We start from the raw sequence: 51,122 nt of genomic DNA, 5'->3' as shown, positions 1-51,122 counted from the left end.
ATATTACATCACTCTAAATTGTTTTCGTTCTCATCAATATTACATCACTCTAAATCGTTTTCGTTCTCATCACTATCATTACTATCATCATCGTCGCTTCTCTCGAACTCGTCTTCACGTGCTTCATCTGTCGCATCTTCGGGAATATCTTCATATTGAAAGTTTTGCGGGTCGATCAAAAGGATTTCATCAGTTGGTTGTTCTGGTACCTCAACTTCATTGATAGCGTCTTCTTCTTGCAAGGTCGGTTCTTCTCCAGCGACAATGCGTCCACGAGGTGTAATTTTGATAGCAGCTAACCAGTTTATCCCGGAAGTTCGAAGCCAAGGATAAGGAAGGAAGCTTACTTGCTCGGCTTGTGAAGCTAAGATGAAAGGCTCAAATTTGTTGTATCTTCTCCCAAAATTGACATCCACAACACCAAATTGGTTATACCGAATTCCTCGGTTCACAACAGGATCGAACCATTCACATTTGAAGAGGACGCATTTTAGTTTCAATAACCCCAGAAATTCCACTTCCATAATCTCCTGCAAGATCCCGTAAAAGTCTGTTTCACCTTTCACACATATTCCGTAGTTACTCGTTGCCCGATGTCTCTCATACTCGTATGTGTGAAAGGTAAATCCTCGTGTGAAATACATAGGTGATGTGGTGACCTTTGCAACTGGACCTTGAACCAATTCGTGAAACCATGGGGGATAATAAGGATCGTCATAATCAACCTGCCAAAAGCAGTTATTCTTAATTAATATTGAAGTATCAAAACACTTATTTAATTAATCAATGTATGAGATATATTACGTACCTGTGATTTTAACCACTTGACAAAGTGCTTATCTTTACGTGTGTCCACATCAGTTGCAGATATTCCTGGTATTGCTTCTTCAACTTGAGATACAAACATGCTGCAAATTAAACAAATAATCAAGTCATACATAATTAACTGCAATTCATATAATTAACATTCACAAAAATATTTACCTTTCAAAGTAACGGGTCACTGCATCCTCGCAGTTGAGCAGAATATAAGTGTGGGCACTATGTTTATCCTCTTCACATGACCACCATACTTCTTTCGTTTTACCACCAAACCGTGCAATTTCGCAGAAAATGTCAGGAACACCATCAATTGGATATGATGTCGGTACTCCACCATCATCATATCTTCTAGGAACTCTTTTTTCTCGTACGAACAGTTGGAGCAAAGTAGTATGATGTGAAGTTAGATGTTTCGGCTGTCAAACTTCCCGCAACTATTGAACCTTCCACCTTTGCAAGATTTCTTGCTTTCCCCTTCAAATGTTTCATATGTCGCTCAAACGGATACATCCATCCGTTGTGAACAGGTCCACGAAGCAATGTTTCATACGGTAGGTGGACAACTAGATGCTCCATGACGTCAAACAAGGTTGTTTTGGCTTCTGATGACAACCATAAGATGGGAACATGAACGTTTCCATTGCTCTTGATATGTAACTCACTTCTTGAGCAAATATCAGGTAAGTCTATCCTTGACTTTTTGTTATCTTTTGTCTTCCCAGGGACGTTAAGTAATGTATTCATGATGTTCTCAAAAAATTTCTTCTCAATATGCATGACATCCAGATTGTGGCGTAAGAGAAGATCCTTCCAATAGGGTAGCTCCCAAAATATACTATTCGTATGCCAATTGTGAGACACACCATATCCATCAGGCATATTTCCAGGAACATGCCAATTTCCTCCAACTTTAACTGTTTCCTGAGCTCCGTAATAATCAATGTCTTCTTCGATCTGCTGGCCGGTGAGATATGGAGGAGGACCGTCTCTGACAATTTTTTTGTGCCGAAACAATGTCTTATTTCTTCTGTACGGATGGGCAAGTGGAAGAAAGCGACGATGACGGTCAAACCAACAACTCTTCCTACCATTCTTCAGTTGAAAAGCATCCGTCGATCCAAGACAATATGGACAAGATAATCTTCCATGTGTTGTCTAGCCAGACAACATCCCATAAGCAGGGAAATCACTTATCGTCCACAGCAGAACTGCTCGTATCGTAAAATTGTTTTTCAAGGAACAATCGTACGTCCTCACCCCTTCTGACCACAATTGCTTTAGCTCTTCTATCAACGGTTGAAGAAAAACATCAAGAGACCGTTTTGGATGCTTCGGCCCAGGGATTAATATGGTCAAAAATAGAAATTCTTGTTCCATGCACATATCCGGCGGTAAATTGTACGGCGTAAGAATGACTGGCCACAAAGAATATTGTCTACCAGACATTCCAAATGGACTAAATCCATCGGTGCATAACCCAAGATAGACATTCCGAATATTTGTAGCAAAATCTGCGTGTACCTTGTTGAAATGTTTCCACGCTCTTGCGTCTGATGGATGTGCAACCTCACCATCTCTCTGGACATGTTCCGCATGCCACCTCATCGATGCAGCAGTCCTCTCAGATTGATATAATCTTTTCAATCTGTCTGTAATTGGTAGGTACCACATCCTTTGGTACGGTACCCTATTCCTCCCACGGCCTTGCGGTTTGAATCGTGGTTTTTTGCAGAATCGACACTCTTCTAACTTGTCATCTTCTTTCCAGTAGATCATGCAGTTGTCGATGCAAACATCAATCATCTCCGAAGGCAACCCAAGACTATAAACCAATTTCTGAATCTCATAATAAGATTCAGCAGACACGTTGTCTTCTGGCAAATACTCTTTAAACAACTCCGCCCATGCATCCATGCAATTCTCAGGTAAATTATGATCCGTTTTAATATTCATCATCCTAGCTTCTAGAGACAATTTAGAGAGACCTTCTCTACAGCCAGTGTAGATTGGTTGATTTGCAGCATCTAGCATTTCATAAAACCTTTTTGCATCCAAATTAGGTTCTTCTACATTTCCAGTTCCATCAGCTATTGTTGTAGTTGTTTCTAAAAATGCATCACTAATCATATCTTGAACCCTATCATGATCTACCATCTGCTCATGATCTTGATGATAATTATATTCATTATGCAAATGATTCGGTTCTTCACTATGATGACCATCCTCAAAATTATTATTACTACTACTAGCTTCATTTCCCCCATAACCCTCTCCATGTTGATACCAAATGTAGTACTGTGGTGTAAATCCTCTGTTTACTAAATGCTTCCATACAGTTTCACTACGTGCAAATTTTGAATTCTTGCATTTCCGACAGGGGCAGAACATCTTACCGCTTTCCTGTGTGATCGGTGTACAGCCCGCCTGGTGCATGAATGTCTCTAGCCCGCTCAGAAATGCATTCGTCACCCTCCCGTCGAAATCTTTGTGCAAATACATCCAACTTCGTAACTCGTAAATACAATCGCCACCGGCCATTTTTTTCTTAGATTTTTTTTTGAAATCTTTTTTTTTCTGATTTTTTTCGGATTTTTTTCTCCCGTTTGTGTGTTGTGAGGAAGAGAGTTGTGGGAAATGACATATATATAGAGAAATTTTCGAGTTGGGTAGTTGAAATATAACATCGATTTTACAAGGAATATTTTACATGGTTTTAACATAATATTTACAACGACTTTACGACGAAATTAGGTAAGTTAAAGCACATTGAATACACGTTTTCACCTAAATATAACGGTAACATGTTTCGTTGTAATGTCGATGTATTGATTACGACGTATTTCTCATTCCACGTATATTTGTCGTAAACTTACATGGAGTTTACGACGAACACTATTCGTCGTAAATTTACATGGCGTTTACGACGAAAGTTGGATTCCTCGTAACTGCGTTGTAAACACCATGTAAATTTACGACGATATATTTTCGTCGTAAATGTTCGTTGTTATGGGCACGTTTTCTTGTAGTGTATATAAAATATATGAAGGGGTTTATTTATTGCGTAACTTTGGCTAATGTTGAAATGATGAATGATCCTTTCTATCTTACTGTAATTTGCTGTTGACTTACGTTAATAGTTTAGTAAACCAATATACTAAATGCTTGCATATGATCAATATTATCTTGGTGCATGGAGAATATTAGTAACGTCCAAGCTGTGTATCAGCACTTAAGCGTTTGTGAAGCATTTTCCTGTGCTTTGACGCTTAGAGGTGAGTAAAGCCACCCAAGCTCAGTGTTCAAGGTATGACGAAGTTTGTTAGATAATTTGTTTTTCTTTCTTTGTCGACAAGTGCTACAATATAAAATTAGAACGTGTAGGTCATATATGTTCTGTCCGGGTTCGTTTAGGCTACTCAATGAACGAATAAAATAAAGATTTTGCGTAAATTGCAAAAGGATATACCGTCGTTGGGTAGGTGAGGTGTTTTCTCATTTCAACACGTGAGCTTTGGTAAGTAAAGTAGGGTAAACATCCAGTGAAAAAAAAAGTAGGCTAAACATTTGATTGTAAATATTAGCTGGTTTATTTTGGTTATAGTATTTGGTTCGGTTAAGAAGAAGAAAAACGTAATCTATAAATATATATGTAAACGCAATCATTAGTCTAAAAACTACAACACTCAAAAGTTGTAACAACCAAAAATGGAAGATGCCATCATCGGCGTGGTGACTATCGCTGCAGTTCTCCTCTTCTTCCTCTTCCAAAGAACCAAAACCAAACGGTACAAGCTACCTCCGGGCCCAAAGGCACTTCCGGTAATCGGAAACCTCCACCAGCTTCAGAACCTTAACCCACAACAGTTCTTCTATGGATGGGCCAAAAAATACGGACCAATCTTTTCATACAAGATAGGAAGTAAAACAATGGTGGTGATATCTTCTGCTGAACTAACCAAAGAGCTTCTCAAGACGCAAGACGTCAACTTTTCGGACCGGCCTCTCCACCGTGGCCAGGAGTTCATGTCCTATGGCCGACGTGACATGGCATTTCATCATTACACACCGTATTACCGGGACATAAGGAAGATGGGGATGAACCACTTGTTCTCACCCACACGTGTGGCCACCTTTAAGCACGTGAGGGAGGAGGAGGCTAGGAGGATGATGGATAAGGTCGGTATGGCCGCTGATAACTCCAAAGCGGTCGATATAAGCGAGCTTATGTTGACATTCACCAACTCCGTTGTATGTAGACAAGCGTTCGGTAAGAAGTACAATGAAGATGGGGAAGAGATGAAAAGGTTCATCAAGATTCTTTATGGGAGTCAAAGCGTTTTCGGGAAGATTTTTTTCTCTGATTTTTTCCCTTTTACTGGCTACGTTCTTGACGATTTGACAAGGATCACCGCTTATATGAAAGAATGTTTCGAAAGACAAGACACTTACCTGCAAGAGATTGTCGATGAAACACTTGATCCCTATAGGGTCAAGCCTGAAACCGAGAGCATGATTGACCTCTTGATGGAGATCTACAGAGATCAACCTTTCGCCTCCAAGTTCACTCTAGAGAATGTCAAAGCCGTGGTCCTGGTACAAATTAAAAAAAAAAAAAACTCTTTTCATATAGGTTTCTTGCGTCACAAGCAATCATTTTCTTGTGTGTTTTTTTTTTTTTTTTTTGTTGCTATCTGTTTTGGCTTGTGGTTCAAAAGGATATTGTAGTTGCGGGAACGGACACGGCAGCTGCGGCGGTTGTGTGGGGAATGACTTATCTAATGAAGTACCCTCATGTGATGAAGAAAGCTCAAGCAGAAGTGAGAGAGTATATGAGAGAGAGGGGGTTAACGTTCGTCACTGAAGACGACGTCAAGAACCTTCCTTACTTCAGAGCCTTAGTTAAAGAGACGCTAAGGATCGAACCGGTGATTCCTCTCCTTGTCCCTCGCCGTTGCAGTCAAAACACCAAGATCGCTGGCTACGACATACCCGCGGGGACCACGGTAAACGTCAATGCATGGGCCGTGTCACGTGACGAGAAGGAGTGGGGACCAAACGCTGACGAGTTCAGGCCCGAGAGGTTTTTTGAGAAGGACGTTGACTTCAAAGGCACGGACTACGAGTTTATACCGTTCGGGTCGGGCCGGAGAATGTGCCCGGGAATGCGTCTTGGTTCAGCTATGCTTGAGGTTCCTTATGCGAATCTTCTCTATAAATTCGACTTCAAACTTCCTAATGGAATGAAACCAGATGAGATCAACATGGATGTCATGACTGGGCTCGCTATGCACAAGGCCGAGCATCTCATGCTTGTCCCCGAGAAAGTGAACGTGTGACAATTTGTAAGGTCAAATAAATCTGTCATCTTTTTTTTTTTCAAATAAAACTATCATCACTATGTTATATCTTTGTAAGGTCGAACATATCATCCGTATGCTACATATATCATCAATTTATTTGCTACTAAATATGAAGTTGTATCGCTGTTACAAAATAAACTGTAGAAGCCGGAAAACCGGATTGACATAAACGATAGAATAAAATCGTTGTTAAGGAAATAAACGAATGTAAAAGACGAATACAAGAACGATAAGAAATCGTATTCGCAAAGAGACATGGAGTCGAGATATGATCTCTTTCCTTAACTCAAAATATTCGCTCTGTTAGTGAGACGAGACTGTACGAATATAGAGTCCCAGAATACAACCATGGCAGACGAATCACGCCTCACTCGTGATCGCCCTATCGAACTATAAACTCTACGAAACACTCTCTAGACTTACGTTGAGGGATCTGGTGATTTTTTGTTGAGTAAAAACTTAAAGAAAAATGAAGGAGGACCCAAGACCCAAGAGCCGAGCCGAGCCGAGCCAGGCGGCGGCGGCGGCGGCGCGCGTGGGGAGCTCTCTCTTCCTCTGAGCTGTTTAACCTCTCATGTCATGAAGACATATATATACTCCTCAAAATCAACTCTCCCAACCAATGTGGGATGTTGTTAACTTCATTTCATTAAAGCCAACAAGGCTTTTTGTAAGAACCCATAGGCCCATTTCATTTTCACTTTTTGCCATATATTATTTGAGCCATTAGGCTTAATAATTAGGCCCAACAGGATTACATATCAAAGTTAATGCAAAGATTCCCGGATAACTTTTTCATTAACTTGTTGCTTAGCCTTTGGCAAGAGGTTATATGATATAGTTAACAGTGAGACTAAGCAAGCCTCTGTTATGTTAATCATAAACTCAATGATCAATTTTAACAATCCAATGAAAATGACAACTAAATCGAAGAATAACATTTCTCACATTGTAAAAAAAATCATAGATTGGAGTGTTATTCTCGGCAGATGATACGATGTTCTTTTCGAGCACCAATTCATCGACTAATGTTAACCTTTGAAGTAACAGCTTTTTCAAATTTATCGACTGATGTTTTACTAGCAGAGGTTAAAATTTCTTGAATACCATTTGCCACTTGGAGTGTTATGTCTTCACCAATAGCTTCAAGTCTTCTCTCTAAGTCTCTCTCAAGAGATTCTAGATCATCCTTCGTTGCTATCTCAGTTTGCAAGTTCATTACAGATTCCAACATTTTATTCTGAGATGTAATAGCTTCCAAAATCTCCTTCTGAGAATTAATAAGCTGTCACAGAAAACATTTCACATTACTCACTAATATTGTGTATGCAAAAAACTTATTATATATTAAATAACCACCTCTAACAGTCTAACCTGTCAAAATTGGAAGAACTGATTCACTGTGAGCTTGCTCCTTCTGCTCACTAGTACTCTGAGCTTCAGTTGATTTTGGAAGTTCAACTTCATCTTGAATTTGCTCTTTCTGCCCACTACTCTGAACTTGATCTCCATCTTGCTCCTGCTCAGTATTACTCTGAACTTCAGTTGGTTTTGGAAGTTCAACTTCATCTTGAATTGGAAGAAGTGATTCAGCTTGCTCCATGTGCTCATTACTTTGAACTTGATGTCCCGCTTGCTCCTTCTTCTCAAGCTTACTCTGAAATTGTGTGTATTTTTAGAAGTTCAATCGTTTATGCAATAAGTACAGTATCTTATATGTTTTTAGTACACTAACCTTGTCAACTGCTTCACAGACTTTGTCAACTTTGAGCTGCTGCTGCTTCTGGCTTTGAGCTTTAGGGAGTTTCTCTGATTTTCTTTGTGCAGCCCGCACCAATGAAAGTTGCTTGTAAGCTTTACTTCCATGTCTACCCTTTAAAAAGTAGTCATACGTGTTCTTGGTTGTTTTGAATGACTGGCCAAATTTCCTAGACAAAGTTTCATGCATCTCATCAAGTGAGTAACAGGCTTCAATGCATTCTGACATGCATCTTTTACGGGGCATGTTTTCAAGTAAAACAGTCTGAGTGAAGACTTGAACTTGGGAGGTTAGTGAAGCCTGAAACAAAGCACATTGTTGTAACAGTGTTCTGCCCAAACACACAAAAAAAAAGAGAAGAAGCAAAAACGTTTTTAAGACTAACCATTAATTTGTCAACTGCTTCACAGATTGGGTCAAATTTAATCTCTGATAAACCTTCGACTCCAGCGAGGAGCTCCTTGTTGTTTTTGATCAGAAGACTATTCCAGATTTTAGCATCTCCCAGTATTTTCACAGTTTCAGCGTCTATACCGTAGTCGATTACTTGTGGCACAAAGAATATCACGGACAAAGATTGAGGAAATTGAAGACCATAAAGTATAATAAATGTGCAATAGATAAATCTAGCAAACTAAAAAAAACAACATAATCGAGCAACAGAGCTCTAATAGCATGAAACTATGAAAGTCTTTAAATCAGCTCCTAGAGACAAAAGGAAAAAGCTGAAAGAAATTGAAGCTTACATGTTTTAATTGGTACGTAATCTTCCTTATAAACGACCGGCTGCTTATGCTTCTGCTTAGGCTTCTGCTTCGGACCCATGGCAGAGAAAGAGATTCTCTGGAAATCGAGTTCAAATGCGCGAGAGAGACTGAAATTTTAGGGTTTTTGGGGAATCAGAATTAATATAATAAGCCAAGAATTTTTTAATTAATATCATGGGCCAAAAAACTTATTTACGTTTAAGCCTGTAATATTTGATAAATTTCAACCGAGTAAAAGAAACACGAGGTAATTTTTGAAGATACATTCTCTGAGATATCTATTTTTTTAAGTTTTTATCATAAAAATAACTCTCAATGAACAACATAACTAAAATAAGTTTTATTAAAGAATAAAAATCATAGGAGTGGAGTTTTTGGAGATATGGTTTCAAATTTTTAAAATTAGAAAATAAATATTAAAATTTTCAAAATAAAAAAATGTTATTTTGGTCTTTTTTTTTCTTGAAAACTATTTTTTTGACAAAAACTTGAAAAAAAAACTATTTGAGAGAATTGTTCATTTTTGAACGTAATATGAATCATATGATATATGTCACCAGTATGTCAGATTGATCTCACCAGCCCACATTCGTATATCCACAACATGTCGCATGAATGCGATTTACGTATAAAATAAAAAGGAGTCGACCGTGACCGGTAACTTTGTGGCCATTCCATAATTTCTGTACCAAATAATTCAACAGAAACTATTTTATAAGTATTAAAAAGAACGGTCCAGTGGTCTTAAGAGAGCTTCAGTCCTAATACAGACTCGAGTTCGAATCCCGCTGGCCATTGGGGCAAAATTTAACATCTGGGCTTCTCCAATGTTCGGTGACCAGGACGTACTCCGACCGATAATGTAGACTGCTACGGACAGTCGCCCCTAGTCTAGGCAGCCATGATACACAGGATTATTAAAAAAAATAGATATATTGCACAAAAAAAGTGTTAAAAGGATATAGGCTCCGAATGGTAACAGTGGATTGAGCGGTGCGGAACAAGCGGTTTGACTGCGGTGCGGTTCGGACAGTTATAAAAACGTATAGATATATGATATATGTAGAGATTTTTGTTACTGTTAACTGCGGTGCGGTGCGGTGCGGTGCGGATGTTACTATTCGGAGCCATAGTTGTAGACAACACCCCTTTCTTGACTCTTATCGGCGTTTACCGTTTATACATCCATATATTTACTTTTGCCAAACCATTCATGTCATTATGATTCGTGCAAGTTTCTGCCTTCTGGCAATTCGAAATAGCATCATTTGCAGCATCATGCATGATGCATATACTCAAGTTTCATGATATTCCTAATAAAATTGGGTTTCTATTAATTTCAGAATCCATACTATTCATAATTAGGTGTTTCCGTACATATTATACATGTGGGTATACGTGTACACGCACGGACAATATTTTCCAACTTTTAAAACGAATCCCATCAGTTAATTTAACTATAACTTTGGACTAGTAACTGTATTCGAATTTGAATTTCTCTTTTCAGAATATTCTACAAAACATATTTAGGTCCTTATCCAAATGATGGTGTTAAGATTTGATTTATGGATGTACATAGTTGGATACATTTAATGTTTAAAATGTGATTTTTATATTATTATTGCTGTGGTGTGAAATTTTGTGTTATTCACTTAAATTATAATATCTATGCATACCAAAGAGAAGAAGATAACATATATTATAGTATTTGCTACATACTATAATATAACATACTTAGTAAATTTCACGCCACAGCAAAAATAATATAAAAGGTCACATTTTAATATACAACGTGCCAAAAACTTCGTCCATTTATAATCTTATATATTTTCGTCTTCGCATATGATAGATCATAAGATTTGGAGAAACATATAAAATTAACCTATGAAATTAAGGGGATCTATATCCTATAGTATGTATCCAAAGAACATATATAGGAAATATTTGAATACATCATAAGATTTGGGGAATATAAATTAATATAAAATAAAATCGTTCAATTTTAAACGTAAACGTCTCCGCTGTATTTATATAAACTTTTCGAAATCACGGTGTCGCTCGTGTTAAGATTTGGATTTCTGATCCAACTTTCAGAAAGTATATGTGAAAGATAATACTCAAACACAATAGTTCGTTTAGAACGCTCTTAAAATTAATGCCACACACACAAAATTGATGACACTAGATTTATTTGTTTTGTCGTTTAAGGGGATCCATCAACTACACATGGAAGAATAGAAAACACTGGTCACACACAAAAAAATAATATAAGACCACCCGCAACGCGGGCCGTTAAGTGAATCCTTAACATAAATCCTTAAGCTAAAGGTATTATAATAATATTAAAAAAAATCGGCAAGTTAAGAATGAGTTCTTAATTAAGGGAACTAATGACCAAATCCTTGATGTGCTGGCACTACAGGATTGGCTCGGGGAAAGGGTTGTGTTTCATAAGAGTGAAAAAAATCATTCACTTTCGCGAGCAACTGAAAAAAAAAACACGAGACGCAATAAGAAAGGAGATACAAGAGGCGATAAGAGAGCGTCTTTGTTGAAGGTAAATCCGAGCTCTTTGTTCAATTTCTTTCCTTCTGGAGTGGATGCATGTTTATTTCATCAGTTTTTTAGGGTTCGATTGTTGGGTTTAAATAGATTTAGGGTTTCTAATCGAATTGGAGATTTTATCGGATTAGGGTTTTCGTCTGGGTTAGCTATTTTCTTCTTCTCGATTCACTTGTTTGGTGTTTTCTTCGCGATTAAAGGTTCGGGATTGAGGTGATAATTGATTAAGGGTTTTCGTCTGGGTTTGATTATTTCTTCTTCCAAGTTTTTTGAATGAAATTCGTCTAGTTTGATTATAATAGGTTATCTGTTTTGAATGGTTACAATCCAGTAAATCTTAAAAAAAATTTCTTCTCGCAGGTTGTGAAATGGAGGAAGAACTGCGAGATATGAAGGCACGCAAAGCACACTACGACATGCTCCATTTCGTTGCAGATGCGCAACAAGGGATTCCCAAATTGTGCCCCTGTGGATCAATCACGAAGAAATCCGTAGATGAAGAGGATACATATGACTACCTCCCAGGGAAAAGATACTTCATCTGCAAAGACTTCGAGGTTTGAAGTGTTATGTGTCTTGCTGTTTGATCAATTGCTGTTTGAAATATTTTTTTTTGGATCCATTGCTGTTTGACAAAGTTTATTCTTCTTTGGCAGAATGACGGGATGCATTTTAGGCAGCCATGGGTTATGGGTGTGCAACAAGAGGTGGAGATGCTCAAAATAAAGGTTCACGAGCATGAGAAGCTTCTCAGAGAATGCGACGAACTAAAGGTGAGTTTCTATGTTAACAGAATCAAAACTTGATAGTTGTTTGTATGTCATTCTAACCTATTGTTTTGTTTTTCTGATGTCTGTTCAGGCCCAGGTGAGGATGTTGCTTAGGCGTGTGTCTGACCTTGAGAGAGTCCTCTGAGGTTAGTGTTTAAAGTTACATGTCTTCTTTAACTCTCTAGTTTAAAATTAGCAGTTAGAATTGAAACGGATAGGACTATCGGTAACTTTGTAGTTTGAAAACGGATTTGATTCCTATGCTTTGAAAACATTTACTCCGCAGTTTGTACTTTCCAACTTGGTAGTTATAAATGCACACTAAACCACCATTAAATTTACCGTAACTGCATCTTGCAAAGTAAAATTGCATTTAATTGTCTCTAGCTGTTCTGATTTGAAATTTTTCTACTAGGATTCAATGTTGTGATTTGATTGACAATATTTGGAAGAAGATGTTTAATTTTGTATGTTTACATTTAATCATTTAATAAATGATAATTTATTATTTAAATGTTTTACAAAATTATTAATTTATGATTTCTAAGATTCAATTCAAAAAAAAAAAAAAAAAATCTAAGAATTCCAAAGTGGATAACACCATTGGACTCACAATTATGATTAGAGTCCTTAACTATTCAAAAAAAAAAAAATTTAATTATTAAGGACTTCAATGGTGGGTAACACCATTGGAGTTGTTCTAAGCATGTTGAGTCCTATTCATCAGAGAATTTTTTTCAAAGGATGAACAATAACCTGTAATTAAGGAAACTTATTATAACAACGACCAGGAAGTTTTCCCATAAGTCATGCTTTCGTCCATACCTTCGGGTCTTTCAAGCAAGCTTCACACATGCCTTATCATATATTTGTATACGTTTTCATTTTGTGTACGTCTATTAACTAGTATATGCCTAGATTATATATTTTATATAGTCGACAATTACCTATCCTAAAAGTTTATTTTAATTTTTATTCAGAAAGATATGCACGTAGGGCCACTAGTGTTTCCCGTTGTTATTGGAAATTCCATGTGTTGAACTGTTTGTTTAAGTTTTTGAACCCGTAAGTCAAATTTATTTTGGTTTAACAGGGTTTTATTACTGTTATTAAGCTTGTCAAGAAAGAATTTGTCACAAATTTCGAGGCTCATGCATGCATGATTCTTAACTTTCGAGAAACATGAAATGTGGTTTTACCAGCTCAAGTTTGTGTTAAAACACATTTTTAATTTGACCACGTGTGATATTCAAATAGCAACATTTCTGTTCAGCGGGAGATTCATACGTATGTTCAGATGTTCTTTAATCTTAAGCACCTAACTTTGCTTCCCATACGTAAATGTGTGGGCCGCGAACCATGGTGAATGTACGGCATCGTTTTTCTTTTTGGAGCATTTTTAAAAGAAAATATAATTTAGTTATTTCCGTTTTGATTGATATACATGCATTAATAAACCGACTTACGTGGGTGATGGGATGAGCAAAATTAAAATATGCATTTTAGTAACCAATTACGGTCCAGCTTGACAAAAACAAACAAACAAAAAGTCTATTAAATGCCAAAATGCCAAAATTTCATTCTTTCAATAAGCAACGAGATCAATAAGATGTGGCAGTCACGTGAACGTTAGTTATCGCCATTTCAACTGAACCTTCACGAACATATAAAGTTCATTTGTTCTTTGCTAAAATTACGCAAATCTCTGTTGTGCACGAAATTACGACTATTTTTTAAAGACAACTCCTGTTCTTGTATCGTGTATCTCGCACATAAATTTGAATTATGGGGGGCATTATCGATAAAATATATAAAGAATATATTTTCATCATACACCACAAACAAATGTTCTGGAAATGTCACATTTTATCACAGATACAAAGCTGACCCTGAATTTTTGGAAACCACAAGCCAAAAAAAATGGTCAAAAGAAAAATTATGCACAAAGGTGGACTCGCCCTAACTCTTTTTATAATGATAATTAACCTTTGAACAACTAATTAAAGATACATACAATATGTTTTTTTTCTAAAAATTGGTCGATTAAATATTCATATGTAATCCTTATCATCATTTATTAGCCTTTTGTAGCTTACTTAAAAAATAACTTCCCACCAAATTGATCATTTTTTCACTTCATACGTTGATCAATTTTAAAAAAGAAATAATATATGCACGTCGGGCGTCCGATGACTTCAGACGCTTTTCTGTTTCCTTGATTTTATAGGTTAGAAATTTCCAAAATGCTCATATTTTTCACTCTACGCACAAAATAGTAAAGTCATAAAAAATTTATGATGGTTCTTTTATATGTATAGAGTAGTGAAATTTTATATATATTGTAGTTCCGCTTAAAATAAATTAATATTTTTCTTTTATCTCCCATTTTAAAGTTACTAAACGTATATAATTAAAAACTGAAATGCAATATGTGGAAATCCGGGCATTGATTCTTGATTAACATTGATGATACTCATGCGACTGGCTTATGATGAACCATACTAATACTCATTGTTACAAACTCACAGCAACATCATAAATCCATCACTCGCCTCAATAATTTTCTTTAGTGTATGTTCAATTTCACATTTTGACCCTTCACTTTTTTTTTGACCCTTCACTTTCTTGAATGAGAAATTATACAAGAAAGTGATTTGAGTGTGTTAAAAAAATGATTTGAGTCATTCTGACCAATTATCTGGCAGAGAGTATAATAAAATACTTCAAATTACCTTAAATCATTAGGCGTTGTTTCTTGCCGAATATATGATGAGCATGGTCTCGCTAAGAGACAACAAAATCTTTAAATAAATTAAAGAAGTTGTTTAGCAAAAATATTAAATAAATTAAACAAGAGAGAGTACAAATATAAAACACTCTAACGGAAGATAAATATATAAAATACAAAATATAGAATAGAGGCCTTAAGTAGTGTTTACGTGACAATCTCAATTTCACTCCATACCTCGAACTCATTCAAGCTTAGAAACCTAAATTTTACTGTTCCTTTTGATTTGCCTATAAATACACGTTGGTCCATACTTCTCTAATTTCAAATATACAAAGCAAAACACAGAGACAAGAATCATAAACAACAAACATTTTCAAAATAATCCCAAAAAGACGACACGCGTTCCTTTTCCAAAAATTCACTTCTCTACGTACCAACCACAATGGCTCATTGTTGCACAGTTCTTACCGGTTTACTAGTATGGTCTCTTTTGATGCTCTCATGGTGCGAAGCTTCAAGAAACAACATTAATAGATATGATCATTCTTATGGAACGTTCAAATCCAATAGCTTAATCAAGCGAAGAGACGATATCACTCGTCTGAAAAGTGTTGCAAGAGCCTCTTTGCGGCTTCCAACCACCGTTAGTGTTTCTGATTTTGGAGCTAAAGGAGATGGAAAAACCGACGACACGCAGGTATTATGCGCATACACACATATCTTATAAATATTTTGAGACGGTCACGTATATAAATTTACGTTATTTGTACTAATGATCCTTGCATGCATGCATATGATCAGGCGTTCGTGAATGCATGGAAGAAAGCTTGTTCTTCAAGTGGAGCTGTAAATCTCTTAGTTCCTGAAGGAAAAACTTATTTCCTTAAGTCTATTCGATTAAATGGCCCATGCACATCAATTCTTACCGTTCAGGTAAATTACAAAGTTTTTTTTTTGCTTAAATTTGGGTAAATTACAAAGTTGACTATTTGTTAATTATATACGTATACTACATGTGATCACGTATATGGTTTTGAATATATAAATGAGCGGTTGATGAATGGAACGACAGATTTTAGGAACGTTATCGGCATCTCAACAACGATCGGATTATAAAGATCTCAGCAAATGGATTACGTTTGACGGCGTTAACAGTCTAACGGTTGATGGCGGGGCCACCGGAACTGTCAACGGAAACGGCGAAACGTGGTGGGAAAACTCATGCAAACGGAACGAAGCTAAGGTGTGTGTCTGTACATGTTTCATTTACTTAATATATATCTACTATCTACATGTCATCTTGATATATTGACACTTTTTTATTGTTATTGTTTTGAAGAAATGCACAAAAGCCCCAACGGTACGTAGAAACATATTTGACATTTTCATGTAATACTGACGATGGCTGTGATCAGCGGCGGATCTACGTACAACAGCAAGGGGGCAGTTGCCACCACAATATTATAAAATTAAACTTAACTGCATAGAGATTGTCATAAATTATACAGCTTAGTTGGTTAAAGTCTTTCTTTTGCCACCACAAAACCTGGGTTCAAAGCTCCTTCTTCTTCTTTTTCCCTTATTATTTCTGATTTTCCTTTTATCTACATTTTACATTTATTATTTTCTTCAGATTATCAAGTAAAAAAAATCTATTTTTAATATGCCCCCACTAAAAATATTTTCTAGATCCGCCACTGGCTGTGATCATGATTGGACAAATGTTTTACATGAATCTATGGATTTTATATGCAGGCTCTTACTTTCTACAACTCAAAGAATTTGAGAGTGAATAATCTGAGGGTGAAAGATGCGCAACAGATTCAGATTTCGATTGAGAAATGTTCCAACGTTCAGGTCTCAAATGTTGAGGTCACTGCGCCTGCTGATAGTCCTAACACTGATGGTATCCACATCACTAACACTCAAAACATTCAAGTCTCCAAATCCATCATTGGAACAGGTTAGTAATATATCCATTTACATCATCGTTATTTAAAAGAGCTGCGTGCATATCCAGAAAACTAATATTTAAGGGTTTGTCGTTATAATTTGTAGAGATTGGTCTTAAAAGAGTTTTTTAATGGTTGCTTTTCTATGCAGGTGATGATTGTATATCTATTGAAAGTGGATCACAAAACGTTAAAATCAACGATTTAACTTGCGGCCCTGGTCACGGTATCAGGTATCAATGAATTGTTTTCAGTATATATACCTAAGAAATTCAACCGTAATCTCTTACATATAAATTTGAAATTTCCTTATAAAACATGAGCAGCATTGGGAGCTTAGGAGATGACAATTCAAAGGCATTTGTATCAGGCGTGACTGTGGATGGTGCTAAACTTTCCGGTACAGACAATGGAGTTAGGATCAAAACTTACCAGGTGAAAATCACAAACTAAACCTTCAATTTTAACTAGCCTATCAAGTTCATCCCAATTTAACTTTTAAACCCAATTCAATATAGGGAGGGTCTGGAACTGCTAGCAACATTATATTTCAGAACATTCAGATGGAAAATGTGAAGAATCCAATTATAATCGACCAAGATTATTGCGACAAGAGCAAATGCACTGAACAAGTTCGTTTGAATCTGATCAAATCTTCCATTACTAAGCGTCATGATAATAAAAACTTTTCTCTAATCATTTACTACATATTTTCAGAAATCAGCGGTCCAAATCAAGAACGTGGTCTACCGGAACATAAGCGGCACAAGCGCATCGGACATAGCAATAACTTTCAACTGCAGCAAGAACTATCCATGCCAAGGAATTGTACTCGACAAAGTGAACATTAAGGGAGGGAAAGCAAGTTGCAGCAATGCTAATGTGATGGATAAAGACGGTGTTTTGCCTCAGTGCAAATCCACCTGATTAACTAGACCTATCAAAAAACTCACATAGATTTATAAATACATATAGACCGATACAAAGTATACAAAATTATGATATACACTTGTGGATATATACATGGACAATGAATTTAAACATATTGTCTATATGTCAAAAATAGTTTATGAATATACATACAGACAACATGGTCAAGAGATTTATTGTTTTAATGTAATAAATATACTACTAAATTACTTGTCTAAAAATTTCATGAATAAAGGATTACGTTTTTAAGTGGTAACTAGATTTTGATCCGCGCTTCGAAAACACGGGTTTTTTAAAACTATAAACATAGTTTTATATGAATTAGTATTTCGGATTGTTGTACATTATTATGTTACGAAATCTTATTATATCGAAGCAGATAATCTTTAAAAAAATATAAATTAGGTTATTTGGTTTTTTGTATATACATTTTTATGTAACTCTTTCTAAGTCTGTGCATTTTATCTGATCCAAAACACGAACCGAGATCGACCCGAAAATATAGGTTTGGTTCGGGTCATGGGAAAGGTACCTATTGGTTATTTTAGAAGACCCGTAGGTTTTGATTTTGTTCCAATCAGACATGAAACTCGATCGGATACCCAAAGTACTCAGATTATTTTTGTATATTAGGTATGTTTGGGTATTTTATATATCTTTTGGTATTATGGATATTCTTTTAAGTTTCAGGTTTGGGTTTTCGGTTATAGTTTCAGGGTTTAGGTAGAATTTCAAAATTTTAAGAATATATTTAGGGTAATCAGATTAAATTTTAGGCATTTTTTAGTTTCTCAGATCAGATTTTGAGTAAAATCGGAAATTTTCGGGTATTTGAATATATTTCGGGTATTTACTGGTTTTCATGTATTTTTTGGGTTTCATATATTTGCAGGTTTACTGGTACTTCGGGTCCTAGACATCCAAACCTACCTTGATCCATTATATACTTGAAAATTATATGCATTTTACTACTATTTAAATTATGGATCCAAACCAACTCACACCCGAAAGAAACCGATCCAAAACCTAAACCAAAATTTTTTTTGACATCACCAAAAAAAAAATTCTTATATTTTAGATTCTCAATAAATATAATTTTGTTTTGTGTAGTTAATTATGCTATTACAAATTATGAGAAACATTATATAGACGATATTACAGCCGACAATTCTACCTGCCTTATATGGATTCGCGTATGACTGCATCACCCTGAGTAGCCCTATGAGATCCATTCCTAACGGTATTCCTTGCGCAATGTTGAAGATCTATTGCAAGCATTTTCTCTAATTTTCTGCATAATTCACCTTCTCCGGGAATTGAAACGGAGACATTTTCTTGTAAAAATTGCGTTGTCTGAAGTTCGAACCCCAGAGCTGGATGTAGAAGCCTTTAAACTTTGTTCACTCGGCCACGGTGCTTCCACTCAATAAATATAGCTTAGAACATATATAATATTTATGATTCTTAATATATGGTAGTAATGATAATAGCTCCTTATTAAATGGGAAGAAATGCTATAATAGCTATCGAGATTTATCACATTTACCGCACATGATATATATAGAAGTTAGATGAAAATATAGAAAGTATAAGTTACGATCTTTTACGAATCGGGATATGTTGTTACGCAAAAGGCTTAAAAATACCTACAACTTGGTCCACAGTCGTCCTTGGGGATTCCCCTAACAACAACTCTCGCCTATCTTTGCTCCAACAACTCATGGCGCTTTCCTTCAGCTCGCTCTGAAAACCAGGTTCAATTGCATGTTCACTTAACTACCATTGTTTTGACTGATGAGGAAGATTACTATGAATGGGAAATAGATGGTAAAGTGGAAAAGGCCTATTCTATAGGAACTGTCTACCACAACCTGCGTGAGCAAGGAGCCTGTGTTCCTTGGTTTCTGACAATATGGAACAAAGGTGGCATTCCAAGACATAGTTTTCTGGCATGGCTTTTTGTTTTAAACAGGTGCCCTACAAGGGATCGCATCAGGGGGTGGGGTCTTGTTACTTCTCCTCTTTGTTTGCTCTGTACTGTGGCTCCTGAAAGCAGAGACCACCTATACTTTGAATGTCCTTACGCTTGGGGAATTTGGAGCACTCTTGCGCCTCGATGTGGATTGCTACCGGCTAGAACTTGGTCCTCAGTCATGATCCAATTAGCCTCCCAAAATAGACGATCACCAAAAGGAATGCTTTCATTGTTATGATGGCAGGGTTGTCTCTACTGGACATGGACGGAACGGAATGCTAGACTGCATCGCAACACGTCCCGACCGTTCGATGTCATCACTCGCCTCCTGGATAGACAAATCAAGGATCGCATCCTCAGCTTCAGAACCTTTAACCCCACTGTTTCTTCCATCATGATGCAGCAATGACTTTCATATGACTACTACTCCTGCTCTAATTGTCCTACTGATCTCATTTTCTTGGCTATAAATTGCTTTAGGTTGGTTACCTAATGGTTATTGATATGAGTTTCTCTTTTGTAATGGGTTGAGTGACAAACTTAAGCCTGGAGCTTGTATTTTTTTCATTTCTTTTGCTTTTAATATGAAAATCAGTTCAAAAAAAAAGGCTTAAAAATATCTTCTAGGATATTAAAACACTAATTCTTAACTTGGATGTATACATATTCCACAAACATTAGAACTATGATAATATATATCAGTACATATATATAGTAAACCGGATTGTGTATTATCAACATATAATATGTTATTAATATGTTTATTCTAAATTAATAATATGGTTGGTTTAAACATATTGGTTCGTGAATGGGGATGTTCTTATATATGGCTTGAATCTCAATTTCAAAATTAAATTGGAAGTCGGTTCGATCCAAAACGGAATTGACGTTTTATCATATGTTACAACACATCACTTGTACAATTAGGAATTATATATTAAAATTTTATAAGTGCTACGAAAATGTCTTTTTATCATAGTATATTATCAATAATATAAACCTCGAACTATATGTAAATAGTGTTCAGGAAAGCTTTACATTCATTAAAGTATTTCATGGTGTTTTGATAATATACTTATGTAAGATATATGGTTTGACTAAACCACTAAATTTGGTATGTATCTAACGCTGGGAATTTGATTCTTCACCCGCGGGCCAGCCCCATTAGGCCCACTGCAGGGCGGGTGCGGGCCCAAACAAAATCTGATTTTATAAATGGTGGGTCACGTGGATCAGATAAAAAAATAGCGGGGCGGGTGCGGGTCATTATAATTTTGGAAACGGATTAGCGGACACCTGCTTATATTAAAAACATGTTGTTTTGTTAGTTTTGTTTTGTGTCGTTTTTGTGTTTTAGGTGGTTAGTGTGTGTCGTTTTATAGTTTTACGATGTAACTTTGTGTGATTTTTATTGGTTTGAGGGATAAAACAAATCCAAAAGCCCAAATCTATAGTTTTCTTTCTCTTTTCCGTAACCCTAAATCGAGTCTCTCGCTCTCTCTTGGCTCTCTGCAGAGCAAAATCGTCGACTGTCAAGTTTCTTACGAGTCTCATCTCTCTGTCTCTAGTTTCGATCTCTCCTCGACTCTCTATCTCTCTCATGGCTGAGTCTTGCTCGATAAACCAGGTATATTGGCTCTTACCTTAGTCTCTCTATTTCGATACTCTCTTTATCTCTCTAGTTTGGCTCTCTTGTTGTCTCTCTCTAGTTTGTCTCTCTCACGAATCTGTTTCTCTCCTTGTCTCTCTCACGACTCTCTGTCTATCTGAGTTTGTCTCTGATGGTGTTGAGTTCTCATCCTCTCCTCTTGTCTTTTTACATGTATTGTGACGGAAAAAGAACATGGGCTCTATGTAAATTCGAGTGTTGGTACGAGGGGGCAGTTTACCATATGAAATTTCAGAGGAGAGGATTCAAGTCAGGGGAAGAAAGAATTCTTCTATCGTAGAGGCTCTATGTAATTTGTTTTCAAGTTTGATTTTAGTTTGAACAAGAACTTATGGTTTGTTTGCCAGATCTTTAACTTATTGTTTGGTGTTTGTCGGGTTAAAACTTGATCGTGTGTTTGTCATTTTTCTAATTTGGTCACTAAATTTTTTTTTAAATTGATGCGGGTATCCGCTTGACCCGCTTGACTAATGCGGGGCGGGTGCGGGTTTCCCAAAAACTAATGGCGGGTCGGGAGGGTAATTTTTAAATTTGACAAAATGAATTAAACCTGTTGCGGGGCGGATCCGACCCGCTTCCGAAGACTATATGAATCTCACGTTACCTGAAAAATCTACTTATCAAAGTTTTTGGACCTATTTATTAGTTAATTATTTTTTGGTCTTACCTAATATTTCTCTTAGGAGGATCGACTCGCCTGCTCTCCAATTGATTTAGTTTCTAGTTGGGTAAAAGACAAAAAAAAAAGTAGATTTTTCAGGGCTCATTCTGTTTTAATAGCATAGATGTATCATGACGTGGTTACTATTGTAGATTTTTAATTAAATACATAAAAATGAAAAAGATGACATGGCTGGTCAGTGATGTTACTTGACCAATTGATTTAAGTTAATTGATACATGATGAACATCTAATGAAATAGAAGCGACTTTCATATCGTTTAGTTGTGTTCAAACTCATTGGGCCTGTAAGCCCATTAATTTTTATAATCGAAACGAAGTCTGTTACTTGGGTTACTAAACAAAGGCCTTTAGAAACCCTAACTCTTACCGTAGCACCTGAGCTATATATTACAACTCTCTAGGGTTTTCTCTAGCTCACGCTAACACACACACATCGCCGCAGAGCCATTTCCATTTTCTCGCAACTCTCTACATCGACAATGGCTGAACGGGGTGGAGAACGAGGCGCCGAGCGAGGAGGAGACCGCGGCGGTTTCGGACGGGGATTCGGAGGAGGCCGCGGCGACCGAGGCGGCCGCGGAGGTCCGAGAGGCCGAGGCGCCAGACGCGGAGGACGTCCCACAGAGGAGGAGAAGTGGACCCCAGTGACCAAGCTCGGCCGTCTCGTCCAAGCCGGAAAGATCCAGAAGCTCGAGCAGATCTACCTCCACTCCCTCCCCGTCAAGGAGTACCAGATCATCGACCTCCTCGTCGGTCCAACTTTAAAAGACGAGGTGATGAAGATCATGCCGGTTCAGAAACAGACCAGGGCCGGTCAGAGGACGAGGTTCAAGGCCTTTGTCGTTGTCGGAGACACGAACGGGCACGTGGGGTTGGGTGTGAAGTGCTCCAAGGAGGTGGCGACGGCGATCAGGGGTGGGATTATATTGGCGAAGCTGTCTGTGATTCCCGTGAGGAGAGGGTATTGGGGGAACAAGATTGGGAAGCCGCATACGGTTCCTTGTAAGGTTACTGGGAAGTGTGGTTCTGTTACGGTGAGGATGGTGCCTGCTCCGAGGGGGGCTGGGATTGTGGCGGCTAGGGTTCCTAAGAAGGTGCTTCAGTTCGCTGGGATTGATGATGTGTTTACTTCCTCGAGGGGGTCTACCAAAACTCTTGGAAACTTCGTAAAGGTTTGAATTTTATTCCTTTACTTGGTGTTTGGAGTTGTGTGTAGATTGAAAGTTGATTCCTTTTTGATCGTTGCGTGTGGAGTTGTTTTGGGTAATTTAGCTTGTTGTAGTTGATGTAAAGTAAGAATTGCTAAGCTTGATTAGTTTGAATAAGCTGTATGTGTTAAATGATGATTTGTTTGTGTTGTATTGAGCTGTCTGAATTTCATTATTTGTTTGTGTTATTGCTAAATTACAAGCTTAAATTTGATTCCTTTTGATTCTTTCGTGTGAGTTTTTTTGGGTAATTTGTTTGTGTTTATTGCTAAATCACAAGTTTCTATGATTAATCTTCATGATTTGGTTGTGTTTATTGCTAAATCACAAGTTTCTATGATTAATTTTAATGATTCGGTTGTGTTTATTGCTAAATTTGAGATTACATTATAATCTTAATTTGTACATATATTCATCATTTTTGTGTTTATTGATTTGTTTGTGTTTATTGGTGAATCACAAGTTTCTATGATCAATTATCATGATTTGGTTGTGATTATTGCTAAATTTGAGATTACATTATAATCTTAGTTTGTACATGTATACATCATTTCACTTGAATTTTCACAGACGAGCTGGTGATATGTTTTTTTTTTAGTATTTTCCATGTATTGCTTTGTAAGAACGTTTAAATGTTTGTTTTCTTGAATGTTGTTCTTTGTAAGAACAATTAAATGTTTGCTTTCTTGAATGTTTTTTTTTATTCATTGGTTAATCATGTGTAATTTGTATTTTTGTAGGCTACATTTGATTGCCTCCAGAAGACTTATGGATTCCTGACACCAGAGTTCTGGAAAGAGACGAGCTTTAAAAAGTCACCGTACCAGGAGTACACTGATCTGCTGGCCGAGAAGGGAACTGCAACCAAAGCCATCACCGAGGTTGAAGACCAAGCCGCCTCCTAAATAACAAACAAATAATGTCCCCCTTGTTTTGTTTTTGGATGATCCTTTCATGAGTTTTATTTTGTTCGAACCTTTAGTATATGTTGTTTGCTGGATTGCTGCTATCTTATGTTTTCATCATCTTTCCAAACAAAGTTATTTGGCTCTAGTTTTTTTTTATAATCGATTACTTGAATTTCTCTAATTTTCTGTCAACTTCGCTATGTAACACAGCATTGATGGTGTCTATGTTACAGATTCTAAGGTTGATTACATAGGTGATCCAAGATGATTAAAAAGGAATACATTGTTGGGAAACGAATACACTAATAATAAACTAATACTTTTAGAATAAGTATAATTAGGGGGATTAAATTATAAATTATAAATTAAAATTAAATGGATTGTTGAACTGTGAGAAGGTGAAAAGGTAGAGACTTTGAATAGAAGAGAATAAATCAAAAGTTGACGTATCTTCTCCGAAATTTCAGCTATTTCTAAATACGCGGATTTTTATTACTCTGTTCTCTCTCGCGGTCGCCTGATAAACCTTAGAATTGAGTTTTTTTTCTTTTTTGGTTCTTTTTTAGTTCTTGTCGGAATCGTGAGAAGCTCTGTCTCTTTGTCGGAATCAATGGGGACTCCTGAATTTCCAGATCTGGGGAAACACTGCTCCGTCGATATCTGCAAGCAAATCGATTTCTTGCCTTTCACCTGCGACCGTTGTCTCCAGGTTCCCTCTCTCTATCTCTGTTTTGAATCACATGCAACAAAAAGAATCGTCTTTGTTGTGAATAGTTGTGTTTTATGACTCTGACTGAATCGTATGTCTTCTATCCTTGTTCTTCTTTCGTTCGTGTTCGGGGAGAACAAAGAGAAAAGTCTCCGTCTTTCTCATAATACCCGCGACCAGTTTGATATAGGATCGAGTTTGATTTGGTCCGACATCTCAAGTTTATCACTTAAGTTCTTGTAATTACGAACCATCACGTGTCGACCAATCTGTCATTTTGAGCTTAATCATCGGCATTTCGAAATTCTTTGCACTTGATTTGCTAGAGTGCTTCTTTATTTGATGTCCCAACTCTGCTCGAAATTAATGTATTGAGTCTTGTCATCATGAATTTGCTAGAAAATTGCCACCAAAGATTTGATCTTTTTTTTTCTAGCTTGTGGCTCTCACTTTTGTTTTTCTCTGGTGGTTTACATTAATACATTTTTGAGTTTATGTCTTGCTCTCATGTTTTTGCTAGAAAATTGCCATTAAAGATTTTATCTTTTCTTTTGTTTATGGCTTGTGTGCTCGCTCTTGTTTTCTCTGGTGGTTTACATTAATATCTGCGTTTATGGCTTGTTCTCATGTTTTTGCTAGATAATTCCAACTAAAGATTTGATTTTTTTTTGTTTATGGCTTGTGACCTTGTGTGTTCGCTCTTTTTTACATTGATATTTTTTGTCAGGTCTTTTGTTTGGATCACCGGAGCTACATGAAACACACTTGCCCCAAAGGCGACAGAGAAGATGTCACAGTAATTATCTGCCCTCTCTGTACCAAAGGAGTACGGTTAAACCCAAACGAAGACCCAAACATCACATGGGAGAAACACGTCAACACAGACTGCGACCCATCAAACTACGAAAAAGCCACAAACAAGAAGAAATGCCCTGTTCCAAGATGCAAGGAGCAGCTAACATTCTCCAACACCATCAAGTGCCGAGATTGCAACGTCGACCACTGCTTGAAACACCGTTTCCGACCTGATCACACTTGTCCCGGACCTAGAAAACCCGAACCACCACGCTTCCTGGGTTTCATGAGTGGTGGGAGTAGTAGTAGTAGCAAGAAAGAAGCTAAAACAATAACAAGACCTAACAAACCTTCTTCTTCGAGATGGTCTAATCTTCTATCTTCAGCAGAAGCTGGGATCACCAAGCTTGGTAACGACATTAGCCATAAGCTTCAGTTTTCGAGCAGCAGCAGTAGTAGCAATGATGGTATGGTGGAGGTGTGTCCACAGTGTGGTGCGAAGTTCTCTTCGGTTGCCGTTCTCGTGGAACATGTAGAGAAAACACATGAGAGGAACAAGAAGCAGCAGAATCATGGCAAAAGTCACAAGTACTGAACATCTTTTTTGTATTGTTTCTTCTCTTTTACTTGGTTTGATACAAACCAAAGAAAAAGTTTCACATTCTTTGAACTTAATTTTAAATTTGATTATATACCAAAAAAAATGTTATTGCCACATGTTATTTACCACATTCTTTCAACTTAATTTGAAAATTGTTATATACCAAGAAAAATGTTATTCCCACATGTTATATACCATTTCTTAATTCTCTCTTGCTAGTTCTTTGAACTTAATATTGTCATATATAAAAAAAAATATTGTCATATATAAAAAATAAAGTTACTGCCACATGCTTTGGTCAACTAACTAGTACCGAATTGTTCTGGTCAACTGACGTCATCACTTACGTAATCTCCCGCGGTAAAAAAAAAAAACAGATTACCGACCCCACGTGAATTCAATTTTAACGGCGTTAATAAGAAGTGACAGGCAGCTAACTTAACGGTGCAATTAAAACTTAATTAATTTCTGACAACGTTGACTTGTCGTAAGATTATTATTTTTTATCAAATATACTACTCTCTCCGTTTCAAAATAGATGATGTTTTGGGGAGTTTTTGATGTTTCAAAATAGATGATGTTTTCATATATCAATGCACTTTTTTACTTTATCAAAAACTGTGTAACCAATGATATTTTGTAGTCTGTTTTGTGATTGGTTGAATAACTTCTAATTTGTATTTTAATGATATTTTTAAGACAAAAAACAAGTTTTTTAATAGTTGTATAGAGTCTTAAAACTTCATGTATTTTGAAACGGAGGGAGTATCTCAAATCCAACTTTCGGTTTATACAAAAAAAATCAGTTAATTTGACTCAGTAAAGAGTGAATCAGTCCATTGACTCTGTACACGAATTTTGAGAATATCCAGTGCACTAAAATGCAAATTTTTACTTTCTAAAATACTCCAAGAACATGCGCACACGAGTAATTAAGTACTAATTAAAGAAGAAATTTAAAAAGATTTTGTTTGCTTTATTTGCAAATGTATGAGCTGGCGAAAGAAAATGCAATAACTAACCCCAGCTGTAATTCGCATCTGACGGCTGAGATTACTTCCCTTATGAAGAAAAAGTTCAAAGTAATTAAAAAAAAATAAAAATAAGAAAAAGATATTAGGCGAGTAACGAAACGGCAGAAGGTGGAACCCGCGTTGTGCCGTTGAGGAAGAAGAAGAAGAAGAAGAGATCATTTAGCTGGATTATCCGGCGAGTAAAATTCTAGTCAGAGAAGACAATCGGAGATAAGGATTCGATCAACTTTTCAGTCTCCGATTCGAGGTAATTCGATCAATCTGGGCTGTTTGATCGTTGATTTACTCTGGATTAGATGATTCTTCGTAGTGGATTGTGGATTATTTGATCGATTAGAAGAGTAGTAATGTGATTCTTCAGTTTCAGGCGAACGATTGAGTATTACGGAGAACATTCGATTTCTGCTTTTCCTTCTTGACCGAGGAAGCTCTAGGGCTTTGTTCGGTGGATCAAGAGGGAGGAGAGGAGGGGGGGGGGGGGGGTTGAAGAAGAAGAATGAGTGCAGTGTCGGGGGTGATCTCGAGGCAAGTTTTGCCTGTGTGTGGTAGCCTTTGCATTCTTTGCCCTGCGTTTCGTGCTAGGTCTAGGCAGCCTGTGAAGAGGTACAAGAAGCTCATTTCTGATATCTTCCCTCGCAATCAGGTTCGACTATTTACACACTCTTCTAGTATTAGACTTTTGTTCACTTGTTGTTTGCTTATTGTTCTCCAAATTCATTAGTTACTAGCTTTGACTTGCATTGTCATCCTCATAGTTGTTAAATTGTTAATCTGTGTTTCTAATCGTGCATGCTTCTCTCTTTTCTATGTGAGCTTGTCGATCTTCATTTCATGTCGCTATGAGTAACTGTCTCTAGTGGATGAGACATTATGTACTGTGTTACTATAATAGGAAACGGGAGGTTACCTCTTGGTGTGTTTGGTTTAGTAACTTCTCACTGGTTACCATTTCTGATAGGAGGAAGGCCCAAATGACCGGAAGATTGGAAAGCTATGTGAGTACGCTGCAAAGAATTCCGTGCGTATGCCAAAGGTACAGTTTTTTCCAACGCCAAGTCTAGGCACATTTACATATGTGAAAAAGTTTTTGTTAGTAACTTTAGTATGGATATTAGCAACTCCTACTTATGGTTTTGGTCAGTTTATAGGTTTAAGTCAGATTACTCATTAAAGTGATGTAGTTTATATCGCTTTTCTCCTAAATTGTACTTCTCTGTTGTTTAATATACGCTTTTTTCAGATATCAGAATCTCTCGAGCAAAGATGTTACAAGGAATTGAGGAATGAGAATTTTCAGTCGGCGAAGATAGTCATGTGCATATACAGAAAGCTTCTGGTCACTTGTAAGGAGCAAATGTGAGGTCATCCTTCTTTAGTTGTCTTTACAAACACCTCATATTTTCTTCTGTGTCCAAGATCTTCTGTGGTTTCACATATGAACCCAAGAAAATTTTCATGACAGCAGGAGTATTTCAGCATGTTTAGGTTACTTGATTAATTGCCATTTTTCTTTTTTCCAGGCCTCTTTATTCCAGTGGTTTTCTAAGGACAGTGCAAGCTCTTTTGGATCAAACTCGACAAGATGAAATGCAAATTGTTGGATGCCAGTCTCTTTTCGAATTTGTAAATAATCAGGTCAGCTTCTTACATGCTTGATAGAATTCTCTTGTAGCCACATGCCAGGGTGCTTTCAGATAAAATAGTTAAGGACATAAGAAATAATGATATAACATGATTGATTGATGCTAGCAAAATTTTGCAGAAGGACGGCAGTTCCCTATTTAACTTAGAAGGCTTTCTCCCAAAGCTGTGCCAATTAGCACAGGAAGGTGGGGATGATGACAGGTCGCGGAGCTTGCGTGCAGCAGGACTTCAAGCCCTTTCAGCAATGGTAATTCGGTTATGCTGTTATGTCTCTCTAGATTCCATTCTTATAAATTGTAAGTTTACAAGTATCTTCTAATGCATTCTGGTCTTTATCTATTTCTAGATTTGGCTGATGGGTGAATACTCTCATATTCCTAGCGACTTCGACAATGTAAGTAGATCTCAGGGTCAGGCACTAGTTTCTTTTGTTTTTGACAAGTAGTTTTGGGTTTTCGGGTCCTATATATTTGATCTGCTTTCCTGCATCGAACTTAGTAGATTTCCGGTATCTAAGTATCAAACGATAGACAGCGGAGGGAAAACTTGTTGGATTTGCTTTCCAAATTCCTTGGCCGCGGTTAAAATGGCATATATTAATCTAGCTGTTAAGTTTGGCCAAAGGTTAATTTATGTAGAACTGGGGGGTTGGATCGTATTGGTAGAATGTTGTATTTGGCAAATTTTAGATAGTATATGTTAACTGATCAATTTAATACTTGCATGGCAGGTTGTCTCAGGAGTCATCGAAAATTATGGACACCCCAAAAAATTAACAAATCCTTCTGATAGTGGCAGAAAATGGGTGGATGAAGTCTTGAAAAATGAAGGTCATGTAGCTCATGCAGATTACCATATAAATGTTCCTTCTTGGAGAACGGTTGTGAATGAAAAGGGTGAACTAAATGTGAAAATGTAATTACTTCTCTCTTCAGTTCTTTTTACGTATGCTCTTTTTGGTTCTTTCCCTCTCTTCAATGTATTTTTCTTTTTTTCAGGGAAGATTCCTTGGACCCTAGCTTTTGGTCCAAGGTTTGCCTACACAACATGGCCAAGCTAGGTGAAGAGGCCACAACCATGAGACGTATACTCGAGTCTTTGTTCCGTTACTTTGACGAGGGGTATCTATGGTCGACGGAAAATTCGATTGCATTCCCTGTTTTAAGAGATCTGCAATATTTAATGGAAATATCTGGTATTACGCTCTCAATAGTTTTCATTTAGCCCTTCACGCATGATCAGTGCTCTGAAATAGTTCTGCAATCTTGCAGGGCAGAGAACACACTTTCTACTGTCCGTGTTAATTAAACACCTTGATCATAAAAGTGTGCTTAAGCAGCCAAGCATGCAGCTCAATATTTTAGAGGTTACCACCTCCCTTGCTGAAAATGCAAAAGTTGAACACTCCGCAGCAATAGTCAGCGCAATAAGTGATATCATGAGGCATCTGAGAAAATGCATGCATTCTTCTCTAGATGAAGCAAATCTGGGACCTGAAGTAGCAAACTCTAACAGATTGGTCACCGTAGCTCTCGATAAGTGCCTCGTCCAACTGACCAAAAAGGTATATAATTATAGAGTGAATATTGTATCTTCTTCTCTCTCTTCAATATAGACTCAGGCTGATCTATCAATTTTATAAGGTCGGAGATGCTGGCCCAATTCTGGATGCTATGGCAATGATGTTGGAGAATATCTCAGCTGTCACAGATGTGGCAAGAACCACAATCGCTGCTGTTTTTCGCTCGGCTCAAATTATAGCCTCTATACCAAATCTGTCTTATCAAAACAAGGCAACCTCTCAATAACATCTAGTATTATTTTTCCTCTGGTCATTGATAGATATATTAGTTTTGATTTTAATACTTTTTTGTTGCAGGCTTTTCCAGAGGCCTTATTCCATCAGTTACTTCAAGCTATGGTCCATCCAGATCATAAAACACGGATTGGCGCCCACCGTATATTTTCTGTAGTGCTGGTACCAACCTCGGTCTGCCCTCGTGCTTCCTCAACCACTACTGACCTTCAGAAAGGAATGGGTCTTCCTCGTTCCCTTTCAAGGACCGCGTCTGTCTTTTCCTCCTCAGCAGCCCTTTTCGAGAAGCTGAGGAAGGATAAATTCTCGTCAATTCTAACTTCTGATCAGAGCCAAAACGAAATGCCTGAGGAAGAACCTGGAAACAATAGGGGGACAATCCTTGACAAATTGGAAGCTTCATACAGTCAAGCATACAGCTCTTGGAATCAACCAGTGGCCTCAGTAGCAGATAACTCTGTGGCTCACTTAAACTCTGATCTGGTACATTCTTCCAACTTTGTTTGTGTGTGTGAAAAATCTTACCTCTTGATTTATGCTTATTGTTCTTAGGTACACCTTGGGTCAGTCAGTCTCTAATTTGTCATCTTATTTTCTCATCAGGATGCTGTTTATATAAGGCTAAGTAGTCACCAGATAGGTCTTTTGCTATCATCAATCTGGGCGCAGTCCATATCTCCTGCAAATACACCAGATAATTATGAGGCGATTGCTAACACCTACAGTCTTGTATTGTTGTTCTCTCGTGTTAAGGTAAAATGTTATTTTATATCTACAATTGACCTCTGCATTTGAGTGTTTTAAATCTGATTAGATATCTTATGTTATTTGCTTACACTTCTCTGTTAAACATATCACAAAATTCTTATTTTCAGAATTCAAGTCACGACGCTTTGATTCGGAGTTTCCAAATGGCACTTTCCTTGCGAGATATATGTTTAATGGAAGGAGGTAAGCTTCCACATGTTTTTGATCCTTTTTCCTTTGCTCCTAAACTATGATGTAGTCTCATAGTTTAGAGGAAAAGAACAAGTTCTTGGTTTCTTTGAATTTACTAGATATATACTGGAGTAAATATACGTGTATGGAGGGAGCTGTGTTTGAAAATCCTCTTAAAAGCTATTGTGTTACTTTGAAACTCTACTTCAGATCTTTTGGAATGTTAGTCAATTATTCCTTATATTTACAGGACCACTTCCTCCATCGCGACGAAGGTCACTCTTCACTCTAGCTGCATCGATGGTTCTGTTTTCCGCAAAGGCATTCAATCTTTTTCCTCTGGCTGATTTCACAAAAGTAGCACTTCAGGGACCAACGGTACGTTTGATCATTGTGATGAAAACGTTGCCACTCCTTAATATTTATGTCTCTATATTCTTATGGTCCTAAAATCTATGGCATGACACATAAATTATTTTCCACTTTGCTTTAACTTCCTCGTCTACTTAATTCAGATTGACCCATTCTTGAGCTTGGTTGAAGATCACAAGTTGAAGGCCGTAAGTACAGATCAGCTGCCGACAGCTGCGTATGGATGCCAAGAAGATGATGCTTCAGCTTTAGATACTCTTTCAAACATATCAATCTCCACTGAACACAGCAGAGGAACCCTTGTCTATGAAATTGTCAAAAGCTTAGAAGATATGTGCAATGTAAGCCTATTTACCATCTCCATCTCTCCACAAAACCGCTCTAAATCAGTTAGTAACCAAAGTAAACTATTTTTCAGTCTGAAATGGACAAAATGCGGGAGCAGCTGCTCACTGAGTTCATGCCGGACGATGCATGTCCACTCGGAACCCGCTTTGTAGAAGAAACCCAGAAATCATTTCAGACTGACTTCGGAGATGTTAAACCCCAAAAGGTACTTACTAGCTCTTCTGCTTCTCATACCACTTGAGATGAAAATTGTGTTGAACCTTGGTATATTATCTTCAGGATGCGGCACTCTTCTCTCACGAGGATCAAGACTTTGGAGATGGCATTGAAACCGTTGCAAAGAACAATCCTGTAACAGTTGCTGAGATCCCAGACCTCCTGACCGTCAATCAAATTCTAGAATCTGTAAGTTCGAGAAATTAGATTACAAAGTCATCACCTTAATACTAACTATACTTGTTTTTGTTTTGTTTTGTTGAAAGGTCGTAGAGACAACACGTCAAGTGGGTAGAATCTCCTTCCACACTGCAGCAGATGCATCATACAAAGAAATGACGCTTCATTGCGAGAATCTGCTAATGGGAAAACAGCAGAAGATCTCGAGTCTTTTGAATTCTCAGCTACGACATGAGAGTTCTGTTAACAGCTCTCCACGACAGCATGATGAAGAGAATAAGATCGCAACGTTCCATCCTATGATCAATTCCGCATTTGACACCGAGGTATACGCCTTTATGGTCTTGAAACCAATCCAAGCCAACTCTCTAATCATCATTTTTGTATTGGTGATTACTAAAAAAACTTGTTTAGGTTGAAGTCCCTCTACTGGGGAAGGACTTTGACATGAAATCGCCAAGAACACCATTGAGAATGAAGTCGCCAAGAACACCAACTAGAACTATTCAGACACAGTGCTATTCAGAACTCCAAGATAACACAGAAGCATATAAACTACCAGCCTCGAGCCCTTACGACAACTTCCTTAAAGCTGCTGGGTGTTGATCATATGGGAAGAACCAAACCATGAGTCGCTTTGGTTTCTAAGTCTCTGAGTTGCATTTTTTAGTTTCTTCATACAGAGAGCATGGTCTCGTAGAGGTTCTCTGTTCCTTTTTCACTTAATTCTTTATCCAATTTATTTGTTTCTTCTTGGTGTGATGTGTATAAAGTACAAAGAGGCCATCTGGTGTTCATATGGTTTTGTAATTTTAAGATTTATTTGATTCTACAAGAAAGACTATTGAAAGGTTTGAGCATTATGTAAATTGAACTCTTCTACGATCCAATTACTAATTTGTGCAATTAGATAAGCAAATAAAGATTGCAGTTCATCATAAGACTATTTAATACCCATAAGAGAAGCTAACAAATAGGAAATGTAACAAAGGGAACTATGCATCATTATATTCACTCTCTCATTTGCTTAGCTTAACCTCTTGAAGCATTTCAACTACTTTCTTCATCTTTGGCCTTTTTGCAGGTGTGATGTCTGTGCAAAGCAACGCAACTTTCAGAGCTGCAAGCATCTCTCTCCTCCAAGCAAACGACACGGTGCTAAGCTTGGCATCAAGTATCTGCTCCGGTGTCTCTCCTCTCCCTGAAGCTCCATGGACCCATTTCACCAAATCTACTCCTTCACCAAACTCTTCCTCCACCGGCGCTCTTGAGGTTAGAATCTCTAGCAACACCACTCCGTAGCTGTATACATTCCCCGGTGCAGTCACTTGCATTGTGTATGCATACTCTGAGGACAAAAAAAAACAAGAAAAATATGTTGAATTTTATGAAAGTTATTAGTACTAAAAAAGTAAAAACCAGAGTTCTAAAAATCGGTCTAGGCGGCAAATCGGATCTTAACTAAACGATTTTTCAAGACCGTCAATAATCTCATATAAAGCACCTAACAGCAGCAGCTTAGCGATTTCTCAAACATTGGTATAAAGTTTACTATACCTGGAGGAATGTAGCCAAAGGAGCCAGCAACTGAGCTAATACTCGCTGTCCCTCTGGACGGATCCAAAAGCTTCGATATTTCGATTTCCCCAAGCACTGGTTTGTAACCAGAGTCTAGCAACACATTGCTAGAGGAAACATCAAGGTGAATAATAGCGACATGGTGAAGAAACGCTAAGCCTTCAGCTACTCCAACGGCTATCGACAGCCTCATCGGCCAGTCAGGTTGGTACTCTGGCTTCTTAGCAGACTCATGAATCAGCTGAGCTAAGTTACCATTAGGCAAATGCTGATGCAACAAGAGAGCAACATCTTCATATATAACAAACCCAATCGGTGTAACCAAATGGTCATGGCAAAGTTTGCTGAGTCTTTCAAGTTCTCTGATCATTTTGTTTTGATGATTAGTTATGGCTCTGTCCATAGACTTGAGCTTCTTCACAGAGAGAACCATCCCTGAAGGCATAACGGCTTTATAAACCGAACTGAAAGTTCCAGTGCTGAGTTTGTTTGTCTCCTTCATCGTTGCTTTCACAACTGCATCAAGATCAATCCCTTGCTTGAGATTCTCAAGGAAGACGTTTCCAGCTATAATCTCCGGCTGCTCATCCTCGACGTTTTCTTCAACATCGATGTTTTTCGCCGCTGCTTTCTCTTGTTTCTCCCTCATCATGAAGAGAAGAACCACCACGGAGACTGAGACAAAGACGGCAACACCTGAACCAATCACTGCAAGCACAACCCTGTAGGAGACTCTGTGATTGTACCTCAAATGCTCAATAGAATATCCACAGGAAGAGCTCAACGGCGATCCACAAAGCTCTTTGTTCCCCGAAAAGCTCGAGTTTGGAGACTTTTGAAAGGGGACAAAGACTGGAACTGGTCCGCTCAAGAGGTTGTTTGAGAAATTAACCTCAAACAAACTCATCATACCTTTTAGCTGTTGCGGTATGGAGCCTGTAAGCATATTGTTGGACACATCCAATGACACAAGCTTGTCAAGCCTTCCTAGCTCTGAAGGCAATGATCCATGAAGATGGTTGAAACTCAAGTTAAGCGCTATCTGCAGACTCCTCAACCGACCAATCTCAGGAGGAATGGTTCCAGTCAAGTAGTTTCGACCCAGCTGAAGCTCAAGCAGCTTCACACAGTTTCCAATCTCATGTGGGATCTCTCCTCTTATGGAGTTTTGATCAAGAACCAGATACTGAAGCCTAGGCATGCTGCAAAGCTCCTTAGGGATAGTGCCGTTGAGTCTGTTGTTGCTCAAATCAAGCTTGTTGAGGTTTCCTAACCCAAGAAACGATTTAGGGACTTCACCAAAGAGACTATTACCAGAGAGAATCAGCTCTTGAAGATTCATGAGCTGACCAAGCTCTGCTGGGATGGCTCCAGCAAACCCATTAGCTGCTAGATTCAGCAGAGTGAGGTTAGAACACTTTGAGAACTCTGCAACAATCTCACCTGAGAGACTGTTATTATCTGCTTCGAAGTAAGTAAGTCCACTAACGTTACCAATAGCCCTCGGAATGGCTCCCACAAGCTCGTTGTTCCCAATTCTAACGCTGGAGAGGTCACTGCAGATTCCCACCTCTTCGGGGATCTCACCGGTGAATCTATTCTGTGTCAAGACCAAAACTTTCAGCTTCCCTTTCTCAAAAACCTCCTTTGGAATCTTCCCTTCAAGCTTGTTTGAGTGAAGATTCAACAGCTCCAGCTCAGAAACCAAACCTAACCCTTTAGGTATCTCCCCAACCAACTCATTCTCATAAGCTGTAAACACTCTAAGGTTACTCAAATTCCCTATCCATTGAGGTATAGAACCGTTTAAGCCGTTTCCAGAGACTTGAAACTCCTCTAGCCTCTCTAACATCATAAGCTCATCAGGTATCTCTCCCACAAGCAAGTTATTAGAGACGTTGAGTGACTTAAGACCTCTAAGGCTACCAAACTCAACTGGGATTCTTCCGACAAAACGGTTTAAAGACAAATCAAGAAACTGAAGCTCAGACAAGTCGCCAAAGGAGGCAGGAACTGGTCCGGTGAAGCTGTTACCGGAGAGATCTAGATGCTTTAACCTCGTAAGGTCAGAGATTAGAGTGGCGTTACCTTTGAGATGAAGCCCTGAGAGGTCAAGCATTTCGACGAACGAGTTGTTGGCACCACCGCACTTGAGCCTAACCCAATTACAATAGTCTGTGCCGTTGTCACTCCATCCAGGAACACTAAGCTCTCTATGAATAGCTAACAATGCGGCTTCATCGCTTAGCTGAGCTTCGACAAGATTAGATTTTGATAAGAACCCAACAATCAGAAGAGCTGACAAGAACCAGAACGCCATTTTTTAGAATTAAAATCAATCACACACTCTTCTTCAGAGAAACACACAAAGGAAAAGTTTTGATCTTTTCGCCATTAAAGGTTTGGTTTTGGAGTGAAAGGAACTGTCTTTAGCAGTTTCCGGACAAAACCCATGTCAGATTTGTAAGAAAAAGAAGTGCTTTTGAGCGTGGTTTGGAGACAAGACAGAGAGAGCAAAGACCATGTTTTTAGGGAGATGAAAGAAAGGAAACATCAATCAGAGAGCAAAGACTGATCATAGGGTTAAGGTCTATGCGTACACAGAGAGAAGAGAATGCATTTCGTGTTTTTTTTAAATATATATCACGAAAATTATGATTGCAGAACCAAACAAAGATCCTCACTTCAGAGACAGAGAGAGAGGAAGAGAGAGAATCCACCAAAGCAAACGCACTTGGAAAGGAGGGAATATATTTTCTTATTTTTATTTATTTAATATTTATTTACTAGTATTATATTGATTTCTGATATAAAAGTTTTTATTTTTTTTCACGAGACAGTGCAAGTGATGAATGAATGGATGAAAGCGCATAAATATATCTGACACATTTTTTTTTACTTTTGTGAAAAAGGAATTTTTCAAAAAGATTAAAGAAAAAATGTACTGTGTACGTTTTGATAATTCTTTTCTTCTGACGTTTTTCTGAGCCATTCTGTCTTCAATACCAGAAAAGTAAAATATTTTTTTTCTAATCTATAATCTTTTTGATTGCCTTCTTTCAGATATATTTTTATTATCCCAATGTATAGCAAATGAAGATTTTCACCCAAATTTTATTTTAAATCCAAATGTGGAAATGATTTTTACGTCGTATCCACAACATGAAAACTTGTTATAAAAATGTATACACGACATAATGCCTTTTCTGACGTAAAATCAAACAGAAAATAGATAGTTATATTGAACAAGGAAATTGGTTTACAAAACCTATACTTTATATTCATTCCACTTAAAAAGAAAATCTCCAGTTTATAATATTTCTCCTATTCGTATTTCGTAGATAGTATTTATAGCCTATGTTTTCTATTCTTTTGTTTTTTTAACATCTACACTGGACATGCAGCAAACACTTTTCCCACTGGGAATCTACTTTCCTGTCCTGTTTTGCTGATTACTTTAACCACGATCGATGTTTGAAGTTACCAACTTTGTTGACATTCATGAATATATATAATACTACTATAGATTAAAGAATCATACGGTGTGGAAGATCATTATTCTCCTGCGATAAGACGCTATGTGCTTAATATGAATGGATATGATTGGTTTCCGAATTTATAAAAATTAGTAATAATTACACATAACCATGTTTTTGTAAGATGCTCTATGTGATAAACGATTTGTCAAAACATGGTAGAAGACATGTTTTCCCAAATGTCCGTCCCGAACATCGATATTAAAGTCTTTTTGAATAGTATTAATGGTTATATTATCTAGTAAGAATGAAACCAAATGTTCCATGATAATATAGTTATGTCAAGTGATAAAATAAGATCGAAAAATATGCTACAACATTTTTTGGAGGTTCGAATATTCATTTAAACAAAGACACATCTATGTATGAAGTTTGGATTTATGATTTACATATTTGTTAAAAGTTCGGGATATGTTGAAATTTGATTCTGAATTTATGTCATCCTCAAATCTGGAATATGATTCATTAAACCGGTTTGGTTGTTGTTTTGATCGTGTTAGCTGAGTGTTGTTGTGGAAGAATGTCTTCGGCATCTTTTTTGTATAACTGGTCTTCAGCATATCTTCACCGCACTAAAGCACTAATATATCTATTACAATTTCTCTAAGTCAAATGCTAAAAGAAACAACAAAGAGAAAATGTAGAGTAGCTAGTAATGTCGACTCCCTGTACATGATAGGTTTAATTTCAGAATTGTATTGAAGATCAAACAAAAAGATTGAGAACTCATATATAATAGAACGAGAAAGAGTGTGTGGGGGGTCAACTTTGTCTACCTCGACCACCACCACTCACCCCCGTCCCATCGTTTATTCTTTTATTTTGATTTCATAACGACAATAGCAAGTTTTATTTTCTCAAATCTCTATGCTTAATTCCAAAACATATTCGATTATAACCTAAAACGTTCCCTGTGTTTAGTTTTGGTGTGAATTTTCACAACTCATAGTACCAAGAAAATGTTGAACTTCTTCTTTTGGATTTGGTCAATTTCTCTTAATATAAAACAATCTTAGAGGTCACTTCTGAGAACAGTAGTTAGCAAAAAAAGTTGATTTGATTACCAGAAAAACAGTTGATTCGGATTTTAATATTCTAAATGCTTTTTTTAAACGGTATAAATTGGTTTTAAATAAATTATGTCACTATTTTATATATTCAAGTTTTTGTTTGGATTTTTTTTTCCATTTCATTCTTTTTCAATATTGTTTTACAATGTAAACTCAGTTTTTTATTTAACATTTGGTTTGCCTTTTGATGTTTTTTGTCAGTGTAATCGGGATTAAATCTTCCTTCATATTTCACTGAATTTCCCGTACATTTTATTATCTGATTAGTATTAATAGGTATCAGGCAAATCATAAGAAGAGCAGGAAGAAAAAGAGAAGACATAATGATGGAAACACCTCGTTGCTTTAAACTCGTGAAGAAAGGAGAGATAAGCTATTCTTAAAAGTCAAATTCGTTGTTTCAAAGTTTCATCAGCTAACAACAAAATAAAATGTTAACCAATGATTACAGTGAGAACTAAGTCATTACCATATGAATGCTTTACCTATCAAACAAACTTTCTGCGTAATCATTTTTGAAACTGCAATTTATGACTTTGCTTTCGGATTCTTAAAACGAAGATTAAGGCGAGATTTATGCTCTCATCATTACGGATTTGTGGTATGTCGCACCAAAAACTTTATATTATAATTATTAATCACCAACTTTAGCTAACAAACTGTACGATTTATTTAGTGTTTTGCGAAACTTTGGTGACCAATGAATTCAGAAACCCTTATTTTCCTTCGCATATATTTTAGTGTAAGTTTATAATACTTTTCATATAATGTTAACGTTCATATTAGTTGTAAAGGCTTATGTCAATTGTCAGTTACTGAAAAATGTATAAATATGTAAGAAATATACTCTTTTCTCAAAAAGTATATAAGAAATACAAAAATGAAAGGAAATGTGAAAGGACATAACTCGTCTGTCCATCTTGTAGTGTACCAAATGGGGCATGTGGAAGGTTGAAGCAAAGCTATCCCCACTTTTTTTGTTGTTTATTTTCTATCATTTTATACAACTTTTTCTATTCCTTTTTTTCATAAAGAAAGTGATTAGAAAAATGTCACACAAATATATCTTTGGCAGTAATGTTGATTGAGACTTTAGCTCTCGCTTTATCGGACACATATCATGACCTTTGGATCATGGTCTGTCCCTCTTATTTTATAGCAGTTTCTTTTTGCTTTTCTTATAGCAGTTTTCAACATTAAATTTCATAATACTGAAAAAATACAAACTATATTTCCAAACTAAAATCATGGCTCCAGGTAATGGGCCGAACTGAACTGGACTATATATCTTATGGGGCTACCATGGAATTATTTCCACTTCACATGGGCTTTGTGGTTACCAAGTGCAGTCCCTGAAAAATTCAAGCTTGTTTATAGTTGAATTATATGATTGGATTCGAATAACTTAAAACATCAAAACCTTTTTTCCTCTCGGTTGATCATTTCCTCCAGGATGATATTGCGTCACTGGATGCAGAAGGGGAAGGTTTTTCGAAGCTGATCGATCAAAAATTCTTATGTTGTTTGCGGTGCAAGCAACAAGGCAAAGATTTTCCCTCCAATTCCGATCCAATTATAGAACTCCTTAAATTTACACCTACAAACTTACAAGGTCGGTAGATATGCCGAACATCGTTAAAATTAGAGATGTTCAGCAGTTTTGGCTTTTGATATTGGTTTTAGATTTTTGAAGTTCAACTATTTTCATAGTTATTCAAAGTAAACATGGATCGGTTTGGTATGGCTTTAATGTTTGGACGTAGATTAGTTTGACTTAATGAGCAAATCATGGCGATGATTAATCAGCGGAGACCAAATGTGGACTTTCATATGTCCACACATGCCGCTTGCCGCATTTAATTGAAAATCTCGTCTACTGTTTTATTCGTATAAACGTTGGTATTCCTTATATAAGTTAAACGTGAATCTTTATTAAACAAACCAAATTACAACGTCGATTGCAGAAAAAGGAACCGACAAGTTGACTATGTTTTGCTAACGTACGATTCAATGTATAGAAAGTTCGTGGTGCATTTACAGATCTAATAGGTAAATCGACTTCAGTATCATAAGATCACATATATAATATGCTTTCTTTTTAAAACATATAATATTTAAGCTTTATCAACTGGATGTAGGACTCACTGATGAATTGTATTTATGGTTTAGATTAATAATATATAGTTCATGAGTAAAACAAAAACAAAACAAAGTTAATGTCGTTTAGGTAAATCTAATTAATCCAAATAAAGTCGTGAGTAGATGGAATAAGTTTTTTTAGTCCACTTTGTTGCTTAAAATTTCTCATATTTTGACCCCAAAAATACAAGAAAACTAAGAAAACACACAATTAGTCCATATGTTAAACGATTGAACGTTGGGTAAATGTTTAAGAAAAAGTTCAATTTACCACATTACAAATATTTAGCTTTAAATCGTTAGTGATGTGTTACTAATTATAAAATCATTTAGATATTCGACGTGTAAAAAAATAGAGAGACTATAATTCAATTTCAAAAGTTAGTGTTAATTGATAATATTCGATCTTGTACAATGGATCGATATAACATGACAGACAGTGAGTCACACAATGCGGCTCGTAAGGTGCAGTCTTCAACGTGGCCCTAGTTTGCGCTCGCAGCTCTTATATTATGCGTCTGCTCATCTATTCTTTAAATAAACAATTCTATTCTATACTTCATAAAATGTACACGAAGCTTCATCATCTTCTCTTATTTAGAAATTTATTATGTGTTAGTGTTACCTAACCCTATATATAGGCTACACGGTCCTTCTTGATATAAGTGAGCTAATTAATAAGAGCAGTGATCTTAAAATGTCTCTTTATCACTCTCTTTGCTTTCTTCTCCTCCTCTCTCTATGCCATGGCTCGCACAGCGCCCGACCACGTCGAACTCCTCATCTCGATGGTAAGAAACTCATATTCACTAGCTAAACCGTTTAGTCAAATGTGAATTTATAATGTTATGTTTTTCCATCTCTATATTCACATATATAGGGCTTCTTCCAAATGGCAACTTTGAGCACACCCCTCTAAAATCAAACATGAAGGGTCGACAAATAATCGGCAGAAACTCTCTCCCTCACTGGCAAATCTCCGGTCACGTTGAGTTAGTCTCTGGTGGGCCTCAGCCCGGAGGATTCTATTTTCCCGTCCCACGTGGGGTTCATGCGGTTAGACTGGGAAGCTTAGCCTCCATCTCTCAATACGTGAGAGTGAAGCGTGGCTTGGTCTACTCTCTAACGTTCGGAGCCACGAGGAGTTGTGCTCAGGATGAGAACATCAAAGTCTCTGTGCCCGGTCAGGCCAATGAGCTTCCCATCCAGACAGTCTTTAGCTCTGACGGTGGTGACACTTATGCTTGGGCTTTTAGGGCAATGTCCGATGTAGTTAAAGTCACTTTCCATTACCCTGGTGTTCAAGAAGACCGTACGTGTGGACCCCTCGTCGATGTTGTTGCTATAAAAGAGATTCTTCCTCTTCTGTATAACAGAGGTAAAAATTCTAAACTAATATCATCTATTACCAGTATTATAAAAATCTGCTTAAGCTGCATAACCAAAACAATCTTCTTAAATCGGTTTAAACCATTATAAATTGATTAGAAATAGTCTATATAGATCTAAAATGGTCTAAATCAAACAACATTGTTAGTTTGAACAAAATACAGTTTGTAAATAAATAAATAAATAATATAAAATTTTGTTATTTGCGCTTTTAGTCCTTCATTTCATCTTGATGTTTCTATTCTACCATGTAACTTTGTTTCTTCATCGTCACGTGACTTATCACAGGAAACTTGGTGAAAAACGGAGGGTTTGAGATTGGCCCTCACGCTTTTGCTAACTACTCTACCGGAATCTTGATTCCGGCAAGGATCCAAGACATCATCTCTCCACTTCCAGGATGGATCATCGAGTCCCTCAAACCGGTGAAGTATATCGATAAACGTCATTTCAAGGTTCCCTTTGGCCTTTCAGCCGTCGAGCTAGTTGCTGGAAGAGAAAGTGCAATCGCTCAGATCATACGTACCGTCGCCGGAAAGGCATATATGCTCTCTTTCACGGTGGGAGACGCTCAAAACGGCTGCCACGGGTCGATGATGGTGGAGGCGTTTGTGGGAAAAGAACCGTTTAAGCTTCCTTTAGTATCGGAAGGCAAGGGAGCTTATAAAACCGGACATTTTAGGTTTGTTGCCGATTCAAACCGTACTAGGTTGACTTTCTACAGTGCGTTTTATCATACTAAGCTTCATGACTTTGGCCATCTTTGTGGACCTGTTCTTGATAGTGTTATTGTACTCCCGGCTCATTAATAATTTGAAGAGCTCTTCTTGATTATATTCACACTAATTGTTACAATAAAAAGACTGTATTTTATTCATAAGCAATTTGTTTTTAATTTACACAATTATGCACTTTTATACTTCTCACTTACGCGTTTAATCTGTCCATTTAGTTGGCAAATAACTATAAAGAAACCATAATATGACATGAGAAGATGGTTTATTTTTTGTGGGAATAATATTTTCCCATTGAAGAAATGAATCATGGATTCAATTTTAAAGATAATTGATGAAATTGATATTTTTCGGAATAAACATAATTTTCGTTTGACAATAAAACTTTAGGCGATAAACTCTTTAAATAATTTGTGGTAGACATATTGAGATTTGGATCACGTTTGAAAAAATAAAAATGGTTTAAATTTTCATCTCTTCAATTTTATCTCTTCAATTTTTTGGATTTCTTGAAGCATTTTGAGGTAAGTGTGGCGTAGCCAATAACAACTAAAAAAAACTATCTAATGGAATGTAAACCACATATATGTGTGCATATGGACATAGTTGTGCTTGATACAACCCATCCAGACAAGAAATTTCATCCACATAGATAGATCTCCTTGACCAAATTTACCCTCTTGCGTTGTATTTGGACAAAAAATGTGCACTTGCTAAAATCATGCTCAGTAAACAACATGTATCTTAGATTCATACTTAAAACATAGATGTTGAAATTGAGATTTATCTTGATATATGGGCTGCATCTAAGGCTCTTCTTTCATTTCCCTTTATTTTTCTTTTGAAAAGAAACAATGTTATTTAAATATGTCATATACATCATTAGAGGGATTTTAAAAAGAGTCACATGAGTTAGATACATAACATGACCACAATTGATTCTGGTTGAAGGTTAACTAATAGGTTTAATTCAATTGATATTGGGTTATGATAATCGGGTTTGTTTAATGGAAATTGATTTCTGGTTTAAAATAACTGATTGGTTCAATTTAATTTCAATCTGGTTTGATTTAATCGGTTTAGGTCTTGCTTGACCGGATTGACTGTTGACTTGGACCATTACTTTTATGTTAACTTTAACTTATCCATTTTCAACCATTCGAAAGCTGTTCTGACTCGATTTTTCTTGTTTGTTTCAAATTTGCAGTTCGTTTGAGCAACCAGGGTTCATAAATATCAATTTTTTGATTGCTAAAGTGAAGGTTATTCTTGACTCACACACAATACAAAACTTCAACTTAATATAATTCAATCCTAATATATTTAGTCTGAATCAATTGAATCTTTTTAAATGATGTGTGCTACATTATTAGGTTATTTTTAAATCAGAAATAAGAGGTTAGATAGTCCAACATTGCTTGTGTCTAGACTTGGACATTCTGTTCTTCAGTATCAGTGGTTTTTGTGTTCTTTTTTAAAAAAATGTGGAATATAGAATCATTGTTTTTCATGTAAAACAGGAAAAAGTTATCATTATAGTATACAAGTTTGATCTTAAAACTTCTTCTGCACAAGGGTAACTTGATTGTCACCAAACTCTTTGTTTACAAGACTCATCTAGTTTGAATATTAACTAATTGAATCCTACAGCCCAAACAGGGACAGAGTATATAACAGTTCCAATTGCAAAAGAAACCGCTATAGTGAAAGATGCATACGCATAGGCTCTCCATGGATAATCACTCTCTCTCATGGCATTGAACTCAGCCATTAAGGTGGAAACTGTGCTTAGACATCCCAACAGACCAAACTGAATGCCAGAAGCAACCGTGTTACATGTTGTAGTGTCCACCTGTTCCCCAAAAGAGAGATGCAAAGAATGTTATCTTCTGTGATCTGTCTATTATAGAGAGAGAGAGAGAGAGAGTTCATACCGATTTTTTCAACGTGGCCAACGCTGCCATGGCGGAAGCCGCAGCTACATTCGCAATAACAGTTCCAAACGGGACCCACCTCAAGTACTGTCCATCTTTCCCCAGTCCACGTCCATTGAGCCGAGCAAGAAACCATCTGAGCCACACACCAGGCGCTGCAACTAAGCAACCTAACCATAACTGAGCCTCGCTTGTTCCTTTGTCAAACTCTTTCACAAGCTGAGTGGCACTCACAGCGAGTAAAGCCACAAGCAACAAAACCATTAAGGTCATAGACACAATATGGCTCTTAAACGTGTTAACTTCAAGAAGACAAGAGTTTCTTTCCTTAGAAGAAGAAGAAGCTCTTCTCTGAAGAAGCCATCTGAAACCTTTGGCTGTTTCTACCCCAAGAATGATGGAGTATGACGCAAGAAACAATCCTGCAACCAAATATTATAATATAAGCATGTTTGTTCATCCATATTAAGTGGGGAATGTTCTGTTTTTTTTTTTTTCACCTAACAGGAAGCCAAGCACAGCGTATAGCCATTTGCCATCAGCACTAAGATCCAGCATCTTCTGGTTCCAGCCACTGAACGTTGTGAGGCTTCCCAAATAACCAGTCGATAATCCTATCGCTAAAAACTCAGAAACTCTGGTTATGTCTGCTTTGAACACGACGCCGAACCAACCCATCAAGAATGATCCTACCATGTTGGAGGGAAGATCAAGGTACAAGATGCTCCCATCGCTGGTTACTCGAGCAACACTTGGTCCAAACAGTTTCTGCAGCAAGTATCTCGTAATAGCTCCAAGAATCCCAAAAACAGCCAAATGAATCAGGCAAGATATGTATTCCAAGGACTTTGGTAGCACAGGCCCTTCCTTCTTTACCTATGCAAAACCAAAGCGCTATCATTAAATCAAAACACTGAACAGAGAAACCAATACTAACAGTTTTAACGTGAAGACTATAAGAAGCAGGGCCGGTCCCGGGCATAGATAAGTGAAACATTAGCTTATATCCCTCAAAATTTCCGAAGAAAATTACATAAACATAAACCCCAAATTATTATTTTTTTAATTATTGAAATATTTACAGAATATCAAGAAGTAAGAGATTGTCTTTTACCGGTTTGTTTGTCTCAGGTGACAAGAGTGATTTGGTAGGTAAAGGAGATGTTGTCATGTGCTCAGGCAAAGGTTTGACTACAGAAAGGTCATGTTCTTGACGAGAAGTATCATCAGTCACCCCTTGTTCTAGCAAATCCTCAGAAGAAAACAAACGGTTGCTTCTACCAATACTATGCCTTCTCCGGAGCGAGCGGTCCCCAATATCCCCAGCCTCTGAGACACTCTCACTATCATCCACATCATTGGTACTAATGAATAGAGGCAAGCTGCGTGATAAGCTCAAAGAAGAGGCTAAACTACTCTCCCGACTAAAAGACCTGGTTCGAAACGGTTCTTGATGGCCATTACCAGAATCCATAACCTTTGTGCTGAACCTTAAAACCTCAGCGTTGACCAAAGATTGTGATGATGATAAAGGTTGTGTGACCTGCACAGACACGTTAGGCCATTAGCCACATTCAAAGAAGAGACATTACAAGTCAAGAAGAGTGGCCATTAGAGAATGAATTATTTTATACATAAAGCAGGAAACTTTATTGGCTCAAGAACAGTTTCGAGATATGTCATCCACTTTCAGGACAAACTCCAAAAAGACAAAATCTAAAACCTAACTTCAATCCCCTAAAAACATAAAAGATTACTACTTTTCTTTATAAATTAAACAAATTTAAGAGTGGAAAAAAAGAAGAGAAGATTTAAATAATAATAATAATAATAATAATAATACTTTTGATAATAGATTGGGATCCTATTGAGAGATAAATGAATCGTATAGCTCTTCTTTGTATGCATTTGAAATAAATTTAAAAGCTTTTACCTATTGGCGAAATCGTCGACTTCAAAGAATCTGATCCCCTGCGGAGGAATCAGATCCGACCTGTGAGAGTCTCTCTGTTTCTGTTTTGTTTTGTTTGTTTGTTTGTTTGAAGAGAACGAACAAAACAACCCAAGTATGATTGAAACGCTGCGTTTAGATCAATTTGTTTTTTTTTTTCTTATTCGCAGTAACTGTTTACATATTAATGCAATAAAGTCCACACATTCTTTTGTTTAAACATACATCATCACAAAAAGCCTTTAATATTCCCCTTTTAATATTTGTGGTTGATTTATTTTTGATCTGATATGATGGTGATACATTATCAAAATAGTTATTTTAATTTTTTTAAAATGCTTTTTTTTTCGTCTGCTAAAAGCATGATTTTCAAACTATTGATTTACACCTAAATTCAGAACGGTTGACTACTACGTTTTCTAAAATTATTATAGTAAACATTGAAAAACTAGTAGAATCTTATTTGTTTATCCCACTAACTCAACAACCACACTTGCATTTCAAATGACACCCATGTGGAAGATTTTATTTTTTTTTGTTATTTAACATTTTACCTATGTTTTAGTAATAAAAACGATACATTATGACTTGTATGGAATGATGCTTTTACATGAGGCTTTTGGTAGAAACTAGAAAATGAATCATGGAAAGAAACAACCAGCTTGTAGCTCTATTGGTCGCTAGTGACGATTAGAAAATGTTCTCTCTTTTTGTGTCTTCTCTTTGGTGGTGTGAACTGGATCTGAATTTGTTCTGTTACGTGTTATTTATCTTGTTCATTTATAATGATATGTTATGCATTAGTTTAGTTCATATTAGTTTGCATTCCGGCATGAATAAAAATAGCATAAACATGAATTAAATAAATAGAATAAAATCGTTTAAACATCAATAGTCGTATTTGTTGACTAATATAAGACGCAAGTGCATGAAATTCAGACACTATATTCAACGAATTACAAAGCCATTTTTTTAATTGTGCTGTTATCTTTTAGTGGTCAGCTGGATTTTTTCGATTTGTGTTTAATTTTAGTTCACTGAAATATGATAGTTTTATGGTTTAGATTGCCATACATTGAATTTATCTACAGCAATAAGGATATATTAGATTTGTGGTATGTTTCCAAATTTTAAATAGTTACGATTGGTTAAGGTAAAAGGTGATGATTGGTTAAATAATTCAATTGAATTGAGATGGTTTGGTAATCTTGTTAATCACGGTTTGGATGATAAATATACTTGTTATCATAAAAAGCTGCAGATCAAAACATGTTTGATGCTCACAAAGACATACAAACATAACCAAAAAATACAGTTTTGCAGTTTCAACCTAGAATGAGCGATCTTTGTTCATCATTTATTCACATAGTGTTAGATACCTTGAGATCTTTCTTTCTCTCTATCCCAGGTTAGCCTCTGCAGCCTGAATACTCTCCATAGCTAACATGAGCTGATTCTCTAGACCAGCAAACTCATTCATGCTTCTTCCCCCAAGATCCAAAGCCAAAGCATTGCTGTGCCGACGAAGCTTCCCGATGAGGTCAAAATCCATGGTGGGAGTGTACCCTACTCGATCCATGACGGCGTCCAAACCACTGCAACTACAAGAACTCTTTGATAAAAAAAACATGGGTTTTTTCCCCAATCAGAATCAAACAAAACAGATACTTACCCAGCTACAGGAGAGGAGTACTGGTACTCTCTTCCCTGATAAGAGCATGCAAACACGGCTACATTAGCCCTTGTCATGTTGTACAAGTCCTTGGCAATGCGGTTGAGAGCTTTGCCAAGAAACGTGTAGCGCCGAGCCCAATCATTTCCGTTCTAGATGAACACCATTTCTTCAGCCGGATTATTTATTTCGTCCATTTATAATGATATGTTATGCATTAGTTTAGTTCATATTAGTTTTGCATTCGGCATGAATAAAAATAGCATAAACATGAATTAAATAAATAGAATAAAATAGTTTAAACATCAGTAGTCGTATTTGTTGACTAATATAAGACGCAAGTGCATGAAATTCAGACACTATATTCAATGAATTACAGAGCCATTCTTTTAATTGGGCCATTATCTTTTGGTGGTCAACTGGATTTTCTCGATTTGTGTTTAATTTTAGTTGACTGAAATATGATAATTTTATGGTTTAGGTTGCCATACATTGAATTTATCTACAACAATAAGGATATATTGGATTTGTGGTATGTTTCCAAATTTTAAATAGTTACTATTGGTTAAGGTAAAAAGTGACGATTGGTTAAATAAGCCAATTGAATTGAGATGATTTGGTAATCTTGTTAATCACGGTTTGGACCAATGCATATACTTGTAATATTAAAAGTGACTTATACTTCAATTTTAATAGATTAGATGTTTGTATGATCTATCAACTTTCAAAAACATACCATGTTCACTTCAAAAAATGAAAGAATATACAGTGTTTGTTTAGAAAAAAATAAAATAATTGATGATGATCTATATCTGCACAAGAATTGACCATAATAACAGATTTACAAATGTATTTGTTGATTGTTTTTGACCTTATTCTCAGAATGGTCAAAATCTTTTATTGGGCGAATGTGAAATAAACTTTGTTTATTCTATTCAGAGTTGTTTACTATAATTTGTGTGCTCATAATTAAATCCAAGGAAATGTTTTATCATGTTCAAAAAAGTTCTAATGACTAATGAGATAGATAAAAGATAAAGAATATGAAATTGTTCATTGAACCTTGATTAATTAGTGCAAGGTAGTAAAAGAAAAATAATGTTTAATTGAATAAAATATTAAGTGATTGATCTCGTAGAAATGAGAGTTCCGGAAAGCGACAACTCCCAAAGTTGCTTCATCTATTGGACCATTGTCAAATTTATCGTTGTATCCATGTTAAGATCCCTAATTACATGAACTAGTGGGCTTTTCATGAATGAGCTTGTGACATGTGCTTTAATAAGTTCAACCCAATAGAGTAAGTTTGCTATTAATTATTTTCTAGCTAGGTCATTTCAGGTTCGTATAATATCTCTAAATAAATAGTTGTTGTATGCAGGATGATCACATTAACATATTAGCAAAATCAAAACAAAGTCTCTCCTAGAGAAAACAAATATCACACTGATATTCAGCCTATTTATGGCCCAATAGATAAAACGGTAAAAGCGTTCCTCCACTTTACACTTAAAACGCGATTTTGGATGTTGCCATTTGGGTTGATTTATTTGTAGGTCAAATTCCATAATATTATAGGTTAATGACTTCTGGTGTTCTTTCCCATGCTTTCAGTATGCTCTTAGAAAATTAAACCATGAGAGTCCAAGAGTTATATGTGTATTATACACTTCACCAACATGTGGCCCTTGGAAGACTTGAAGCCTATTTTGAACAAGGTGATCCTTCCTTACTAAACATTACAAGAGAAATCTTACTACTGATGTTCTAACCATCTGTTCCATTTCATCTTAAATCTTGCTTCGGTTTGTTGATGAGATTCACAATGATGTGCACTTCGTTGAGATTGACATCTTTAGGAAGATCAAGAAATTGATGAAGCAGCTGGAATCATGGGAACACCATGTGTGCAAATTCTTCAAGAACAAGTATATGCTCAGGCTGGACAATAATCTTTCATTTATAGTATTGTATTTATTATGGTGAGCAGGTTTTGACTAAAGATTACAAGTATGTACATGACAATATCAGGCGTGAGATGAAGCAAGAGTACCGAGAATTCAGTGGAGTTAATAAATGAGAACATCAGAGATTTGATTCTTTCTGGCATCAGCAAACTGCCATCTCTAAGCTCTACCAAACACAGTGAAGCAATTGTGGTGGTTATAGAATTTGGGCCGTAATTTATTAAGAGTTGGGCTTAATGGGTTTTATTTAGTTTATGTTTGAGCCTATACCTTAGTATTTACAGATGACAAAGGTACACATGTTATTCTTGTATCATCTCCATAAGTCTCATATAGAGAACTATCATTTATGTTATTTAATTTGCTAATGGTTTAATATCGATTTTCTATGAACTTTAGAAA

The 51,122-nt window shown here is 36.7% G+C and overlaps 9 protein-coding genes and 1 long non-coding RNA gene across 10 annotated transcripts; 7 read left to right on the top strand and 3 right to left on the bottom strand.

Annotated features, from left to right (window-relative positions):
- Nucleotides 1-4,482: 4,482 nt before the first annotated feature.
- LOC106339606 (cytochrome P450 83A1-like) lies at nucleotides 4,483-6,430 on the top strand. Its single transcript, XM_013778451.1, has 2 exons — nucleotides 4,483-5,415; nucleotides 5,538-6,430. Exons 1-2 carry the CDS (start codon nucleotides 4,528-4,530, stop codon nucleotides 6,156-6,158), a joined length of 1,509 nt encoding a protein of 502 aa, XP_013633905.1. The 5' UTR covers nucleotides 4,483-4,527; the 3' UTR covers nucleotides 6,159-6,430.
- Nucleotides 6,431-7,199: 769 nt separating this feature from the next.
- Nucleotides 7,200-8,766, bottom strand: LOC106339194. The gene is made up of 5 exons (XM_013777991.1): nucleotides 8,688-8,766; nucleotides 8,327-8,487; nucleotides 7,918-8,241; nucleotides 7,557-7,839; nucleotides 7,200-7,467 (listed from the first exon to the last, which is right to left on the bottom strand). Exons 1-5 carry the CDS (start codon nucleotides 8,764-8,766, stop codon nucleotides 7,460-7,462), a joined length of 855 nt encoding a protein of 284 aa, XP_013633445.1. The 3' UTR covers nucleotides 7,200-7,459.
- Nucleotides 8,767-15,123: 6,357 nt separating this feature from the next.
- LOC106340685 (polygalacturonase ADPG2) lies at nucleotides 15,124-17,773 on the top strand. The gene is made up of 9 exons (XM_013779526.1): nucleotides 15,124-15,468; nucleotides 15,573-15,704; nucleotides 15,844-16,014; nucleotides 16,111-16,131; nucleotides 16,527-16,734; nucleotides 16,875-16,956; nucleotides 17,050-17,158; nucleotides 17,242-17,355; nucleotides 17,441-17,773. The coding sequence occupies exons 1-9, from the start codon at nucleotides 15,214-15,216 to the stop codon at nucleotides 17,648-17,650; spliced, it is 1,302 nt and encodes a 433-aa protein (XP_013634980.1). The 5' UTR covers nucleotides 15,124-15,213; the 3' UTR covers nucleotides 17,651-17,773.
- Nucleotides 17,774-20,966: 3,193 nt separating this feature from the next.
- Nucleotides 20,967-21,700, top strand: LOC106341310. Its single transcript, XR_001269600.1, has 2 exons — nucleotides 20,967-21,255; nucleotides 21,469-21,700. It is a non-coding gene; the product is annotated as an uncharacterized LOC106341310 (long non-coding RNA).
- A 682-nt stretch (nucleotides 21,701-22,382) lies between these two features.
- On the top strand, nucleotides 22,383-24,277 carry LOC106342258 (40S ribosomal protein S2-2-like). Its single transcript, XM_013781130.1, has 2 exons — nucleotides 22,383-23,152; nucleotides 23,929-24,277. Exons 1-2 carry the CDS (start codon nucleotides 22,460-22,462, stop codon nucleotides 24,091-24,093), a joined length of 858 nt encoding a protein of 285 aa, XP_013636584.1. The 5' UTR covers nucleotides 22,383-22,459; the 3' UTR covers nucleotides 24,094-24,277.
- A 255-nt stretch (nucleotides 24,278-24,532) lies between these two features.
- On the top strand, nucleotides 24,533-26,355 carry LOC106342259 (zinc finger AN1 and C2H2 domain-containing stress-associated protein 11). Its single transcript, XM_013781131.1, has 2 exons — nucleotides 24,533-24,805; nucleotides 25,533-26,355. The coding sequence occupies exons 1-2, from the start codon at nucleotides 24,707-24,709 to the stop codon at nucleotides 26,193-26,195; spliced, it is 762 nt and encodes a 253-aa protein (XP_013636585.1). The 5' UTR covers nucleotides 24,533-24,706; the 3' UTR covers nucleotides 26,196-26,355.
- Nucleotides 26,356-27,706: 1,351 nt separating this feature from the next.
- On the top strand, nucleotides 27,707-33,619 carry LOC106341803. Its single transcript, XM_013780528.1, has 19 exons — nucleotides 27,707-27,878; nucleotides 28,194-28,268; nucleotides 28,476-28,591; nucleotides 28,756-28,870; nucleotides 28,998-29,126; nucleotides 29,226-29,273; nucleotides 29,610-29,794; nucleotides 29,878-30,074; nucleotides 30,151-30,443; nucleotides 30,523-30,672; nucleotides 30,759-31,178; nucleotides 31,299-31,448; nucleotides 31,571-31,646; nucleotides 31,885-32,012; nucleotides 32,150-32,347; nucleotides 32,425-32,559; nucleotides 32,634-32,759; nucleotides 32,837-33,076; nucleotides 33,165-33,619. Exons 1-19 carry the CDS (start codon nucleotides 27,732-27,734, stop codon nucleotides 33,354-33,356), a joined length of 3,120 nt encoding a protein of 1,039 aa, XP_013635982.1. The 5' UTR covers nucleotides 27,707-27,731; the 3' UTR covers nucleotides 33,357-33,619.
- Nucleotides 33,620-33,635: 16 nt separating this feature from the next.
- On the bottom strand, nucleotides 33,636-37,055 carry LOC106341804 (leucine-rich repeat receptor-like tyrosine-protein kinase PXC3). Its single transcript, XM_013780529.1, has 2 exons — nucleotides 34,308-37,055; nucleotides 33,636-34,098 (listed from the first exon to the last, which is right to left on the bottom strand). The coding sequence occupies exons 1-2, from the start codon at nucleotides 36,646-36,648 to the stop codon at nucleotides 33,770-33,772; spliced, it is 2,670 nt and encodes an 889-aa protein (XP_013635983.1). The 5' UTR covers nucleotides 36,649-37,055; the 3' UTR covers nucleotides 33,636-33,769.
- A 4,610-nt stretch (nucleotides 37,056-41,665) lies between these two features.
- LOC106340777 lies at nucleotides 41,666-43,271 on the top strand. Its single transcript, XM_013779621.1, has 3 exons — nucleotides 41,666-41,864; nucleotides 41,954-42,451; nucleotides 42,751-43,271. Exons 1-3 carry the CDS (start codon nucleotides 41,771-41,773, stop codon nucleotides 43,269-43,271), a joined length of 1,113 nt encoding a protein of 370 aa, XP_013635075.1. The 5' UTR covers nucleotides 41,666-41,770.
- Nucleotides 43,272-44,708: 1,437 nt separating this feature from the next.
- On the bottom strand, nucleotides 44,709-47,166 carry LOC106337342. Its single transcript, XM_013776440.1, has 5 exons — nucleotides 47,064-47,166; nucleotides 46,245-46,673; nucleotides 45,631-46,006; nucleotides 45,131-45,552; nucleotides 44,709-45,048 (listed from the first exon to the last, which is right to left on the bottom strand). The coding sequence occupies exons 2-5, from the start codon at nucleotides 46,602-46,604 to the stop codon at nucleotides 44,830-44,832; spliced, it is 1,377 nt and encodes a 458-aa protein (XP_013631894.1). The 5' UTR covers nucleotides 46,605-46,673; nucleotides 47,064-47,166; the 3' UTR covers nucleotides 44,709-44,829.
- Between the last annotated feature and the right edge of the window lie 3,956 nt (nucleotides 47,167-51,122).

Source organism: Brassica oleracea, chromosome C4 (genome assembly GCF_000695525.1).
Source record: "Brassica oleracea var. oleracea cultivar TO1000 chromosome C4, BOL, whole genome shotgun sequence".
In the NCBI taxonomy this organism is placed as follows: Eukaryota; Viridiplantae; Streptophyta; class Magnoliopsida; order Brassicales; family Brassicaceae; genus Brassica; species Brassica oleracea.
Note: the sequence above shows the minus strand (reverse complement) of the source record. Positions and strands in the feature narration are given on the sequence as shown.

Coding starts and splice junctions, on each gene's coding strand:
- LOC106342258 (XM_013781130.1), top strand. CDS start 22,460: ATGGCTGAACGGGGTGGAGAACGAGGCGCCGAGCGAGGAGGAGACCGC. Junction 23,153..23,928: donor CTCTTGGAAACTTCGTAAAG/GTTTGAATTTTA, acceptor GTATTTTTGTAG/GCTACATTTGATTGCCTCCA.
- LOC106340685 (XM_013779526.1), top strand. CDS start 15,214: ATGGCTCATTGTTGCACAGTTCTTACCGGTTTACTAGTATGGTCTCTT. Junction 15,705..15,843: donor CATCAATTCTTACCGTTCAG/GTAAATTACAAA, acceptor ATGGAACGACAG/ATTTTAGGAACGTTATCGGC. Junction 17,356..17,440: donor AGAGCAAATGCACTGAACAA/GTTCGTTTGAAT, acceptor ACATATTTTCAG/AAATCAGCGGTCCAAATCAA.
- LOC106342259 (XM_013781131.1), top strand. CDS start 24,707: ATGGGGACTCCTGAATTTCCAGATCTGGGGAAACACTGCTCCGTCGAT. Junction 24,806..25,532: donor CCTGCGACCGTTGTCTCCAG/GTTCCCTCTCTC, acceptor ATTTTTTGTCAG/GTCTTTTGTTTGGATCACCG.
- LOC106340777 (XM_013779621.1), top strand. CDS start 41,771: ATGTCTCTTTATCACTCTCTTTGCTTTCTTCTCCTCCTCTCTCTATGC. Junction 41,865..41,953: donor TCGAACTCCTCATCTCGATG/GTAAGAAACTCA, acceptor TCACATATATAG/GGCTTCTTCCAAATGGCAAC. Junction 42,452..42,750: donor TCCTCTTCTGTATAACAGAG/GTAAAAATTCTA, acceptor GACTTATCACAG/GAAACTTGGTGAAAAACGGA.
- LOC106341803 (XM_013780528.1), top strand. CDS start 27,732: ATGAGTGCAGTGTCGGGGGTGATCTCGAGGCAAGTTTTGCCTGTGTGT. Junction 28,269..28,475: donor ATTCCGTGCGTATGCCAAAG/GTACAGTTTTTT, acceptor CGCTTTTTTCAG/ATATCAGAATCTCTCGAGCA. Junction 29,127..29,225: donor TTCAAGCCCTTTCAGCAATG/GTAATTCGGTTA, acceptor ATCTATTTCTAG/ATTTGGCTGATGGGTGAATA.
- LOC106337342 (XM_013776440.1), bottom strand. CDS start 46,604: ATGGATTCTGGTAATGGCCATCAAGAACCGTTTCGAACCAGGTCTTTT. Junction 46,007..46,244: donor CACCTGAGACAAACAAACCG/GTAAAAGACAAT, acceptor GGTTTTGCATAG/GTAAAGAAGGAAGGGCCTGT. Junction 45,049..45,130: donor TGGCCACGTTGAAAAAATCG/GTATGAACTCTC, acceptor TTTGGGGAACAG/GTGGACACTACAACATGTAA.
- LOC106339606 (XM_013778451.1), top strand. CDS start 4,528: ATGGAAGATGCCATCATCGGCGTGGTGACTATCGCTGCAGTTCTCCTC. Junction 5,416..5,537: donor ATGTCAAAGCCGTGGTCCTG/GTACAAATTAAA, acceptor GTGGTTCAAAAG/GATATTGTAGTTGCGGGAAC.
- LOC106341804 (XM_013780529.1), bottom strand. CDS start 36,648: ATGGCGTTCTGGTTCTTGTCAGCTCTTCTGATTGTTGGGTTCTTATCA. Junction 34,099..34,307: donor CTTTGGCTACATTCCTCCAG/GTATAGTAAACT, acceptor TTTTGTCCTCAG/AGTATGCATACACAATGCAA.
- LOC106339194 (XM_013777991.1), bottom strand. CDS start 8,766: ATGGGTCCGAAGCAGAAGCCTAAGCAGAAGCATAAGCAGCCGGTCGTT. Junction 8,488..8,687: donor TTACGTACCAATTAAAACAT/GTAAGCTTCAAT, acceptor TTGTGCCACAAG/TAATCGACTACGGTATAGAC. Junction 8,242..8,326: donor AAGCAGTTGACAAATTAATG/GTTAGTCTTAAA, acceptor GCTTTGTTTCAG/GCTTCACTAACCTCCCAAGT.